The sequence below is a fragment of the Pinus tabuliformis genome, chromosome 7, assembly GCF_031772625.1.
Source record: "Pinus tabuliformis cultivar Carrire ecotype Pingquan chromosome 7, CPIR1, whole genome shotgun sequence".
In the NCBI taxonomy this organism is placed as follows: Eukaryota; Viridiplantae; Streptophyta; class Pinopsida; order Pinales; family Pinaceae; genus Pinus; species Pinus tabuliformis.
The window spans coordinates 140658545-140730633 of NC_142293.1; the positions used below are offsets into that span (position 1 = coordinate 140658545).

Below are 72089 nucleotides of genomic sequence, written 5' to 3' on the forward strand. Positions count from 1 at the left end.
ATGGTTGTTTTTGTTGTAAGAATTTAACATCACTATTTTGGATCAACCTGGGAAACAAAAATAGTTGCTAACTTTTTGTCTAGGATTCAAAATGAAAATAATGATGTACCTATAGAAGACAATTTTTCGGATGAATATCTTTTTGCAGTATCTATTAAATCTCCATGGTTTGTAGATATTTCTAACTATTTGGCTATAGGGAAGTTACCATCATATTTTTCTCCTCGAGAAAAAAGAAAGGTAATTCAAATTAGTGCATCTTACTCATGGATAGATGAAGAATTGTATAAAACAGAGCCAAATGTAATCATTCGAAGGTGTGTAAGAGAAGATCAAGTACTGGAAATATTGAAAGATTGTCATGATGAGCCATGTGGAGGACACTTCATTGACAAAAGAACTACTTACAAAATCCTTCTCTTAGGATACTATTGCCCTTCCCTTTTTAAGGATGTCAAAGAATATGTAAAGAGATGTGATAGTTGTCAGAGAATGGGGAAACTTGTTCCTTCAGATGAAATGCCTCTACAACCTCAAGTACTCATTGAACCTTTTGTGAAATTGGCTCCAGATTTTGTTGGTCCAATTAATCCACCATCCAGACAAAAAATGTACATTCTTGTTTTCACTGATTATGTTAGAAAATTGGTAGAAGCTAAAGCACTTTCTTTTGCAACTGAAAATGTGGTAGTTTCATTTCTTTTCGAGGATATTTTTACTTGTTTTGGTGTCCCAAGGGATATTGTGACAGATCAAGGTACTCAATTCACATCCAGTTGGTACAAAAGATAATGAAGGAATAAAAAATCAAACATTAGAAGTCCACTCCATACCATCCACAAGCAAATGGATAGGTGGAGTCCACCAATAAAGTAGTTGAAGCAATTATCACCAAAACTGTGCATCTGCATAGAAGAGATTGGGCAGAAAATCTTCCTGAATCTTTATGGGCATACCGTACCACATGGAGAAACACGACAGGGCATACTCCATATGGACTTGTTTATGGGAAGCAAGTCCTTTTTCGTATTGAGTTTCAAGTAAAAGCTTTCGAGACAACAATTAAATTGGGTCTTGATCTTTCAGAGGCACAAAAACAAAGAATGGAGCAATTAAATGAACTTGATGAGATAAGACAAGATGATATCCAAAGAACCAGCTTAGTTCAACAACAAAGATCTAGGTGGCATGAAAAATACATAAAAGAAATAAAGTTCCAGCCAGTAGATTGAGCATTACTTTTTGATTCAAAGTTCAAATATTTCCAGAGAAAATTTCAAACTCATTGGCTTGGACCTTATGAGATTGAAACATTCTTTGATAATGGTGCAGTTAGGTTTAAAACTATTGACGAAGAAAGAATCACCTTTCTTGTAAATGATCATCGATTGAGAATTTATCATAAGCCATTGAAAAAAGAGGAATTTGTTAAATATTTGCAAGAGAATACTGGTTTACAGTTGGTTAAGAAGGATTCTTCTTCTCCTCCAACTTGACTCACAAGCCTTTTTATTTTCTTAAAAAAAATATTAAAAAAAAATGAAAATATAAATATAAACAGAAATATATATAATATAATTTGTATAAACGTGAAAACAAACACTATTTCCATGTTTACAAAGAAAATTTAGGGTGAAAACCAAGTAATTTTGGCATCCTAATTTTTTTTCCCATTCCCATTTTCTTTTTATCCCTCTTTTTCTTTTCAGAATAAGTAGCTATAGAATTGATGAGAATCTACAGCTTTGACACAATTCTGCAGCTGACATTTACAAGAACCATCAACTGGGACAATTGAAGACTTCAACAGAAGAGGAAGATCAAACCTACAATTTCAAGTACCTGAAGACAATTCAAGTAGAACAATCAAGTGTTAGAATCAAAAATTCAAAGGTATGAAATATTAGACTTAGAAATAAAGGTAAAATATTAGATTATGAATGACATAGATGTTATACCGCCATTTAAAATAATGATTTATATTCTGACTTTGGACTCAGTTGTAAAAATTATATCACATTAATGAAATTAGCCACGAAAGAGCCCAATTTCCATTCATCATTACATGGACACTCCATTTTAACCCTTCATACTCATGTCCATTCAATACCCTATCCTCTCAACCCTATTCTTCAAATAGTAGTTATACTATTTGTCATCTTATTCTCTCATATTCATCCTCAAAACTAATATCATTCTGAAACCCTGTCGAGGAAGCCACTATGAAGCGAAACTTTTTCTAACATAGGGGTCATCATCTGAACAGAGACGAATGGGAGAAAGTTTATGCAAGGGTATCCATAGGTCAGGCAACTCCTCTAGCAAGCACAGTGGATAAATTTTATAGAAAATTTTGATGGCCATGATCAAGAGGTGACCAAATCCTTTGCTCGAGCTTTTGATGGAATAGAGGCAGAAATCAGAGACATTAAAATTGTGGTGACAGAGTCCTTCTTAGCTAAAGTAACTAGACTACCAAGAATTGGTGAAAGATGGTTCAAAAATAGGGGCATCGAAGGAAGCAAATGGAAGGTATTCTTGAAGAACCCAGGTATGGATACAACTATTTTCAAAAAGGGTATTCCAAGCACAACTTTGAAAAATAAATGGAGAAATTTGCTATTAGTAATCCAGAAGTTCATCACCTGTGAGGGAAGGTTTGGTAGTATGTTATTTTATCATGTTAGATTAATGATGCATTTTCTGGAGGGAAATGAAATTAATCTACCTTATTTTCTACTTAATAGTCTAAAGAAGATGTTTGGCAACACTAAAAGGAAAATTCAATTCATTGAAAACACTTTATATCATCATGGCCTTGTGAAAATGCTTATTGAAGCCCATCTTGAGAGCATAGGAGATAATTGGGACAATTTCCTAATCAAAAATCATTTCAAGGAATTAGAGTTGGAAGAACCTAGTGACAGTAAGATAAAAAGAAGCAGAAGGGATTTTCCAGAAAAATCTTATTGAAAATATCATTGACAACCCCACTGATAATTCAGCTCTACAACCAAAACAACACTTAGAAATTGAGATTCCCTAGGTGAATATTTTAGAAAACATAAAGAAACAAAATGTTAGAAGAAAGAAAGCCAACACAAAGAAGAATCTTTCATCCACTGTAAGAAGAAGTGCCAGACTTAATAAAACAGTGAAGGATTCAACTCAACAATTTATAGAGGTTGTTAATTTGGAAGAAGAAGAGGAGTTGAAGGTTCCATCACCCACTATTATTACACCAATCCATAGTCCAACAAGAAGAACACCAAAGATTGATCCAGTTCAGCAAGAGATATATGACTACATTGAGTCTCTGGAGAGAAAAGCTGCAGAAAAGGCATCTTCTTCTACAATCCATGACAAAGAAATCTAGTCTAACATTCCACAAGAACCTCCAATCGTGAAAACTTTGAAACAAGAAGTATTTGAGTTGGAGGCACTGAACAGACATCTAAAGAAGTAACATGAGACATTAAAGGTGCAAAATGAAATTCAAAGAACCAAAAATGATAACATTCTGTTGCATCTAGGTTTATGGTATGAAAAGAAAAAGAAATTAAAGGAAAGAAATAAATTTCTGAAAAGAAAGGTCATGAGTTAAATTGTAGGATTTTGATGAAGAAGCCCAGAATGAAATTTGTAAGAAAGAAGGTAAAATGGACAAACTTGGATGTTTTGGCCCAAGTTACTGAGAAAGTGTAGTAACAAAGAAAGACTACCAGTTTTGAATTTTTGCATGAGGACATGCAATGACCTCCGTGTGTGATGCCACGTAACTGACATCCTTTAAAAATCCCATGTGGACCTATGAGCTATGGGTCCACATATACCATAGAAACCTTTGCATTGGTGGATTTAAAAAAAAAAAACCCGACCAATCACCAAACAGCGGAACAACACAGAACCCGCCAATGAACACCGGACCCACTCCGAATGCATACAGTCAGAACCCAAATAAATTAAATCTCAGTTCAATTCTTATCGGATTTGTCTTTCCCACAAATATTATCAGATTAATTCTCTGTTTTTAATCTTACCCTTTCAATCCAACGGTTGATGGTTCACCCAATCAACCAACCTAATCGGTGATCCCCCACCGTTTGATCAAAACACACTTGATCCAACGGTCGGCAACAATATCAGATGGGGATCATGCACAATGTTTAACCGCCCTTACGGAGCCGATAAGGAATATAAATCCTTGATCTATAAATGTTCAGGTCCAGTTTTGAAATTAAATATCGATCACTTTATGACCCAATATCCGTTGGATATAAGAGGACATCAAATCTACAGTTTGCGGGATTTCAACTAGCACACGGTTTAAAAATGGATTAACTCCCACAGTTGACTGTGACCTAAGAGTTGAATATGAGATCAACGACTAGAAGTGAGTGTGGGGCTTCAACCACAATCAAGAAATCCATACACTCTTACCCCCGCAATTGCTGATAACCATCGGATCTGCCAACCAACAGACGATCCTAATTTATTCTAGGGTTTCTTCACAAATTTAACAAGTTCTACCAAGACTTAGTGCTTCTGCCAAGTTAGTTAGTCTCTAAACTATATACTCTGGTTTCTTAAAACATATCCTGGCTCTAAACTATTCACTGTAATTATAGAGGATTCGGCCTACGATCTATGAAACCAATCACATAACAAAAGATCATGCAAAACAAGCTTTGTACACAAACTCCTTTTGTTCATAATAGTCTTTACATAATGTACAGAACATCTCGTGCTCTGATCTATTCTCTCTACACTATCTAACCTCTATGTAACACACTCTGCCTACTCTAACACACTCAATATTGAATTACAAAAAGAAATACACAATCCACATTGTATTCGTTTTCAGTTCTCCCCTCGCTCATCCATCCTATCTTTCCATCTAAATCTAATCCCTCACTCATTCCAAAAGATTACAATTTATACAAAATGTGGATTCATGAACCCATTTGGTTCATATCTAGAAATCTCTCATTCTTCCCTAAAGAATATCTTCACTCCACTCTTTCTCAAACAAATGCTAATTTAAGCTTTCAAATCCCTCATATCCTATTCAAACCAGATAATCTAACTACTTGGCCTAATCTCCATGGAGGGAGGATCAATCAACTACTTATACCCTTTTTTGCTTAGATTTTGGCAACAAATAAAACACTCTCATACATTTAAATTAATTAATCTCTTGTCTTCCAACCCTTTGTTAGCCACAACATGTGATCATAAAATCACATTGTTGACTAGGTCTAAATTCTCTTGCATCAGACTCCCAAAGTTGAAAGTTTTCATGACCTCCTAGTCATGTGTTTCTTCTGTTGATCATCCAGTATCCCAAACTTTACTTTGTAACTGGTCATCACTTTCATCATGCTGTTGATTCAATTCTACTGCCACTATCACTTATGTTCTTTCAGGATTCCAAATCTTATGTTGTTGTTGTCCACTTTCCTTGTTGATACAAATTTCTTTTGTTGATTTCTCTTCCTTGATGTGCCTCTTCTTAACTGACTTCATCTTCCACACTTTCTCAACTTCCTCTTTACATTTTGTTTTTAGCTGAACTCTACTGACATCTGTCTACTGTACATTCTCCCTTACCATAGAAATTATGAAATTTCTATCCAATTCTTCTTGACCTCTGTCATTTACAAACTATTGCTTGTACTCTACAACTTCCCTTTCATTATCATTAAAGATAATTGTTCCCTTTATCTTATCAGGTTCATCTAATAATTTTTCCAGTAATTTCAATATTCCCTCATCTCTAATAAGCATCTCATTTGCATATGACTCCTCTTTCCTGTATAAAACCGATTTTCTACCACAATTATCAAATTTAAAGTTACTATGGATTTTTGTCTCCACAGATAACTCTGCCATCAAGTCCTTATACTGATCCTCTGCAAAATTTATAAAACTGCCAATAAATTTCATTTGAGAACTTTCCTATTCATTATAGAATATTCCCTATTTTAACACAAAAATGTCATTCAACAATTCAAGAATTAAAATCTCCTGAAATATATCATTGTGAAGTATCCTTTCACCTTTTGTACAACTAATTAATGTTGTTTCATCTTCACCTACAACAAAAACAAAATTCTGGTTTTCTAAAGCTTCTTCATGGTTTACAAATTCTTAAAAATAATCCACTTTAAAATCACAGAATTCAAGAACTTCTGTATTTGTCAACATCATCATACATTCCTTCACATTTTCCACACTGTCTAGATTTTCTACTAAAGATACTTCATTCTGGTTATCATCACAAATTTCCATTTGTTTGTCTTCAGCTTCCTTAATCATGACAATTTCCCTGTTAATACCATCATTCTCAAAAGTATTAAATATATGTTCAAAATATCCTTCTATTTCAACTATTTCCTCAAACAGTTTCACTTCTTCATCAACATGCATGAGCACATTGTCCAATTGTTGTTCATGACCTGTCAAACTTGAAAATATACACATAATGTCAGTTTCAAAAATACAAGTCTCTTCATCTGAACTCTCATTGACAAGACCTTCATGCTCCTTTGAACTATTCGGAAAGTTCATTAAGTTATTGAGAAATTCTTCCTCAACATATCTGATTGCCTTTGCATCAAAGAAAACTTATGGGACTACAACTTCTTGACTTTGCTTGAAAATTTCATCATAAGTCTGCATAACATCCCCCTATCCTTCACAATTTTCTCCAGCACTCAGTTTATCCAAATAAGACAACAATGTCTCCTTATCTTCTATGATAAGACTTTGATCTTTCAAAGATTTCCTTCGCTTAACTTCTTTAGTTGAGTTCTCTAAGTCAGCTTCGCTTCTCTTCTCTTCACAACCATGAAATGCATTAGCTTCTCTCCCTCTATCCATTTTCCATTGGTTTTCTATCCATGTTAACATTCCTTCTAACATGATCTAATAAGTTTTCACTAAGAAAAGACACAACCATTTACTCATACCTTTTAATTTTCTCCACCAATTGAAGTCTTGAAAGTCTCCCTGCACCTCCTTTTCTGTTTTTCTTGTCTCTGCCTCTTTCACAGAGTCAATTTCATTTTGTTGCATACCTACAACTTTACATTCACACAAATAATTAATCCCAAAATTATGATATTCTCTTGCCTGTGAAGATGCTACCAGCACCTTTCTCTCATGTTGATCTGTATAGATCATCTCTTCATCATTATCATCACTATCATCACTATCTCCTTCCCCAAGGAGAGATCCTTTCTCTAGTTCACAAATGTATTCTACTCCTTCATCCTCAACTTTTTGAAGCATTAATTTCTCAGCAAAAAATTCTTTGACAGGCCACTTAACTCTTTTCCCCACATAAATTCCTTGTTCCAAATCTTCTCTGATTCCTTTCTATACCAGCTTCTTCAAATGACTGAGTTCTTCCTTCATCTCAGCCAACTCTATGTCCATTTCTTCTTTACTCATTCTTTTGAGTCCAACTGCTTTGGCACTCTTTTCTCTCTGTCTGTGACTTTCCTCTATACCCCTATTATGATTATACATAGTCAATTCCATTTCTTCCTCTAGTGAACTTCCCTTGTTCACTGAGTTGCAACTAGCCCTTTCTTTCATCTGTAAAAAGTCCCTTTCATGCCTCACCAAACTTTTATGAGTTTATCCTTTTGGCATCTATTGGTTCTTTCCTCGAACCTTTCACTGACTAGAAATTCTACCCAACACTCCTCTTGCTAGAATTGTTATCTTTAAGACAACTCTACCCACAATCACAATTGTGGAGTTGCCTCAACAACTTCTACCCAACCACATTTGGAAGTTGTTCTCAGCTTCTCTTGAACACTCCTTGCTCTAGGTTGTTGCATCTTCAATTGCTCACTTTCTTCTTTCACTCAGTAATTCCATTTACTATTGGGTACTGTCACCTTTACTCATCTGAGAGTTCTTCATGCTTCATCTTCTTTAACATAGCTCATTGCTATGATGTTGATACAATTCATTCTTCCTTCCAGCAATTTCGCTGCTTCCATTGACCTGTACAATCTTATCTCAAGATACATCAAAGCACCTTTCAAACCTGCCACTTTTCCTTTAAAGATGTATTAAAACTAATTCTCATTCCATCAGTTAAATATTTGCCAAATGATTCATTTGTTCACTATTTCATTTAAACTTCTCCATTCAAAAGACTCCATATAGTCAGCAACTATTCTTCATCTTACGATTAAGATTTAATTTGAAATTCACCTATATTTACAAATTCATGACACACTACAAATTCTTTATGATAATTTGTTGTAAGCAAATCCTGTCTTGCTTCTACAAATTCCAAAATTCATTCCTTGTAGTGGTTTTTTTTTCAGTCCTATTAAACCCAATCTCTGTTCTTTTAACCATCAATATCATTGTCTTCAACAATACATTAAGAAATCCTTAATCATTAAAATTCTTCAAATCATTTAAATGATTTCAGTCATAACAATCCACTCTTCTATTTGACTTTAAATTCAAAACCTTCTCCTTTGATTTTGCTTTCAAATCAAACCAATCATTCAATCAATTTGCATGGAAATTTCATTTGTCTGAAAGGAAATTTTCACTCCCTTGTTGTTCTCCAAACATACAACTAAATCTATTTGTTGACAAAGGATTCACCTTTTCCCTGTTTTGATCTCAGTGTCCTTTGCATTAAATTCTTTTGAGCTCTAATTTTACTTTGATTGTTTTAACATGCAGATATCTCCAATCTTTAACATCACTATACTTCTATGCAGAATCCTTTTCTGCTCTGATACCAAAAATTATGCCACGTAATTGACATCCTTTAAAATTCCCATGTGTACCTATGAGTTATGGGCCCACATATACCATGAAAGACTTTTCATTATGGATTTAAAAAAAACCGACCAATCACCAAACAATGGAATAACACAGAACCCGCCAACGAATGTCGGACCCACTCTGAACGCATACAATTGGAATCCAAATAAAATAAATCCCAATTCAATTCTTATCGAATCTGCCTTTCCCACAAATATTATCAGATTAGTTCTTCGCCATTTATCTTACCCTTTCAATCTGATGGTTGATGGTTCACCCCATCAACCAACATAATCGGTGATCCCCCACCGTTAAATTAAAACACACTTGATCCAGTGGTCAGCAGCGATATTGGACGGGGATCATGTGTGACGTTTAACTGCCCTTATGGAGCCGATAAGGAATATAAATCCTTGATCTATAAATTTTTGCGTCCGGTTTTGAAATTAAAGATCGATCACTTTATGACCCGATATCCATTGGATATAAGAGACCATCAAATCTATGATTTGCGAGACTTCAACTAGCAACAGTTTAAAAACGGCTTAACTCCCGCAGTTGACTGTGACCTAAGAGTTGAATATGAGATCAATGTCTAGGATCTTCAGCCATGATCAAGGAATCCGTACAGTCTTGTTATTGGGAAAACTAGTGTCCATTCAGAGCTGCTAGTCCCACTAAGACGGGTAGCTATCTTAGAAACAAACAAACTAAAGTTACTTGTGTCTTCCTTTATGAAAGATGGATGGGAGAGAAGTAGAGAGTACCAACCTCAGTCTTTCGCTAGTCTCCTTGCTCGTTTCCTCTCTCCCTTGATAGAGCTTTCACCACTACTTTATCACTTGTCCCGCTTCAAAGAACACCTGTAGAGTCAAAGAAGTAAAATACCATCAAAGCATAGAGATCTATAACCATAAACAATGTAGGATCAGATGTACATTAACCATATAAATGCATATACAAATACAAGATTCAGAGATATACAAGCATATGGAGGAAAAATCAAATAGCTTTATTGATAGAAGTAGTAGAAGAGAGGATTACAACCAAGTTGTCTGATCTAGCATCATCCTCCCAGCATGAAAGCCCTCTTCACCTCATACAAAGCAAGATCACCCAACAATGTATTCAAAGAGAAACCAACAACACTTCCTTGCAAATTACAAAATTCCAGCCTTTGGATCTCTAGGATGAGGGATCCATATATATATGTTTGCAGGAGAGTGAGTCAGCTTCTGGGATTTTGATTAGTTTCATTTCGCTGATAGTTCTTGGTTCCACTTGGATATTTCATCATCTCTTACTCATCCCTGGGCGAATTCAGAGAGGCAAGTGTCATATGAGCAGTTTCTAGAAGATTCTTTGAATTTCCACCTAGAAAACTACTTCTGCCATTTGTCTGCTCTCGCTCATTGCACCCTACAGAAGGGCTTTTCAGTATGCATCGCACCCCCCGTGTGTAATAGGTGAGATGAATCGCACCCTCAGCATGGAGCAGTCTGTATGGTCTAGTTTTGACTAGTTCTAAGTAGTTTTTCAGGGAGAACTTATGGGAAATGATGTAATCAGCTGACCTTGTTCCTTTAGGGTATGAAACAACACCTTTATGGGTTTAGAAGCCCTTGGTTTATGGACATATGTGATTAGGGTTGCAGTGCCCAAATATGTCTATAACAGTTGCCCCCTAAAGCATGAAGTAGTAAATCTTCTAATGTCGGGTGAAATGATCTATAATGAGGATCTGAGATATTTCGAACTAGAAGGTGACCTGTAATAAGATACAATACCATACATTATATTCATAATATTTTCATGATATAGTTAAGGCGGGCATTCCCATGCTCAACTTTATAAATTCATTTTCATGTACATAAGACAGACAATCGTTTGTGTGGCAAACTGATGATTCTGGTAGAGCCATCATCCTTTAGTTTTGGATGATTATTTGTGCAGCTGTGATGTACATTTGACGTCTTTATTTTCCTAAATATATCGTAGCCCGGATGGATGAAGCTAGATCTAGGGTCTTCAAACTCGTTCAATCTTCACCCGAAGTACAAGTCGATCCATGTGAAAAGATGTTCTGATGTCGAACATGGAAAGACATCGCTTGATTACCAACCAATGATGTAAGTTGTTAATGGGCACGAGAGGAATCACCGATAATGATAATTACCCTCAAGGTACTGCAGTGCAATTCACGTGGTGTGAATACATGAGTTGATTTCGAACACCACGCAAAATCTTTCGGTCGAAGGCCATTGATGTAAACCTGTCGTCGGAAGTGAGAAACTTTCCATTGAGGCATGCAATCTTCAAAGTACTGAAAGGGTTTTTCCTAAGTCAACTTCTTTGATAATGAGCTGATGTCGACAAGAAGTGACCCATCGTAGGAGGGACTTAATGAATCCCACATCTACGACACGAAATGTAGCAAATGATTTTGTGGAGGTGAAAATGATATGATGATACAAGGTTCACGGTGGCGGTCATGAAAAATGGAGAGTGAAGGTATTACAATGGATGAGGAGTTAGCTAGGTTGGTGAATTCTCTTAGCAACTTCTCTTGAACATATCGGGGACACTGAAATGGATTGGTAGCGTTAACCCCAAAATGGATGGTACGACGGACCAATGGTGATATGACCGGTGAACGGAATAAACCAACCCGACTCAATCATGGTGACGGAGTGAAAGTGTCATGTTCAAGAGCGACCTGCTACTGATGAAGTTATTCAAGTTTTCTTCCCTTTTTCCCCAGTAATTGCTGACCAGTACCTCTTTATTTTTGTCAAGCATGAGGAGGATAACATATGCTTGTTCTATAATTTTCCCTTCGAGAAAACCTGTCGCTATGTTTTAACAAGCCTAGCAACAGTGAAACTCACTCTTGTCTGCATGGACAAGTTTGTCGCTATTGTTTTAACGAGTTTAACAACAAAGATAACTTGATCCTTTTCAATTTTAGAGATTCTAAAAAGGGATGGAAAGGCAACTCCAGTAGTCCTTTTTTGTAATGTAATCCCTTAAGTCTGAAAAAGTGTAAAATAATACGAAAGGGATGACTTTTCGATAGTTTTAACGAGCCGAAAAAGACAAGCGCTTGATCTTTTTGTGTAATGATCCCTCAGGTCCAAAAAGATTAAAATCTAGAGGAGGGATGGCACTTCCGACCATTTTAACAAGCTGGAGAGGCCAATTGCTCGACAATCTTTTCATATTTTATGAGTCAGATGAAAAGAGCTTAAAGGAGACTTGTTTTTTAAGGAACGAGTGATGTTTTTGGATAGCAACTGGTTCCAGGTAAGATTTAGAACTTTTCAATCATGGCAGTGTAAAGAAGGTGGCTAATAGAATCACTCGTTGCAGTTGTTCCTAAAAAGGGTAAACAATCAAATGGAGGCATATGATCGGCTAAAAAAAGAGTGGAGGTGATGGTAAGAACACAACCAAGTTTCAAAAGCTGATAGTCATGCGATCGCAATGGTTATTTACCAAAGGGAGGGTTCATTTTTTAATGAGCTTGAACTCTGGGGGAACATTTGCTCATTGCTAGGTTTATTTTTTAATGAGCTTGAACTTTGCGTAAAACTGCTCGTGGCTAGGTTTATTTTTTTACGAGCTTGAACTTTGCGTAAAACCGCTCATGCCAGTCATATAATAAGCATGTCTCATCGGTAGGTTCATTTTTTAGGGAGCATGCCCCATTCGAAACTTTGCTCCAGATCCTTTCATTATGCAAGCTAGGAAGACCAACCTACGAGTTTAAAGGGTTAAGAGTCTACAAACTAAGAAAATAAATGGTCGCTTTTCACTTGCATGCAAAAAGGTTTGCATGCCTCCAGGTATAAATAGAGTTTCCAGGTCACCATATGGAAGTTCTTGCATTAGCAAGATTGTTCCATCCGCGTCGTAAACAAAACACTTCCTTGGCTACGTCCATCGAAATGGACAAAGGTGACTATTTTCAGTGCCAATCACATAACCTTTGACGGGGGAATCCTTTTCCAGTCCAAATCCATTTTCCTAAATAGGCAGGGGTATCAGACTAGTCATATTCCTACGCGGAAACCTACCTTATAACTGGGGTTTTCCTGCTGAAGCAAACCAGGGCACATGCCTCCTAGGTTTCAGTCACAATAACCAAATCACTAGCGATCATTAGGTGGACGAACTGGAGATTGATGAGACATTCCTTGCGTAAAAAGACCAGTTAGGGATGGCATTTGACTAATAGTTGTGTTTGAACAAGGGAATGAAAGCTGGTCTACAAGCTGAACCACTCTACCTTCATGTGGAAGACACGTCACTCGAAAGAGTGAGGAAAAAATAGCTCCCATACTATAAATGTAGTCACACCCAAGGAGTATATTGTAATCTAGAGGTCCTTGGACTGCCATCGCGTTTAGATGAACGATTTTCCTTCTGAAAGTTATAGGCAAATTTGGAAGGATCCCTAACAGTCGACTGGTTCCTTTGTTGAAGCTTGTCAGATTTCGAATCTCAGGCAGAAGCGATGGTGAACCAAGCACTTTCCAAGTAGTTGAGGAAAGGATACTCACAGAAGCCCCTTCACCTATGATAGTACCAACCATGATCATTTTGTAAGCTTGTACTATGATTCGGAATGGTACATTAGATGGTAGGTAGGGTCTGCCTAATAGATTCCAATCAAAGGAAATGACTAGGTTGCTTGGAGGAGGGACCGAATAAATAGCCAGGTAAATCTCTGACGAACTTCCTTCTCGTGGTAAAGGGATGGGTAGATTTCCCCCGTGTTCATCGGATTCTGTGTTGATGAAAAGAATTTGAACGGTGTCATTCTCATCCTCTTTGGTGATAGTATCATCTGAAGGTGGACCTTCTGAAGACAAGATTGGGTCGACTACCATCTCGACCTGTTGAATTTGGTCCAGTGTGGACTCAGAGAGTTTATCTTCAATGATAGGTTCTTCGACCGACAACAAAGGTGTGTCGATCGGATTTTCAACAAGAGATGGACTCGGCAAGAGTTTCTTGTATCCAAGAGGAAGTTGCTGCGTTGATGTAGGACGGTTATCCAAGACTCTTTTAGCTTCATCTAGGAAAGGACAACGGTGGAGGGCATGATCGCCTTCACATAGTCTACAAGGAAATTTAGATCTTCCTTTCTTTCCATTGACTTCGTTTTCACTAGTCGATGGTGTGCTCTCAACATGATCATTAGAGATTGAAGACACCGGATTGTGCAAACGGGGAGACCAGTCCCTTAGGATCTGTGGGATGTAGGGACAATCTCAGTGATAGTGGTCTCCCTTGCAAATGACACATGGATATTTAGGTTTAGATGGTGCAGTGTGTGGATTTTAACCAGACGATGTATGGTTGCCCCCTTTCACCATCGGCTTCTTCTTCTTCTTCTCCTTCCCTTTCTTCTTCTTCTCAGTTACTTGGTTACTAGCTTCACCAAGCGAAGAGGAAGAAGGAGAGGGAGAAACAAACGAAGTAGAAGGTTGGGGGGTAACTCTAGTGTCATCTGGTTACTATTTTGATTGCTCAGGAATTGTTGTGTTTTGAACAACAAAGGACTAGAAAATACATACTGCCAGGCCAATTGTGAGTCCTGGAAGGGACAATGTAGCCATGTGTGGAGCACCAACGTCTCCCCAAGAGGAGAAAGGACTAGGATTTCCCCCAAGGGGAAATCCTTAATTGGTAGACTCCATTTTCTCAACCTAAAGACCAATGAGGGAACAGTGACGTTATTCCGATTAAAATAAATTTTATGACGCTTTGACACAACTTGATTTTTCAATTTTTAAGAGTCAAGAAAAAGCTAAAGATGACTCTAGTCGTCTTCGATTTTTAATGAGCCTGAAGTGACAAGTGCTCAGATGGACCTTTTCTTTTAAGGAGTCTGAAAAGGAATGAAAGTGACTTCTCTGGAAATCTAGACAGAGGGATTACCAAACCAATGGCAAAACTGTTTTATGGTATGGCAGTCAATCTTCCCGAATGTTGTGTTCAGTGCATTGTGATCAATAGGGCGGCAGACATGGCTTCCTAAGGATAAAGGATGTAGCCTATTGTGGTCTCCAATATATACTCGACGATACGTGGGAGCACAAGTCCATACTGGCACTTGTCATCTCAAAAAAGAGAAATCACCCAACCTACGATGAAAGCGATAGTTACCAGGCTTTACGACGCCGGAATACGTCTCTAGCCTAGACTTCTAAATGTTGTGCGTTAGGTTCCAAAGCCTTTTTATGTTCATTGAGGTTTATTTTACAGTTTATCTTTCTTAAGAAGTTTGCCTTTAAGTTTCACCGCATGATGTAGATATACAATTCCTAAATATCCAATCTAAAATGATAAACAGTCATTTATTTTCTTTTTGCAATGAAAATCCTAGCTACTAAGGAAAGAGAAATGAAATTCTTTCAACATAGAGCAGAGAGCACACACTAGATGCACTTTTCCTAAATCAACTTCAGCAACAGTCTAAATGCAAATGCACATGCATGTATTGTTTTTCATTTTCCTTAATGTGAGAATGACAAAAAGAAAACTAAGTATAGATCTGAACTATCTTCTTTCAAAGCGATAGTCCTAACAATTTTCTTTTCAAAAACGAAAGTAAGGCCAAGACGACACTTTGCGATTTCGAATTTAAAATTGCTTTCGACACTTGAAATACTATTAATTAAAATAAAATACAATGGAAAAAGTGTAATCAGCTATCTAAAAGAGGAATGCTTTGCGACACTCTTTTTCTTGACTGAAAACGACACTTGCGACACTTTCAAATCAAAAGACGATAGTTCGATTAAGCTACTATTTGCAAAGGAGAACTGTAAATGATGAAAAATACATTAAAAAACATTCACAATTCCTTCTGATGGAGGTTGAATAATGCAAAGGAAGATGGTTTCAACAGAGATATACTGATCATAGACAGCAAAACTATTGAATAAAGCTGAAGACAATGAAGAAAAAACCAAAATCTGGAGGCAGAAACAGTCTCATTCAATCATCGCACCTGTAACACAGGGAAACAGGGATGCATCTCACCTGCAACACACGGGAGGTGTGATGCATCCAGATTGCCAAGAAGAGACAATGTGATGGTCCAGGGACGAGACTGAGCTTGGTTTTCACTCACAGTTTGCAGCTAAGTTCAGGGATTTAGGCTAAGCTAATGATTGCCAGTAAACACAAAGTATAGGGGCTGATCTAATGAGGTTGTTTGAGCTACCACCATGGTACTTAGGATGTTTGCAAGCTAGATGTTCAGTTCATAAATGAACCTAGAGATTGACTGAAGTAGCGTTGATCTACTTTGCAGTTGCATAGCAAAAGCAGTTCGAAGGCTTGTTGGCTTAACTTCAAGCTTCGTCTGTGGTTTATAAAGCAAACAATAGTAACAAAAAAAGCAAACTATTCGCTCCACAGCAGAGTCGCCATTTTGTTATAGGGAAAACTAGTGTCCATTTAGAGCTGCTAGTCCCACTAAGATGGGTAGCTATCTTAGAAACAAACAAACTAAAGTTACTTGTGTCTTCCTTTATGAGAGACAGATGAGAGAGAAGCAGAGAGTACCAACCTCATTCTTACGCTAGTCTCCTTGCTCGTTCCCTCTCTCCCTTGATAGAGCTTTCGCCACTCCTTTCTCACTTGTCCTGCTTCAAAGAAAACCTATAGAGTCAAAGCAACAAAATACCATCAAAGCATAGAGACCTATAACCATAAACAATGTAGGATTAGATGTACATTAACCATATAAATGCATATACAAATACAAATTTTCAGAGATATACAAGCATATGGAGGAAAACTCGAATAGCTTTATTGATAGAAGTAGTAGAAGAGAGGATTACAACCAAGTTGTTTGATCCAACATCATCCTCCCAGCATGAAAGCCCTCTTCACCTCATACAAAGCAAGATCACCCAACAATATCTTCAAAGAGAAACCAACAACACTTCCTTGCAAATTACAAAATTCCAGCCTCTGGATCTCTAGGATGAGGGATCCATATATAGATGTTTGCAGGAGAGTGAGTCAGCTTTTTGGATTTTGATTAGTGTCATTTCACTGATAGTTCTTGGTTCCACTTGGAGATTTCATGATCTCTTACTCATCCCTGGGCGAATTCAGAGAGGCAAGTGTCATATGAGCAGTTTCTAGAAGATTCTTTGAGTTTCCACCTAGCAAATTGCTTTTGTCATTTGTTTGCTCTCACTCATCGCACTCTACAAAAGGGCTTTTCAGTATGCATCACACCCCCGTGTGTAATAGGTGAGATACATCGCACCCTCAACATGGAGCAGTCTGTATGGTCTATTTTTTACCAGTTCTGAGTAGTTTTTTAGGGAGAACTTCTGGGAAATGATGTAATTAGCTAACCTTGTTCCTTTAGTGTATGAAACAACACTTTTAGGGGTTTAGAAGCCCTTGGTTTATGGACATACATGATTGGGGTTGCAGTGCCCAAATATGTCTATAACAACTCTTACCCCCGCAATTGTTGATCACCGTCGGATCTGCCAGCCAACAGACGATCCTGATTTATTCTGTGGTTTCTTCACAAATTTAACAAGTTATGCCAAGACTTAGTGCTTCTGCCAAGTTAGTCAGTCTCTAAACTATATACTCCAGTTTCTTAAAACATATCCAGGCTCTTAACTGTTCACTGTAATTACAGAGGATTCAGCCTACGATCTATGAAACCAATCACATAACAAAATATCGTGCAAAACAAGCTTCGTACACAAACTCCTTTTGTTCATAACGGTCTTTACATTATGTACAGAACATCTCGTGCTCTGATCTGTTCTCTCTACACTATCTAACCTCTGTGTAACACACTCTGCCTACTCTAACACACTCAATACTAAATTATACAAAGAAATACATAATCCACACTGTATTCATATTGATAACTATTTACTGAAGAAACAGTCACACTCAACTATGTTCAGTTCTCTCCTCACTCATCCATCCTATCTTTCCATCTAAATCTAACCCCTTACTCATTCCAAAAAATTACAATTTATACAAAATGCATATTCATGAACCCATTTGGTTTAGATCCATAAATCTCTCATTCTTCCCTAAAGAATCTCTTCACTCCACTTTTTTCTCAAACAAATGCTAATTTAAGCTTTCAAATCCCTCATAGCCTATTCAAACCAGATAATCTAATTGCTTGGCTTGATCTCCACGTAGGGAGGATCAATCAGCTACTTATACCCTTTTCTGCTCAGATTTTGACAACAAATAAAACACTCTCATACATTTAAATTAATAAAATTAATTAATCTCTTGTCTTCCAACCCTTTTTTAGCCACAACATGTGATTATACCATCACATTGTTGACTAGGTCTAAATGCTCCTGCATCAGTGTGGGTGAATGTTGAGCCTCATAATTGTTTCCTTTTTGACACCTTTTTCACTCATTTCACCTGATTTTGACCACCATAATCACTCCATGGGCATCAGATAACAAGAATAATGGCATGGCAGGTATATATTTGTCTTGTCTTTCATAATTTCATAATGTTCCTTATTGTTAATCTAATATTTCTTTCAACTACCAAAACAGGGTGATTCTGCAACTAAGCTCATGGTGTGCTGGGTTCCGGAGCGCCAACTGGAGTGAGAAATAACAATGAAGGTGGATAAAGATGTGTACAAGGATTTCCTCCTATCTACATGAACCAGATCAGTGAAGGAAGCTTCTAGTCACGCAGTCAAAGGAAGAGTCAACTCTGTTAGCTAAATTAGGGAAGCGAGAAATGATATGCACGCCTCACGATTTTCTTTGTCAAATAGGAAAGCGTGAGCAAATCTCATGATATTATCTTTTATGTTTAATTATAGTATTATGTTATTGAAGTTTAAGCTCTGAACATTAGTAATACAGGATTATAAAAGACCTTGTAGCAGATAATTTGTTAGGCCCCTATACTACTAGTGTAACCCCTTATTGCTATTAGTACAACCCACTTATTATATTGATGTACCCATGTAGTGCCCATATTGTTACTATTGTGCCACATAGAAGCCCATTATTGTTATTATTGTGCCCTTACATTATTATTGTTATGTCGGCTCTGATTATGTTATGACCCCTTAGACTCCTATATATAGAAAGGAGATCTTTTCATTTGTATCATCAAAGAATTTTTCATTTATGTAATGTAAAGGAGGTTGCCCCCTCGAAGAGGCTGAATTCTAAGACATTGATCTATCTTTTCTATCTTTTCTTGAGCTGGTTTCATAACATTTGGTATCAGAGCTTTGGATTCTAGGGTTTCGCTGTTCCAAACAGGTCATCGTGGCATTTTCGCTATAACTTTTTTTCTACGACGTTTTAGAAGTTGCAAAAAAAACCAATTTGAGAAGAAATCATGTTGAACCTCAGGTCCAAATTTCAGATCTTTTTGCGCTATATTTGCGGAGATATGATCTGAGGAAGTTGGTTTTTTTGTAGACTCCTAAATTACATTCCAAACAAGTGACCTCGGGAAAATCGTCATAACTTTCTCCTTGAGGATCGGATTGAAATTTCGTAAGAAGGTACAGAAAGAGGATGGACTTTAGTTTCTTGTATGCATTTTTCAGATCCAAAGGTTGAAACAGTGACTCGTGGCACGTCATACAATTTCACTCTACTGAACTAGCCTATAATCAAGTCACTGTGGGAGATTTCGCATAACTCTTCCTTGGAGAATCCAATTTGGGTCAAACTTGTGGCATTGGAAAGAGGACGCATAGGGATACTAAATGTCGCAATTTTAGAACTTAAAGATCTGAAAGTACATAGTTACAGTCGTTTCAATATCAAGCTCCTAAAATCAAGAAAAAGCAAGATGAGGAAGTTTTATGGCAAGGATCCGGTAAATTGGATACTTCAGATGGAGCAATATTTTGATCTACATGGTGTACCACTGTTACAAAAGGTATGTATTGCATCTTCATATTTAGAATCGGATCAATTTTTATGGTATGAAGGGCTTTGTTCTCGTAGACAACTTGTTACGTGGTCAATTTTCATGGAGGAAATGATAGCACATTATGAGGATACAAAGAGAAACACCTTCTTTAGAGCAACACCACAACAAATGGAAAGAGTAAAAGGGCTTTGTGACATACTGGAAAGCAAAATTATGGAACCAGGAAGCATACCCCTCACAACTATAAAGATCGAAGTGTTGTTTCTCCCAGCCTTCCACAACCTACAAGGGTTACACCACAACAATTGGAAGAAAAAAGAGAAAAAGGGCTTTGTTACAATTGTGATAGCAAATGCACTAAAGGTCATAAGTGTGATGAGAAGAAATTATTTTACATAGAATATGAAGAGGAGGAAGAAAACGATCAAGAAACATCAAAAGAAGAGGATATACGCCAGGACCCCACCGCAAAGAAAGAAGAAATGAATCAGACCATATCTTGCAAAGCATTGGCAAGAATTACCACTCCTCAAACTCTCAAGATAGAAGGACATATCAAGAAGAAAAAAGGTGCAAGAAGTGAAAGATCACATCGAGAAAGAAGAAATGAATCCAACCATATCTTTTAATTCATTGGTCAAAATTACCACTCCTCAAACTATCAAGATAGTAGGACATATCAAGAATAAAAATGTTCAAGAAGTGAAAGATCACATCAAGCATCAAGAAATGAATCCGACCATATCTTGTAAAGGATTGGAAGAAATTACCACTCCTCAAACTCTAGAGATAGAAGGATATATCAAGAAGAAAAAGGTTCAAGCAGAGAAATATCACATCGAGCATCAACAACAAGTTCTCCAACTTTTAAAGGATAACGCCACTTCAGTGCAAAATCAAACGAAACAACAAGTAGATCAACATCGCAGTGAAAAATGTTTTGATGTAGGTGATTGGGTATTTTTACTGCTACATCTCAAGCAAGCTATTTATGCGAAGGAAATGTTGGCAATACTACATGCACTTAAAAAATGGTGACCTTACCGAATGGGAAGACTCTTCAAGGATGAGGATGTGGAAGCATTGTTTTGTGCTATTTCTATTATCCAACCAGATTGGATAAACGAAGCAAGGGATGAATGGAAGAAGGACGAAGAAGTATGGCCACTTATTCAAAAGTTGCAAAAGATCCCAATTCGAACAATATTGCCAGAAATTGAAGAGGAAGGAAAAATCATATTGGAACCTGGAGTAGTCACAGAAACAAGAACCCGACAGGTATGAAATCGATCAATTTTAGAGTATCTCATCAAGTGGAAGAACTTACCTGCTGAAGATTCGACATGGGAGGACAAGAATTTTATACAAAAGCATCAAGAACTACTCAAGCGTTGAGGACAACGCTTTTTGAAGGAGAGGGGCATGTTAGGCCCCTATACTACTAGTGTAACCCGTTATTGTTATTAGTACAACCCACTTATTATATTGATGTACCCATGTAGTGCCCATATTGTTACTATTGTGCCACATAGAAGCCCACTATTGTTATTATTGTGCCCTTACATTATTATTGTTATGTCGGCTCTGATTATGTTATGACCCCTTAGACTCCTATATATAGAAAGGAGATATTTTCATTTATATCATCAAAGAATTGTTCATTTATGTAATGTAAAGGAGGTTGCCCCCTCAAACAGGTTGAATTCTAAGGCGTTGATCTATCTTTTCTATCTTTTCTTGAGCTGGTTTCATAACATAATTTACAGTGACTTATGTTATGCGACAACGATAATTAAAAACTTCGTTTTCAATTCAATTACAAGATATCCTTCTTGTTTCAATGTGTGTTTGAGTGTTGATTTCAATTCGCAACTATCTGCTTGTGGAGGGCCCCCTCAAGTAGTCAGGTTTTTCAATTTATTTGTTATTTTCTTGATTAGAATTTCTGCTTAACTCAAATCATTAGTCATTTTTTATTAAGTAGACGCATTTGTTAAAATGTTTTCTTTGTACTAATCTTAGATTTCGTAACAGGATTTGAATGATAACATCGACATATGGATTGAATCTAGCAGTGGTGAAATTGATAAGATTTTGTACTTAGAATAGGATTCAATTTTATAAAACAGAAGATTTATTTATAGTTCATATCCATAGTTGAATTATAAATTCGAGTGTGATTCTTTTCAAGCAAGATTATGATTTGTTTTGATTTGTTCATGCAAAGAGTGTGTTGTCTTGATTCAAGTTTCTTACAAAACAAAGTGATAGATATGCAATATAATTTGAAGAGTTTCATGAATTGAGTCTTATTATTTTTTATTGTCTATATTAAGAGTTTGATTGTTTTATTTTTGAGTTTTACTGCTTAGACATCATCTTCATAAGAATGTGTTCATCTTTCATAGGATTAATCTCAATAATGAATTCAATCATATGCATTTCAATTTGAATAATTAAAGGCTTCTAGCACATATAGTGCACTTACACTTCATCAATTTACTGATCTTGGTCGATAATTTATGCAACAATTTAAAACAATTAAATTGATAAACACCATGCTTATAAAAGAATCATGTATCAGACATATGTACTTATTGCAGCGATGAATAGATTGCTTCAGCCATGTGTGGCCTAATTATACCCTTTTCTGCTTATATTTTGACAACAAATAAAACACTCTCATACATTTAAATTAATAAAATTAATTAATCTCTTGTCTTCCAACCCTTTGTTAGCCACAAAATGTGATCATGACATCACATTGTTGACTAGGTATAAATGCTCTTGCATCAGACTCCCAAAGTTGAAAGTTTTCATGACCTCCTGGTCATGTGTTTTTTCTGTTTATCATCCAGTATCCCAAACTTTACTTTGTAACTAGTCATCACTTTCATCATGTTGTTGATTCAATTCTTCTGCCACTGTCACTTATGTTCTTCCAGGATTCCAAATCTTATGTTGTTGCTTGTTGATACAAATTTCTTTTGTTAATTTCTCTTCCTTGATGTCCCTCTTCTTAACTGACTTCATCTTCCACAATTTCTCAACTTCCTCTTTACATTTTGTTCTTAGCTGAACTCTACTGACATATGTCTGCTTTACATTCTCCCTTACCATAGAAATTATGAAATTTCTATCCAATTCTTCTTCACCTCTGTCATTTACAAATTGTTGCTTGTACTCTACAACTTCCCTTTCATTATCATTAAAGATAATCTTTCCCTTTATCTTATCAGGTTCATCTAATAATTTTTCCAGTAATTTGAATATTCCCTCATCTCCAATAAGCATATCATTTGCATATGACTCCTCTTTCCTACATAAAATCGATTTTCTACCACAATTATCAGATTTAAAGTTACTATGGATTTCTGTCTCTGTGGATAACTCTGCCATCAAGTCCTTATATTGATCCTCTGCAAAATTTATAAAACTATCAATAAATTTCATTTGAGCACTTTCTTGTTCATTACAGAATATTCCCTGTTTTGACACAAAAATGTCATTCAACAATTCAAGAATTAAAATCTCCTGAAATATATCATTGTGAAGTATCCTTTCACCTTTTGTACAACTAATTAATGTTGTTTCATCTTCACCTACAACAAAAACAAAATTCTGGTTTTCTAAAGCTTCTTCATGGTTTACAAATTCATAAAAATAGTCGACTTTAAAATCACAGAATTCAAAAACTTCTATATTTGTCAACATCTTCATACATTTCTTCACATTTTCCACACTGTCTGGATTTTCTATTGAAGATACTTCATTCTGGTTATCATCACAAATTTCCATTTGTTTGTCTTCAGCTTCCTTAATCATGACAATTTCCCTATCAATACCATCATTCTCAAAAGTATTAAATACATGCTCAAAATATCCTTCTATTTCAACTATTTCCTCAAACAGTTTCACTTCTTCATCAACATGCATGAGCACATTGTCCAATTGTTGTTCATCACCTGTCAAACCTGAAAATATACACATCATGTCAGTTTCAAAAATACAAGTCTCTTCATCTGAACTCTCATTGACCAGACCTTCATGCTCCTTTGAACTATTCGGATAGTTCACTAAGTTATTGAGAAATTCTTCCTCAACATCTCTGATTTCCTTTTCATCAAAGAAAACTTATGGGACTACAGCTTCTTGACTTTGCTTGACAATTTCATCATAAGTCTGCATAACATCCCCCTGTCCTTCACAATTTTCTCCAGCACTCAGTTTATCCAAATAAGACAACAATGTCTCCTTATCTTCTATGATAATACTTTGATCTTTCAAAGATTTCCTTGACTTAACTTCTTCAGCTGAGTTCTCTATGTCAGCTTCGCTTCTCTTCTCTTCACAACCCTGCAATGCATTAGCTTCTCTCCCTCTGTCCATTTTCCATTGGTTTTCTATCCATGTTAATATTCCTTCTAACATGATCCAATAAGTTTTCACTAAGAGAAGACACAACCATTTACTCATACCTTTTAATTTTCTCCACCAATTGAAGTCTTGAAAGTCTTCCTACACCTCCTTTTCTATTTTTCTTGTCTCTGCCTCTTTCATAGAGTCAATTTCATTTGGCTGCATACCTACAACTTTACATTTGCACAAATAATTAATCCAAAATTATTATATTCTCTTTCCTATGAAGATGCTACGAGCACCTTTCTCTCATGTTGATCTGTATAGATCATATCTTCGTCATTATCATCACTGTCATCACTGTCTCCTTCCCCAAGGAGAGATCCTTTCTCTAGTTCGCAAATGTATTCTACTCCTTCATCCTCAACTTTTCAAAGCATTAATTTCTCAGCAAAAAATTCTTTGACAGGCCACTTAACTCTTTTCCCCACATAAATTCCTTGTTCCAAATCTTCTCTGATTCCTTTCTGTACCATCTTCTTCAAATGACTGAATTCTATCTTCATCTCATCTAACTCTATGTCCATTTCTTCTTTACTCATTCTTTTGAGTTCAACTTCTTTGGCACTCTTTTTTCTCTGTCTGTGACTTTCCTCTGTACCCCTGTTATGATTGTACATAGTCAATTCCATTTCTTCCTCTAGTGAACTTCCCTTGTTCACTGAGCTGCAACTAGCCCTTTCTTTCATCTGTAACAAGTTTCCTTCATGCCTCACCACACTTTTCTGAGTTTAGCCTTTTGGCATCTATTGGTTCTTTCCTCGAACCTTTCACTGACTAGCAATTCTACTCAACACTCCTCTTGCTGGAATTGTTATCTTTAAGACAACTCTACCCACAATCACAATTGTGGTGTTGCGTCAACAACTTCTTCCCAACCACATTTGGAAGTTGTTCTCAACTTCTCTTGAACACTCCTTTCTCTAGGTTGTTGCATCTTCAATTGCTCACTTCCTTCTTTCACTCAGTAATTTCATTTACTGTTGGATATTGTCACCTTTACTCATCTGAGAGTTCTTCTTGCTTCATCTTCTTTAACATAGCTCATGTGCTATGATGTTGATACAATTCATTCTTCCTTCCAGCAATTTCACTGCTTCCATTGACTTGTACAATCTTATCTCAAGATACATCAAAGCACCTTTCAAACCTGGCAATTTTCCTTCAAAGATGTCATAAAACTAATTCTCATTCCATTAGTTAAATATTTGCCAAATGATTCATCTGTTTACTATTTCATTTAAACTTCTCAATTCAAAAGACTCCATACAGTCAGCAACTATTCTTCATCTTACAATTAAGATTCAATTTGAAATTCACCTACATTTACAAATTCATGACACACTACAAATTCCTTCTGATAATTTGTTGTAAGCAAATCCTGTCTTGCTTCTACAAATTCCAAAATTCATTCCTTGTAGTGGTTCTTCTTTCAGTCCTATTAAACCCAATCTCTGTTCTTTCAACCATCAATATCATTGTCTTCAACAATACTTTAAGCAATCCTTAATCATTAAAATTCTTCAAATCATTTAAATGATTTCAGTCATAACAAGCCACTTTTCTATTTGACTTTAAATTCAAAAATTTCTACTTCAATCTTGCTTTCAAATCAAACCAATCATTCAATCAATTTACATGGAAATTTCATTTGTCTGAAAGGAAATTTTCACTCCCTTGTTGTTCTCCAAACATCCAAACAAATCTCTCTGCTGACAAAGGATTCACCTTTTCCCTGTTCTGATCTCAGTGTCCTTTGCATTAAATTCTTTTGAGCTCTGATTTTACTTTAATTGTTCTAACATGCAGATATCTCCAATCTTTAACATCACTGTACTTCTATGTAGAATCCTTTTCGGCGCTGATACCAAAAATGATGCCACATAACTGACATCCTTTAAAATTCCCATGTGGACCTATGAGTTACAGGTCCACATATACCATGAAAGCCTTTGCATTGGTGGATTTAAAAAAAAAAACCGACCAATCACCAAATAGTGGAATAACACAAAACCCGCCAACGAACGCCTGACCCACTCCGAACGCATACAATCGGAACCCAAATAAAATAAATCCCAGTTCAATTCTTATTGGATCTGCCTTTCCCACAAATATTATCGGATTAGTTCTCCACCATTGATCTTACCCTTTCAACCCGACGGTTGATGGTTCACCCCATCAACCGACCTAATCAGTGATCCCCCACTGTTTGATCAAAACACACTTGATCCAATGGTCAACAGCGATATCGGACGGGGATCATGTGCGACGTTTAACCGCCCTTACGAAGCCGATAAGGAATATAAATCCTTGATCTATAAATGTTTGTGTTTGGTTTTGAAATTAAAGATCGATCACTTTATGACCTGATATCCGTTGGATATAAGAGACCCTCAAATCTACAGTTTGCGGGACTTCAACTAGCACACAGTTTAAAAACTGCTTAACTCCCGCAGTTGACTGTGACCTAAGAGTTGAATATGAGATCAACGGCTAGGAGTGAGTGCGGGGCTTCAGCCACGATCAAGAAATTCATACACTCTTACCCCCGCAATTGTTGATCACCGTCGGATCTGCCAGCCAACGGACGGTCCTGATTTATTCTGGGGTTTCTTCACAAATTTAACAAATTCTGCCAAGACTTGGCGCTTTTTCCAAGTTAGTCAGTCTCTAAACTATATACTCCAGTTTCTTAAAACATATCTAGGCTCTTAACTATTCACTATAATTACAAAGGATTCGGCCTACGATCTATGAAACCAATCACATAACAAAAGATCACGCAAAACAAGCTTTGTACACAAACTCCTTTTGTTCATAATAGTCTTTACATAATGTACAGAACATCTCGTGCTCTGATCTGTTCTCTCTACACTATCTAACCTCTATGTAACACACTCTGCTTACTCTAACACACTCAATACTGAATTACACAATCCACACTGTATTCATATTGATAACTATTTACTGAAGAAACAGTCGCACTCAACTATGTTCAGTTCTCTCCTCACTCATCCATCCTATCTTTCCATCTAAATCTAACCCTTTACTCATTCCAAAAGATTACAATTTATACAAAATGCATATTCATGAACCCATTTGGTTCAGATCCAGAAATCTCTCATTCTTCCCTAAAGAATCTCTTCACTCCACTTTTTTCTCAAACAAATGTTAATTTAAACTTTCAAATCCCTCATATCCTATTCAAATGAGATAATCTAATTGTTTGGCCTGATCTCCACGCAAGGAGGATCAATCAGCTACTTATACCCTTTTCTGCTCAGATTTTGACAACAAATAAAACACTCTCATACATTTAAATTAATAAAATTAATTAATCTCTTGTCTTCCAACCCTTTGTTAGCCACAACATGTGATTATACCATCACATTGCTGACTAGGTCTAAATGCTCTTGCATCAGTGTGGGCGAATGTTGAGCCTCATAATTGTTTCAGTTTTGACACCTTTGTCACTCATTTCACCTGATTTTGACCACCATAATCACTCCATGGGCATCAGATAACAAGAATAATGGCATGGCAGGTATATATTTGTCTTGTCTTTCATAAATTCATAATGTTCCTTATTGTTAATCTAATATTTCTTTCAACTACCAAAACAGGTGATTCTGCAACTAAGCTCATGGTTTTCTAGGTTCCGGAGCGCCAACTGGAGTGAGAAATAACAATGAAGGTGGATAAAGATGTGTACAAGGATTTCCTCCTATCTACATGAACCAAAATAGTGAAGGAAGCTTCTAGTCACACAATCAAAGGAAGAGTCAACTCTGTTAGCTAAATCAGGGGAGCGAGAAACGATATGCACGCCTCACGATCTTCTTTGTCAAATAGGAATGCGTGAGCAGATCTCGTGATATTATCTTTTATGTTTAATTATAGTATTATGTTATTGAAGTTTAAGCTCTGAACATTTATGATACAGACTTATAAAAGACCTTGTAGCAGATAATTTACAGTGACTTATGTTATGCGACAACAATAATTAAAAACTTCGTTTTTAATTCAATTACAAGATATCCTTCTTGTTTCAATGTGTGATTGAGTGTTGATTTCAATTCGCAACTATTTGCTTGTGGAGGGCCCCCTCAAGTAGTTAGGTTTTTCAATTTATTTGTTATTTTCTTCATTAGAATTTCCGCTTAACTCAGTTCATTAGTCGTTTTTTATTAAGTAGATGCATCTGTTAAAATGTTTTCTTTGTACTGATCTTAGATTTCGTAACAGGATTTGAATGATAACATCAACATATGGATTGAGTGTAGCAGTGGTGAAATTGATAAGATTTTGTACTTAGAATAGGATTTAGTTTTATAAAACATAAGATTTATTTATAGTTCGTATTCATAGTTGAATTATAAATTCAAATGAGTGTGATTATTTTCAAGCAAGATTCTGATTTGTTTTGATTTATTCATGCAAAGAGTGTGTTGTCTTGATTCAAGTTTCTTAGAAAACAAAGTGATAGATATGCAATAGGATTTGAAGAGTTTCATGAATTGAGTCTTATTATTTTTTATTGTCTATATTAAGAGTTTGATTGTTTTCTTTTTGAGTTTTACTGCTTAGACATCATTTTGATAAGAATGTGTTCATCTTTCATGGGATTAATCTCAATAATGAATTCAATCATATGCATTTCAATTTGAATAATTAAAGACTTCTAGCACATATAGTGCACTTACACTTCGTCAATTTACTGATCTTGGTCGATAATTTATGTTACAATTTAAAACAATTAAATTGACAAACACCATGCTTATAGAATAATCATATATCAGACATATGTACTTATTGCACTTATTGCAGTGATGAATAGATTGCTTCAGCCATGTGTGGGCTTGGATATCATTGATATAGCTATATATTATTATGAAGCCCTGTAACTCATTGTTCATCATTTGGTCATGATGTGTTGTGGAACTTTTGGCCCATGTGGCCTCTTGCATATGGAAAAAAGGCAATGGCTCCATCAGAATGTTTGTACAAAAATGTGGAGAAAATTTTTGCAGCCCTCGTTCCATGTTCAGGGGAGCATGTTTAAAGAATAGAACATGGTGTTAGCCTAGTTGGCACGTGGCAGCTTTTTCCTTGGATCCCAATGCCTATTTTGTAGTGGTGTTTGTAGCTGATCTGGTTCATCAACAAATCTGGTATATCAGCCTTGTCTGTGGATGTCAACATGGTGTTTAAGTTGAGATTAGACCACCCTTTGCCATTGATGTCAAAGGGAGGGAGAGAGTGACGCAACCAATTGAGTGAGAGTGAAGACTAGCCAGTTAGTTATGATGAAGATCATTTTGGTGGAGGGGCTGAAGGTTGCCGTCAATGCAAAGAGGGAGAATGTTGTCAGCATGGTGTTAGCATTAATGTCATTAATGTCAACCATGGGGAGAGTTTGCCAGTTCAGCCAGGACATTGGTTTCAACCATGGAGTACCAGACGGTCTGCATTCGTGTTACAGGACTCTAGTTACCGGAATTCAATACTCTGGTAATTCTGCGTTTGCCACCGGAATTCGATATTCTGGGAATTCACCAGTGTTCCAGCTGCGCAATTGACTTGGTCTTCAATGTGTGAACGATTGAACAACACCATGGTGTTAGTGGTTAGAATTGGTCCTTGGCAACATGTGAATGCTTTGATTAGTTTGGTTATGGCGTTGATCTCGTCCTCCAAGTTATGGTTGATTTAATCAAGTCTCCAAGTGCATTGGAGGCGTAGTGGCATAATGGCCGAATTCGTCTTCATGAGTTAATGTGGAGCAATTGGTTTGTTAGTGGTCGTGGATCCTGTATAATGTAAGCAATGGGCATTGATTGTTTAAGTGTCACTCATGTGGATCGATCTAGAGTTTTGGTGAGAAAGTGATTGGAGCCGAAAAGAAAATACCTCTGCGATGGGCAGAGTAAGCACTGTGCCATGTTGAGGAGTCATCGGGCAATGCTTAGTTGAGGTCTGGATGCATTTATTCTATGCTTTGATTTGGTCACGCTTGGATCATGTTGATTTGGTTCTCTGGATGGTGTGAAGGCGTTAAAAAGTCTGAGGATCGATTAGTGGATTAATCCAATCATGCTAAACCTCATTGATCTGGTTGTGGTAGAGGACTGAATTGATTATGAATGGTTCTGGTTCATTGCTGAAATCATGAGCGATAAAGATAAAAAAAAATGTGGTATTTCGATTGCATTTGTTCAATGGTTAGAGTGTACGCAGTGTGTGTCGACAATGGTGCACAGAGCATAGTCAGTTGGAGTATATGTAGAGGTGCGATGGAAGAGATTGTTGTGGAGAAATTTGGGTGAGTTTGTGTTGCAGACTGAAGGCATTGGACAGAGCTCGAGTTACCTGTGCATAGTTATAACTCGATGGATCTAAGGCAGAGAGCATGAAGAAATCAGAGTGCCCTTGCTTTTGATAGACATGTAACGGAGCAATTGTTCTCTTATCTGCGTGGATAATAGAGCTATAGGATGTGATTTGAAGTGGTTGTGTGCATAGAGCAATGCAATATACCTATAGCAGAGTGTCAATTGGTATACACATTGTGCATGAATGGTTTAGTGCATACCTGTAGCAGAGCAATGACAGTTTTGAAACAACTAGATAAATAACTACAAAGATTAGAGTTTTGAAATGTTGCAATTTTTGTTTTATCGACATAGAAGCTGCTTGTTGTAATTTTGCTACTGAAAATATAATATCTAAATCATGAGAAACCTAAAATGAAACCCATTATACAAAACATATGTTTTGAGTGGCAACTTGTATAACAAATTTAGATTCAATGCAATACAGAAATAACAGATGCGAAAAATGATCATATTGTTCAATCATCAATAAGTTATAGAAAAATCATCAATAAACTGTAAAAGTATGTTTCGATTATTCCTGAAATCTGCCCAGAACATCCTTGAAATATGCCAAAATCATCTCTCTAGTATTTTCAAAACTTCCTTGGAACATTTCTTAAAAATCCACAAGTCCTCAAGATGCAGAAACACAGGATATACTGGTTTTTTTTAAAGAGGACGGTCCCATATAACATACAATATAAAATGTACAAACTTACATTTAAAATAGTGTATTTTTTATTTAAATTTATTCGTTAACTATTCACAATTTTATTTTCTAAGTTAATTATGGATCTTTTGCCATATCTAGATGAACCATGTTCTTTGGTTCAGAAGAATCATTCCACTGGGAGTAAAGTGGAGCAACTTCTCTGCAAATTAAGTCCTGGAGTTACGAGGCATGGCTTAGTTTTTGGGAACTTGAACAAATAAACGACTATAAGAAACCTTAAAATGCAGATTATTACATCAAACAAAGAAATAAATCTGTGCAGGGCTGAATATAATCCAAGGAATGAAGTCTAAGTAGTGCTTTCTCCATCCATCCTACACTAATTTACATCACAGCAACCTCACAAGCAAGCAATGTGGTGCTCACTTTCCGAGATAAGATCAGTCCTCACTTTCTCACATCCATTCTTTGCTTGTAACAATAAATTCTAAAGCTATACAGATTGACAGATAAGAGTAATGTGCTAATTGATATGTTGGAGACACATGAATAGCTAATGATAAATTTCTGTTGATGCCAGGGGATGTGAAATGGAGGGCAAGTAACAAGACTTGATATCCGTTGTATCAATAAAGCCAGTGCTACTACCCAGATCCACATCATTCAGCACTCCTGCCCACTGCATTGCCATAGTCAGGGACTGCAGCTTGAGGCTTAAATCCATGGCATAGGACCTCAGAAGAGAATTCTCTTCTTCCAGCTGCATGTATTTCTGTGAAGCAATGTTGAATTTTGTTAGCATATGACTGTTCTCTGCTCTGAGATGAGCTGCTTCGGCTCTCAATTCATCCAAGTGCTGTTGCTTTCTCATCCTGGACCTCCTTGCAGATTCTCTGTTAGAAAGCATTCTCTTCTGCTTTCTTTCATCGATCGTCAGTTTAGGGTCTTCCTCGGAGCCTGAATATTGATGGGGGATCGATCCGGAGACCTGACTAGAGGGTTCTGAAGATGTCACTGAGGGATTTAAGCCCATTCCTGAATTGGGAAACATGGAATATGACGGGGGAGGAGACATCCTACTGCAAAGCTTATTTGTGAGGCTTGCTGCAAAAACCACAGAGATAGGCAGTGATTGCTATGAGTAATAGAGGTAAATACCAGAAATCCAACACGCTAATGCAGCAGAGGAGAATTTTCAGTTATGGGATATGAATCTGTAAATCCAATACAAAAATAGGTGAAAAACTATAAGTAGAACCCCAGAAACCAGTGGCGAGGATGGAAACATAAAATCCAAAGTCAAGAAGAGTGCAATCTTAGATAACAGTAATATAAATTGCTGATTATGGACTTTATAACAATTTAGTTTCTAGTTCTGCTGATTGCATCTAAGCGTCTTAACGAAAGATTGTGTAAATCTAGATGTAGGATTTAGATCTCATGCACTGGTCCTGCTTGCGCTTGTGGCGGGAGGAGGCTAATTCGATTTAGCAAAAGCTCTGCAACGTCACAATTGCATTTTCCCTGAGAAAGGATCTAGATCTGATGCAATTGCCCTAGCTGCTTATGTGAAGGGAGATAGCTATTTCGATTTAGCAATAGCTCTGCAGCATCAAAATTGCATTTGCCTTTAGAAAAGAATGCGGGGAACTAGATGTAGGATCTAGATCTGATGCACTTTCTCTACTTGCTTATTTGGTATTTGCAGGAGAGAAGGCTATACACCCAATACAGGGATGCAAGCGAGTCCGCTTCTGGCTAAAGCCCAGAATTGGGAAGCAAGTATGGGAGGAAAAAATTATAAACCCAATACAGAGAATGGAGAAACGTATAACGAAAACACGCTTCAACATGAAAAAGACCAGTATTAAGGCTAATAACATAAATCCAATACAGAGAACAGAACTGAGAAAACCCAATACACACAACAGAAAACAGAAAACACTTATGCAGAAAGCATGCCTAAAGACCAGTATTGGAGAGCTAAAAGCATAGACCCAAATGACAAAATATACCTAAAGGCTTGTAGTGAAGCTAAAACCATAAACCCAACACAGAATGGCAGAGAAATCACAGCAACAACACCAGGAAGGCATCTAGGAAGGCCAAGGGGAAGTCTTGGCAAGGAACCCAAGAAGGCTTAAATAGAAAAAGTTTATGCAAATTTCCACGGTATCATACAGGGGAGGGAGTTTCCTGGTCTAATCTCAAGTAGAAAAAACGTGTGGATTTGTCCAACTAACAGCTGGGAAGCAGCAGCAACTGTTAATAATAATGATAAAGTGGACCTTAAAACTATGAAAAGGAAAAGTAGGTAGAAGGTGGTGCGCAAGGAGCCGGCGTAGTTTAGCCATTAAACTGTTTGCAATTTTATTATTATTATTTTATTTGGGGTATATACCCATTATAGACTTTCTTCATAAGATTAATCTGTTTATTAGTGGGATCTGTTCAGAAAGATTGATGTCCAGTCAATTTGAAATTGATGTTTGATTTTATCAATTTCCAACATGTTACAGCAATGGTCAGTGGGACCCAAATCACAGTGAGTGGACCCAAATCACTGTGATTGGTAAGAAAATAAAAATGCTAACTTAAAAATCCAGAACTGCAGTTGGAACAGGGTCCAGGGATTGTTTGAATCTCTGCATGTGGAATTTGAAAAATCTGCCAACAGGCAAAAGAAAATAGTTTAAAATTTTGTTATCATGGAAACCATATTGGGGTTTGATTCATCGTTGTACAGCAGAGGACAACAGGGGCGGCCGCCAGTTAGTGGCTGGAATCAGTTTGGATAAATTTAAGGGAAAATTGAGAGTATCACGTGCTCCAAGAAATTTGGTACACATGGATGAATCAATATGCAAAAATTTTAATTTGATGAATGTGATTATATATTAAACTAGTGGTTTTTAGTGAGATTTTTTGGAAGTTTTTTAGTGGGTTTTTCAGGGTTAATTTTTTTAAAATTCGATAGGAATTTATTGAAATCACAAGTTTGATGGGTAACCCTGCACAATAAAAATGCTCTGGAGATTTTTCAAGACGCTGAATTCACATATACAATCAAAAAATCAATTTAAATAACCCAAATCAAAATTTCACCTCAATTTTTTCAAAGTTGTCTATAATGAGACTTTTTGGAAGTATTTCAGGTGGGTTTTTCCGGTCAAAATCCAGCAGCAATTTATTCGAATCGCAAGTTTGATAGCTAGTTTCTGCACAATCAAAGTGTCCAAGGGGTTTTCCAGGGTGCTGAATCCAAATATGCAGTCAAAAAACCATTTTAACTGCAACAAATCAAGATTTAACCTCAATTTCTTCCACCGGATTCCGTCGCCGGAATCTCCAAAAAGTCACATTATAGACAACAACACTGGAAAGTCCAAAAAATCAGACTAAAAACAACTCCTAAATCAAATTCATTTTGTTAATCACAACCAGATAAATGTGGATTGTATGGAAATTGTTTTTAAAAAAATATAAGAGCGATTGGATTGGTTGACAATTTTGAGACAAAATGGGGTCACCACTACAGTGTAGTGTCTGTACATATTTAATGAACGTATGATATATGAAAGCATCACTCTCTTTTACTATTTTGTTGGTTTATGAATGGAATGCAGACAGGTCTCTTCTGGGTAGGTCCGCTGCAGCACGCCAAGAATCTATGGTAGATGACCACTTTAGAGACTTTTGCTTTTTCTACATCCTTGTCTTCCTGTATGTGAAGATTTCTGGTGAAGAAACTGAAACCTTTTACCTATCACTATGTTTCCTTGTGTCTCAAGGTATCTAGGTTATTAGTTTTTTATTTTAAAAAAAGCAACTTTCCTGCATGGTGGGATAGGAATGAGTACAAAGTAGAACTCAAATCACTAAGAGAATATGCAGCATTATAGATGCCGATGCTCAATGTTAACATTTTCAAGTTGGTAGTTGGAGTGTTTATATTAAATTTGTTATAGTATTAAAAAGTGGTAAGTGTATTCTGGAAAAAGGATGTATTCTTAATTTAAAAAAACAAAATAAAAGTTAAATTATGATATACCAAATAAAAGTTAAGTTGTGATATATTTTTTTATTGTAAAAATATTTTTATAATAATATTTTTATTTTTATATTTGATAAGAGTAAAATATATGTGACAGGTGTAAAACTGGGATTAAATTGAGATGGGAGGATATTCACATTCTTTCAGATCATTTTAAATTAATTTAATTAACTAATTATTATATATTATTTTTATTATAAAAAATTATAATCTTTTTATATTAAAAAATATTTTATTATTTAAAAGAAATAATTATTTAATATATTTAAAAATATAAATATTTTTATGGTTTGAAATTGAATATTTTTAAATTTAAAGATAGAAATTCAATGAATCTGTTAGCATCAAATAGAAAACGATATAACATATAATATACTTTAGTAAGTTTATTTTTCGTTGTAATATAACTTGGGAGCATTTAATGATAAGGTGGTTTTCTACATCTGGTTAATGCTATTGTTTTAATTTTGTGAAGAGTTTATATAATTTAATTTTTTAATAATTATTTGGTTAAAAGTATTTATTTAATAATTTTTTATAATTATTTTGTTAAAAATATTTATTTAATATTTTTTATTTTATTCTAATTGTATTATAATAAATAACATATCAGATATTTTGAATAGAATAAATATATTATACTTATAAATTAATTAATTAATTAAAATATACAAAAATTAACGTATAATTTTTAATATAATAATAATAAAATTATTATTTATTGTTTTGTAAGTAAATAAACAATATAGTTTTATTTTATATTTTTGTTATTTTAAATAATAAAAAGTTTATTTTTTATTCATCTTAATATTTGATAAATTTTGAATTATAATATATTTGGGTTCGTTAAAAAAAATGATGAGTAATGGTATTTATCTTTAGATAAGGGAAATGCAAATGTAATAAGACATAATGTATTAAATAGTATATTGTAAATGGGTGGTTTCCCTGCTAAGCTTATTAATGTAAAGCTACTTCTTTTATATTTTTCCTTTAGGAATTATTCCAAATGTATTTATGTTGGTTTTAATATGAAGATGTGGGGTCTATATGGTTGTCCAACAAAAGCATTCTGATTTAGGGTATAAGCATCTTTAATGCTTTAAAGATTAGTTTCTTTAAATGATGATGTATGGTGAAAAGAACAATATATGATAGAACCATATTTTTTCATATGACCACACCAAAGAAATAAGCATGAAATGGAGCATGAACATATTCAAATAAACTTAAACATAATATAATATCATTAATGTACCATAAGCACCACAAATTCCATATTATCGCATAGCAAGGTCACATGTAAGCAATGATACACCATGTGTTGTGGAAAACACTCATACATTAATATAACTCCCAACTAACCTTGAAACCTTATGTTGGCGGAAAAATAATGGAAGGGTTGAGACACTAGGTTCAAGCACAGGGGACGACAAAAGTTCAGTCATATTCTAGCACATTGCCTCCATTTTCACCTTATCCATGATGAATAAGGAGTCTCACCCAAGGCGTGCTGCGAACTTAGTTAGTTAAGGGTTGGAATCCAGTATCTGGAAGAATCACATGGAATATATCAATACCAGTAAATCCAGAATTAGACCAATTAGGAACCTAATCTTTAACAGATCAAAAGTATGAAGAGAAAGAACATTATACAGGTGCATATTAAAAATTTTAAAAGCCACATAAACCCACACACACAATACTCGAGTATCCCTGTAATCTCTTCTTTTATTAATCCCAACAACAATAGAATATAACATCTCACTCAAAAGCCTCATAGATAGGTTAGGAAACTAACATGAAAGAGCAATACACAATCGAGATAATAAGAACCAAAGCGGGTTCAAATGGATTCGCAATGGAATTTCGGTATCCTTCCTACCTCTCCCTTTTTTTCCTCTCGGCCTTCTTTTATATCCATGCGCTTACTTGGACGACCACTTCTCCCTCAGATGCTCCATGTTTTTCCTCCTTTGACTGCTTCTATTGTTCCACTGTGAGTATTCCTTTCTACTCGGTTGTGGCTGCCTCAATCCCGACTTCTCTGGCCATGTTTCCACAGTTGCTGGTCTTCGGCGAATCCCTTCCTCTTCTCTAACTGTCTCTTCCGCAACTTCCCAACAGTTATCTTTAGCAAAATGTGGTCATCCTTCCAACATGTCACCTTGGTTCCAAAAACAAAGGACCCAACAGGCCCCGATCATAGTCCATTGATTTTTCCCTGAGTCTGATGTAATTAATGTCATGGATTGTAAATATGATGTTTAAACATTTCTAGTTGGTAGATTCATTAGATTAAAAGTGGTTTTGAGGGTAATGAATCAGTTTTCCCTCTTTTAGAGGCAAGTTGTTTGATTGCCTAGATTCTAGTTCCTTGTTTAGAAACGGTTGAAACAGCTCCTCTTCTCATGGATTTGACCCTTAATGGCTAGGATGAGTGGTTTAGATGTCTATATCATGTATTCTCTTTGTCATTTGCAAAGGTTGGACTCAGCTGGATGCTCAGCACTTGATTGTATTTCTCTTGTAAGCAGTTTTGGCAGGCCATTAATAAGAATTGCAGCTATTTTTATGGGATCCCTGTGCTATGGAGTTCTAGCATAGTTTTTCCTTATGTGATCATTTGTTGACTTGTTTTATGTATGCTCTCAATCATTTGAATGCTTATAGTTGAATGTTTTCAAGTAAGATAGGTAGAATCCATTGTATTTAATGCTCTGCCTTGGGAAAACACTCAATATTTCATGTTTTTTCTACTGTTTAAGAAGGAGCCATGATCTCCACATGCCCTCCTTAGCTTCTCACCAGTAAAACATTTCATTTCATCAAGCTGAAGAATGCTATAAGCTATTCCTACCTTGCCCCATAAAACACACTGCAATTCTAACCTAATTCCCTAAACCTAAACTACCCAGCTCCTCTTGATCTAGCGAAACATCAACAAAACCCAATCAAAACTCCTGTGCTATTATACCTAGCCTAAAATCCTTACCTGATCTAGTCATCTCAACTGATATCCTTACAGAGAGAGCCATCTCCTGGCCTTGTAAGGCTAGCTACAAGGCTAAGCTTGGTTTGTGGTTACCCTAGAAGTTGCCTCCTTTCAGCCTAAGGTAAATCTAGGTGATAATAGGTACAACTAGATCCAAATAGGCCCTGAGGATCAAGATAAAACTACATTTACATACCCCTGGGTAACCTTTGCATACCAAGTCCTCTCATTTGGTCTCTTTAATGCACTTGCTACCTTCCAACGGGCAATATTGGGGATTTTTTCTGATCTAGTCAATGATAGTGTTGAAATCTACATGGATGACTTCACCCCATATGGGGATTCCTTTGAAGAAGGTCTAGAAAACTTAGAGAAATTCCTTAAAAGATGTAAGAAAACACATGTTTCTCTTAGTACAATAAAATTCCATATGATGATGAAGGAAGGAATAGTGTTGGGACATCTGCTTTCAGTTGCAGGAATTCAGGTTGATCCTGCCAAGGTAGAGGTAATATTAAATTTTCCTACACCTAAGACACTGACACAGGTACATAGTTTCATTGGTTATGCTAGCTATTATAGACGTTTTATAGAAAAAAATTCTAAGATAGCATTTCCAATTTTTCAATTGTTACCTAAGGATGCAGAATTTGTGTGGACAGATGAATGTGAAACAACCTTTGTGAAAATCAAAGAACTAGTTTGCAAAGCTTTGATATTACATGGTCCTGACTGGAAGCTCTCATTTCATATCTCTACAGATGCTTCTCACACAGCAGTAGGGTAGTCTTGGGGTAGCAAGAGGACAAGAAACCGTATGTGATTTATTACGTCAACAAGAATTTGACTCCTGCTGAACTGAACTATACGGTAACTGAAAAAGAGTTTTTGGTTGTTATTTATGCTATTAATAAGTTTCGGCATTACATTATAGGGTATCCCACTTTCGTGCACACTAATCATACAACCATCAGGTATCTGATGAATAAACCAATAACTCTTGGTCGTATTACGAGATGGTTATTATTAATTCAATAATTTGATATTACCATTGTAGATAAGCCAGGGAAAGATAATGTAGTTGCAGATTTCTTGTCTAGGTTGGATACTAGTGATGAAGGTGCACCTATAGAGGATAGTTTTCCAGATGAACATATTTTTTCAATTTCTACTCACACTTTGTGGTATGCAGATATTGCTAACTATCTTGCTACATGAAAAGTACCTCAATACTTACCGTATAGAGAGCAGTGAAGGATTATTCATCATAGTGCCTGATATTCATGGATAGAGGGATACCTCTTTTATATAAGACTTGATCAGAAAATCTGGTGTTGCATAGGCATAGATGACTGTGGTGAAGTCAAATTATAAGTGCGGACATAAACAAATTCCTTTAGCCTGATAATGGGTCCAGCCACAATAGATACATTATATGGAATATTTCCTTAGGTTAGAACCAATCAAGAGGGCCTACCTCTTGGTACACGTATCTCATTTGATGATGTCCTTGCTTGCTCGCTCCAACTATCTCTCGCTTCCTTATTCAAGCACCTGAAACAAGTAAACAATAGTAGACAACAAACGTGATAATAGACAAATCGTAATTCAACCTACTTAACAAGTCAAGAAACATTAAGCCATGAATATGTAAGATTACAAAAGATGTAGGAAATCAATTGATAGTTGCATATATTAATATCAAAGAGAGATTACAACCATTTGTCTTGACGTTGCAGTCCTCCTCTGACAAGACTAGGTTCCCACACACTTCTGCTAGCATCCCATGATGGCCTCAATCCACAATAGTTTTAAGGCTCTTCCCTTTAGGCTTCACTCTAAACCAAATCACACTTCTCCCTCACACAACTAGATAGCTACAACTAGTAATAGCTTGTTGTCTACTCCAAACCAAAATAGCATTAACACACCAACATTAACACTCAACAAAAACTAGCTTGTGCTTGGGAAGAAGGGAGGTTTATATAGGATGAATGGATGGGAGATGGATCCTCTTCTCATGGGAGAAGGGCTTATCCCTTGAGGTAGTTCCATCATTATAGGGGAAAGGAGCCCAAACTGACATCCTCGACCCCATTCGGCCAAACCATTTACCAGACTTCTGTTACGAAGCTTCTAGAGCTGGAAGCTTTGGCTCCTAATTTAAAAAACTTTCCATAACAGGACCAACGTGACTGGAACACAGCTCAGTTGCTCCGATCGGTGTTAGGGATAGTGCTAATCTCTGCACATCGGTGCGGGGGAGACAAAGGTCATTAGCGTTGGTCTTGTAAACTAGGAAAAATAGAAGTTTTAGGGGAAATGGTGCAAAAGGGAATTGATCTGCTCATGAAGAGGGACACAATGGGAGTTTCTTCATGAAGGAAAAGCATGTGGGGTTCATTGTAGAGGTCCTCCAGGATCAAGGAACGGGGAGTACAGGGACAGTGATAAAATTTTGTGTAACAGATGCCCCCCAAAGCGTGAAGGACGAACTAGAGTGAGGGATGAAATGCTTTATGAATTGATGCAGGGAACCATAGTCTGTCGTCGGAAAACCTGCAAGCAAGTACAGATACATATACATAACTGAGAACTCTATCAAATGATACATGAATTGTGGCATGGACGTAACCATCCAAAGAATGATCATGTAAATGGATCCAGGTATGGGCGCAACCATCCGTCAAAGAGGATCATAATGAAACCAAGGTATGGTTGCAGCCATCCAATAATGAGAAGGATCACAGATGATAACTCATGGTCTGGTCGCAGCCAGCCATCTGAAAGAGACATGCATATCATCATAACCATGTCACATCACTTCACAACCTAGAATTTTGTGATCTAAGTCCAGGGTCTTGCGCTCCAACTCGACCTGATAAAAGTACATATTCTAATATGTGAATAGATGTGTTAGTGTTGAACATGCTAGAAAGTCGCTTGATTACTATTCAATGATGTAAATTGTTAACAAGCGCGATAGAAACCACCAATAATGACAATGGTCCTCAAGGTACTATCAGCACAATCCATGGAATGTGAATAGAGGAATTGAAGTCGAACACCTGTGAAATCACTCGATCGAAACCCATTGAAGTGAGCTTGTCGTCGAGTGTGAAGAACTTACCATTAGGGCATGCAAGCTCTAAGGTACTGGAAGGGAGTCTCTCGGTCAGCTTCCTAGATAATGAGTTGAAGTTGACAGGAAGCAACCGTGTCGAAGGAGGGCCATAATGTTTCCCACATCATCAACACGAGACAAAAGGATGCAAAATGATTTTGGATGGTACAGAGAATCAGAGGTAATTGTAACTGTAGAAGGAAAACTCTTGAACATATCGGGAACACAACTTGAAGTCTGGCAAGTTTTGAATCCATGGGATCGGTGGTCATGATGACGTGGCGAAGAACAAATGGAAGGAAAAAATGAATGGCCCAAACCCAGGAAGGTCAATGATACAAACGAGGATATCCCAACTCGACATGAAGAAAAAAGTGTCATGTTCAAGAGTGAGCTGCCGACACAACTGATAGATTTCAAAATTTTCCCCCACCATTCCTGGTAGGTACCCCAATTATTTTTTAATTGCAATCTTGAAGGGGATAGCATATGCTTGCACTGTAAGTTCATCCTTCGAATGAATATAACCTAGTAAGTTTAACGAGCCCTAGGAAGGAAAAGCTCATGTTCGTCATGGTGACGAATCCAATGTCGTTTAATAGTTTAACGAGTCCGACAAAGGTGTAACTTAGTATCATTTTCATGTTTAGAGAGTCTGAAAAAGACACGTAAAAGAAAACTCCACATGGTCCCTTTTCGTACATTCGTGTCTCTCAAGCTCGAAAAGGTGGAAAATGATACTTGAGAGAATCGCTCGACCATTTCAGTCAAGGAGTACCTTTTTCGTAAATAGTGCCTCCCAGCCTGAAAAAGAGGTAAACTTATATTGGGCGCACGACGTTTCGCATCCATTAACGAGTTCAAAATGACAAGGGCTCATCCATCTTTTCGCTTTTAAAGGGTTGGAAAAGAGCTTGACAGCAAACCCCCCATTTTAATTTCTTTTACAAGTCAAAAGGGAGAAAACACTCGGCAATCTTTTCATATGAGTTTAACGAGTCGAGAAAAGAGCTGAAATGTGACACATCATCATCATCAAACATCTATCACCTGTCATTGCACAAATAAGGTAAAGTGTATTATCCAGTTCTTGAGGCAAAATAGGTCAAAATATTTACAAAAGCATGATATTATCATGAAAAAATGAATAAAAAGGAAAAAAGTAAATATATTTTTACCATTTACCATTTTACCTTTGCTGTGAAAACTTTTTACTCACTTTTTACCTAGTTGTTCCGAAGCAGATTGCGGGAGATCTAGGAGGTCAATTGACGAGCCGCCAGTTCCAGGTAATAGCTAAAGCCCTGAGCTCCATTTTGATGTCCTTTATTTCTATTTTTAACCATTTTTTTAGGGGGTTTTTTAAAAACCTTTTCGCCCTCGGACGGTGCAACTTCCAGGCACGGAATCACGCCAGTTGAGGGTGATTAACAAAGCCAGTCGCTTTGATCTATGCAACTGTTTTTAAAACAGTCACATCTACACCGTGAATAGGGAAAAACCCTATTTCCTAAAAAACTCACTGTTTAAACTTAAATTTTATGGGCCAAGCATGATCGTTGACTCAAATTAATGGTTTTTGCAAGAAAGAATTGCTGAAAATGGTGGACTGGAAAGAACGAAACATGAGGATGTTGACACCTAGGAAATGAATGACCCAAATTTCCTGGAAGCTTTGAGGGCTCGCAGGCTCCTCAAATTATTTCTTACGCCAGGGATGCGGGCCCAACCCGAGTTGCTTCAATACCTGATTAGTCTTTGGGACATTAATCGGGAGATATTTGTCATTAGCGACCAGGAGCTGGAATTGGAAACTTCACATATATACTTCATCATTGGACTTTCCCATAGAGGGGAACCAGTGAACTTGTATGGGTCATCACTGATTAGGGAAAGCATATCTTCCTTACTTGTCGAACACTACCCTAAGGCTCTGAAATCCAAAAGCGGGAAGATAGAGATTTCCAATGTTCGAGATTTGACACTGAGAGTGCTTCTGTTGACTATCAATAGAGTGGCAGGGTCCCAGGTGGAACATGAGACTAACAAGTCGAAGTTCCTTTATGTTATTGACTATATAACTCCTACGATCTTCAACTAGGTAGAAGCCATGAAGATCAACATCAAACTCCAGCTGTCCAAAGCAAAGGCGGGGAATCTGAAGCAATTTTGCTTCGGATTTGTACTTGTGACCTTCTTCTTGGAACGGTACCACTGTTCCAGTATCAACTGATTGAGGTAGAGCCTCTTATGCCACACAATCTGCGGATGGCCCGCTAGAGCCATTTGATGCGTAGGATCACTGGAGGTCAGCACATGTCATACTGACCTACATTCTTTTCATGGCTACGACGAAAGAAGATCGTCGTGGAGGACTAGCCATATAGTGGCATTGATTTCCGTTGAGATCTAGATATGCCCTTACCATATGGGGAAGAATTCGATGATGAAGGTAAAAAATCAAACTTTTGATTTTGAGATTTTTTTAATTGTTTTTGGTATGTATGTGCTTATAACATTTCTCTTGTTAATGTAGAAGTTGGACCAAAGAGGCCTACTGGGATGTCCCCAATATCTAGGCGCGTCCCTCGCCCTATTGATGTTGTCTCTCCTTATCAGGAAGGGAGTGACAATGAGGAGGAGATCGCGAGGAACCTTGAGGGGTTGACTCATGGTATCCCGGAGTATGCTTGGGTAGGAGAAATTCCTCGTCAGTACCAGAGACACATGGTGGGAGTCTGAGATCAAATCCGTCGATTGCTAACTCGTGTTGCACAAGCCTTATCATGCTACCATGATCACCATGCTGATTAGTTCCTAGGTCCAGCATTTAGATTTTTTGAGGCCTGCATGCCACGGATATATGAGGCTTGCAAGCCGCCGATGTTATTTTAGACACACATATTATTTTTTGGGTTTCTGATGTATACAAAATTATCACCATATATATATGATGTATTTTCCTATCTACTATGGTACAAATGGTTTGTTTTATCTTTTACATGTTTCATAAATGTCTATCCAACACATGATTAGCTAATGCATTTGTCAATGTATTCATGCGTCTAGGAATATGATGATATGTAATGTAATTAAAACTCCTTTCCAAAAGACAGATACATAGATACATTCTCAATATTTGGGGGTTTCTGATGGAATATTGCATGTTGAGTTGTAGGACGACAAGCTCTGAATCCAGGTTGATAAGCAATTCTCTGATTCCCAGAGCGATGGCTTCTGACAATAGTTCGATGACCGCATTGTATTCAGCAATGTTGTTAGTTGTGCAACCTAGACAGATACCTTGGAGGTCAATCAACTCACTGTTAGGGTCATAAATAGCCCATGCCGTGGATGATAGGTTCTAGGTACTACAGCAAGCAACATCAGCGAAACCAATGTGGGGAGTCATAGACATCTCCAAAGCAAGAAAAGCATCGCAAACAGGAAAGATGTTTGAAAACTATCACATAAAACCACGCTACACAAAAAATGAATGACACACTAATGTACACAAGTAACCATGCAAGATAACCTAAGCATAATACTTCTTGAGGTAAAGCCCGTTTCAGGGCTTATCGAGAGAATTTCCTTCATAATAAATAAGCTCATAGGCTCCTTTCTATAAAATGTGTTTCATGATGTAGGGCCCATGCCAAATGGGTTCGAACTTGCCTGCCCCCAACTTATCGTTAGCTTGGTCGTATAGTGTAACAACCCCGAAATAACAACACATAACTAATTAGATTAATTAAGCGATTCATAATCAACAAGCAATTATCAACTAGTTAACATTAAATTACAAAAATATGAGTGAAGAGAGACAACTTACCTATGGAACGCTAGTTGAATTTTTCTACCTACAACAAAGTCTTGGGACAACTCTCCAACCAACCATAGGCTTAGTTGCACAAAATCTTGCTACAACTGGCCACCCCCGAGCCCTCAATCAATGTACTACTACCAAGGAATCCTTTGTCTCACAACACTATTCTCCCAAGAGAATGGATGGTGGAATCATGGAATGATGGAATCCCTCTCATCTTCCTCCCCATCTATTAAATAGAGCAAACATTAGAAGGGGAACCACATGCACACACCCCATGTATCAACATGCAACTTTACTTCTTTCTTGTTTTATTCCTCTTGTTTTTAATTTTTGATAGCTTTACTAATTTTTACTATTTTCATGTTTATTCTTATTTATATTTATTTAGAGCATGTAATTAATTTATTAATTATTTACTATTACTATTACTATTTATTTATTTATTTAATATTATATTATATTATTTATTATTTATTATTTATTATTAAGGGACATTACATTTATTTTGTTATTTATTTCTTCCTGTAACAATCCGGCACCCTCTGTTAAACTAGTATAACCAGCAGGCATCGAAAGTTTCACAACACCTGGGAAATCCCAAGGAATCTCTGTCCTTTTTCCCACTTTCAGAATCAGGCATAAGCCTCCTCGGTCTGTATCCTAGTCCAAGGCTGGCCCCAAGGCTCGCGCCTGACTCAGACCTTATCTACCCCCAAGGCCCCAAGGCAGGCATCTGGTACAGTGCTCAATGTCTCAAGGCATCTCGCAAGGTTGGCCCACTCCCTCCACAACTCACTAAGGCGCACAACCCCAGGCGTCGAAGTCCTTACACCCCTACCAGACTTCAGCATCCCAATACAATACTAGGCACCTAGCCTAGAACATCAGGTACTTGGCCTCCTCAAGATGGTCCCATAGCGCTTCAAGATCTATCCATCAAGATTTATACAAGACAAAGGAACCACTGGCATATGTAGTGTTGATTGAGTTTGTCCCCATTAAATTTTTAGAGAATATTTTATCATGAAAGTAGTAAATATCAAGAAATAATCAAAATTTTCTACATTAAAATGCCCATAGGCCCTAAGTGTTTGAGCCTAAGCTTTAATACCATATGTAATAGCCCCGAAATAACAACACATAATTAATTAGATTAATCAAGCAATTCATAATCAGCAAGCAATTTATCAACTAGTTAACATTAAATTACAAAAATATGAGTGAAGAGAGACAAATTACCTGTGGAACACTAGTTGAACGCTAGTTGAATTTTGCTACCTATAACAAAGTCTTGGGGACAACTCTCCACCCAACCGTAGGCTCAGTTGCACAAAATATTGCTACAAATGGCCACCCCCGAGCCCTCAATCAACGTACTACTGCCAGGGAATCCTTTGTCTCGCAACACTATTCTTCCAAGAGAATGGATGGTGGAATCATGGAATGATGGAATCCCTCTCATCTTCCTCCCCATCTATTAAATAGAGAAAAAATTGGAAGGGGAACCACATGCACATTGTTGTTACAACTTGTTACCTAGACCTAAACTGTCTAGCTCCTCCTGATCCGGAAAAACCCCTTCAAAATACAATCAAAACTTCGTGCTACTATACCTAGCCTAATATCCTTTACCTGATCCAATCATCTTGGCTAACTGACCGAGTTATAACTTGTTGTTACACATTGTTGTGTTATGATTGAATGTTCAATGTTGGGTAGGGAACTTGAGGCCTTCATATATCTTGCATGATAGCCTTGAAATAACTAGTCAAGCCCCGGGTTGACAATTAATGTGGAATTGGGTGAATTGTATGATTCATATATGAACACCAATGCAAACCATGGCTGAAACATACTTCAGCTCACTTTTGCTACAATTATAAATTGCTTCAGAAATTCTACACTAGACAACACATGCAGCTTGCAGGCTCTTCTCCAAGCTCCCACTCACTCCAAACAATAACTAGACAATGAACCAACTCACAATAAACTTTCTCAAATATGTAGGTGAACTCAAGTGCTCAACTCAATAATTACAGCGAACTACTGAGCTCAACAATCCTTTTCATATGCTTGATTTGATCTAGATTCAACTCATTGACTCAATCAACCACTAACTCCATTAGCCTTTTTAACTTTTTCAACTTTAATTAGCTTCTTGAGATTGCACAAACTTTTCCAATCATAAACCGAAAGATTATGATCAAGGATTTCACCAAAACATAAAAATTATCTCAAAAACACGAGGAATGTGAAGTAACTCTTAAGAAAAACTCCAGTCGCACCCTTGATATAGTCTAAAATCGACTGGGGCTATAACCACTCCCATTGGCTGGCCTCCATGCTACTAGAGCCTTCCAGCCGTTCCCATAGGCCTCTATGCAAGTGAATGGGGCTAAAACTTAGTAAAAATATGAACCTATCAACTCTAAACCTCTGCCACCTATTCCATCATCTTATCCAGTACCCGAACACTCCTCCGAGTCTCTGCAATAGGTCTACAAATAATGAAGTAGGCCAAGAAAAATTCAATGGCATGCTAGACCTATTCTGCCAACTCTAGCACCAAGTGCAACACCTCCAACTCCTCAAGCAGCAACCACAACATCTCTAACACTTGTAGCAACAACTGCAACGCCTATAGCAGCATCACCAAATCCTACAACAACAACCTCGAGGCATACCACTGCCTCCATCACTGGTAGAAGCACCTCCAACACAAGAAACCACATCTCACACATGTAGTAGTACATGCAATGTCTTCAAGACATGTAGATACATATGAAACATATAGAGCAACACTCCAACTACCTACAACAACAACATCTCCAACCAAGTCAACATGTTTGGAGTCCATCTCCTCAGTAGCCAAAACATCATCTCCAATAGGTTTAGTCATAGGTATGTTGACATCAATGCCAACGAACAATATGTTGACAGGCTGGAATATTCTGCCAATAGTCAAGGGGATCTCCTTGGTGTAGTCTCCCAACTAGAACCTGCACCGTTTGTGGTAGGGATCCCTTCCGGTATGTAGGCTTGGCTGTCATTCAATTTTGTAGAGTTTGCTTTGGACGAAGGTGAATTGTGAACCCAATTGAAAGCATGAACCTTAAATAAATACAAGGAAATAATTGACAAATATCCTATATCACATATACGATGAATAGCCAAACCATAAATGACATAAAACCTTATGTAAAGTTACTATTAGCAGAATCTAAATAAGACTTATGTATTCGAAGATAAAATGCTTAAAAATTGTAAATTAGTTCACAATGATCAAACATTTATAAACATCCGTAACTTGCATGGTCAGAAATAGATTCTACTAACACCAAAGAAATAGTTCACTGGCACGAGTATAGGGTTAAGCAAAACAAATACCATTCATACAAAGCAACATAAAGTGTAGAGTATGAGACAGTAAGTGAGAAGATTGTAAATCAAATACCTTTCCGGAACAATCGATCCAGCAAGTGAAGGAAAATACTCATGGAATTAGCACATAAAATATTTGGATAATCCAATAGTAGAAGCTAACAATCATTCCTTGCATACATCAAAAGGACATAAATTCTCTCAAGCAATGTATGTCTCCCCTGAAAGTCCTCGGGAAAAAATTCCTTTACAAATGAGGCCTAAGGGTATATGTATGGAGTAAGGGCAACTCTTGGTCTACCTTTGACTCTTGGGATACCTCATGACCTTTCATATTCTCCACATGACTTTTGGTATTCTATATGACCTTTCATACTCACAAGGTGTTTTATGCTACTGTAGACAAAATTTGTCACGAAATTATTATCAATCTAAATCACTAATTTGATAATGGCATGTTTTGGAATATTAAGCTTGAGTTGTTCCGTCAAATATGTGTGCCACAGGTTATATTCTGTTGCAATGGGCATGATTTGTCACTGATCTTCGTCATTTCAGTGTAGGCACTTGAGGGAATCATGAATGTGAGTGCTCCATTTGGCGTGCACCTGGTTATTCAAGGTTACCATCTTGGTGTAGATCCTTACTGGTTCTACCACATAACATGTGATGTTTTCTTTGGTAACCAACATGTCCTTTGTGCGGGTTGCTTCTTTAAATGTCTCTATGAATGCATGTACTTCTGAGGTGATTCTTCCTACTTCCTGACCTGCCTGACTTCTCCTATCATGGGCACTCCATGTAATTTGATTACTAATTCTAAGCCGCCAAAAATATTCTTGTAGGATGCTAGTACTCTTTCCACATCTTTGGCTAGTTATCTTTGGACTGAACTTTGATGCGGAGCTGGACTTTGATGTTTTGCATGGTGATCTAGTCTTTCTTTGGGACCATCACTAGGGCCCCTGGATACTTAATAGACCATTCATGTATCTTATCCAAAGAAATCATAGCTTCTTTGAGCATGGCTATTCTTTCTTTTGTGTGAGCCTGAATGGCCACGATGGGGGCTACTGTTTGGTGTAGTTTTGACATTTCTTCATAAACTACCATCATGGCTTCCCCCAGAGTCTTTGTTTCTACCTCAATGGTTGCCTGAAACTCTATTGTGCTTTATTGTACTAAGTTGAGTGCTGCGTTTTCTTCCTCCATCTTCTTCTTTTCCTGTTCCAACATGGTGGCCCTCTGCTCGGATGTGTAAAGCCTGTTTTGCAAATCTGCAATCTGTTGTCGCATCCTGACCACATTATGTTACGTAGCGGCCGTGGAATCCATCCTGACAAAGGAAATCATTTGAGAGTTTGTTGTAATATTAGGCACAATATCTTTGGCCGTGGTCACTAACGGAGGCTTGGATGGATTCCTGCTACGAAAATTATTCCTCTCTTGTACGATCTTGAGGTTTATGTCATTGAAAGTGAGTCGAGTGAGATCTAGGACCTCCTCGTCTTGATCCTCTGAGATGCCCAACTTTTGGAGTGGGAGATGTCCTTCGGTGAGGGGAGTAGTAGGGAGTATGTCTAATGGAGGAAGCTTGTTTTGTCCTGTGCTGAAGTCAGTTGTTTTGCTGGTCTCTCCTTATTCGCTTTCCCCGGCTTCCTTTTCCTTATCTCTCCTAAGCTCTTCTTCCTATTGCCTCCTCTCTTCTTCTGCTACTGCCTATTGCCTCTCTAGTTCATATTCCATGTTCTTCAACTCTTGTTCCAACCCCCTGTTTTCTTCCTAATTTTTCCTCTTGGCTTCTTCTTCTTCTCATTTTTTTTGCACTTCTTCTTCCTGCCTTTTCCTCTCTACCTCTTCCTTTTCCCATTGTTTTTCTTACAACTATTTCTCCTTCTCTTGTTCCTCCCGCCTTCTCCTTTTCTCATTCTAGCTCTAGTTACTAGAATCTAGAGGTTGCATGTTCTCCAGCTCCCTTTGCCTCTTGATCTCTCACTTTTTCCTTGTCAAGCAGGCATTTCTTTTTCCCAGTGTTATATCCCCCTCCTCGTTGTCACTCACAGGGTCTTCTATATCCTTCCCTTTGTGCTACTCAGCCTCCCCACTACTAGTTGGTGCCCTAAGCTACTTTTTCTTTATGGAAGAAGATCTTTCTTTGAGGCTTATATCTTCCTGGGATTCGTCTTGGGTTTCATCCTTTGCATCCTGCTCTTCACTTGGGCTGAATTTTCTTGTAGAATTATACTAGTTCCTCACCTTGTCTTAATTGTCCTTTTAGGTGTGAGAATACGACTAGATGAATTTTTCCTTCTTGCAATTGGCAGCTACTATCTTCTCTGGACCATAAGTTCAATGGTTGAGCGTTACGAAAAGGCTTCCTTTTAGCTCATTGGCCTCTGCCTCTACTTGTTTGAAATTTTCTACCACATACTCCCCGATGGTGAGGGGGAAGGTGGGCTAGGGTTTCTTCTTACCTTTGTTCAATATCTTTGAAAACCCTTACGTCATCTGGTAACAAACCTCTCACACGAGTGTGCTATCTGTGGCAAACTTGGGTAGGGCATGTAGAGGCTTATGGGTACTGAACACCCTAATTAATGTCCCTTATTTGATGGGGAACCAATGTGCTACCTTGATGAGTGTCTTCATGGCCCTCTTAAACATGCATGGTGGTTCCTCACCGAAAACTAATTGGTATAATGGGCTAATGAAAGTTTCAGAGATGATATCAAACATACCTCTATAGCCCGTGTCCTAGAAAACTTTATAATGGCTATGCAAGGGGTTGGTTTCCGACGAGTCCCAGTTACAACTCCAGTTTTCGAAGTAGCACCTTGAGCAAATAGCATTGAGGAGGTATGACGACATATAGAATTATTAAGGCTATTTTGGTTGTGGGTTCTTGGCGGCCATTATGTTTTCTTTCAATGATGAGCATAGGATGCTTTCCCAATTAAAAATGGTCCCTCGGGTGGCAATGACATACATGAGGGGAACCCAAGTGCCATAGAAAATGTCGTAGTCTGGCTTGCCATACAATCGGCACATCATTGTAGCAATCAATTGATACACTTTCCGCAATCCCTCTATTTTGTAAGCTTGATATGTTTTACCCCAAAAATTTGTAGGGTCTTGTCACCATTCCATGAGGATGTCTTTTGTGGGAATTGAAAACCCAGTGAGCCACTTGGTATTGAAGACCTCCTATCTCTTAAGGGGCCTATAGTATGCACTGATATCTACCAGGGAGATAGCGGCTATGGGTGCCCCATCATGGCCTTTGATCAACCAAGCTCATGTGTCTATGCATTGCAAGATCCATTCAATGGTTTCTGAGCACGGTAAAATTGGGGGGTGTGCTGCCACCTTGTGTAACTTGGATCTTTTGACATTTATGTAAGCCTAGAAGTCCTCCTAGGTCTCTAGAATATCTTTATTAGCAAACTTCTCGTAGATAGTGTACCAAGAAAGCTTGGTGGTCTTGCTTATATTTCAAGTAGCGTCCCAAAAGATAGGTGGCTCCTCTTCTGGGTCAGCCTCCCATGACCCACTTCCCGAGGCCCCCTAAGCAACTTTAGTGGTGGGGGGAGCCATCTTGTCCTCAAATGAAGAAATGGATATACACTGTAGATCGATGTCACTTGGCATGCCAAAAACATAGTCCCACGATGAGAGAGACGACATGAAAAATCAGTTAAAACTGCAAAACAGAAAGGGGGCAGCAGGTGACATGTCGCAGGGAAGACAAGTCACACGGTCACGTCTATGAGAATGTGACTAGTAATAGAGGTCACAGTTTTTGAGCTATGGTCGTAGGTCAGATCAAGATGGAGGTTGCAGGGTCGCAAAGTCGCAAGGTTGTGAGGAAAGGGGGGTCGTGGTTTCAGGACACGCAACTTGGTCTTAAGAAAGGTAAGGGAGGCTTCTGCATGACTTAAGGGGGTTAGGATCTCCTTCAGATAAGTGGATATAGTCCTACTTGTAAAATCAAAGGGAGTTGGGATGAGGGGAACACATTGTCGAGGTCGAGCAAGGGAAGGAGCAACCAAGGTGACCTTTCCGGCACAAAACAAGAAAGAAACTTAAGTAACATAGGAAAACCCTAGGGTGAGAGGATTCCAAAGGTCAGGGGATGCAGTCATTGATACTTGGAAGAAAATAATGATTGCAGGACAGTGGACAATTACTTACCCGAAGCCAGACATGCACACGAACTCAATTCAGAGGGCCTACTAGCTCTTCGTGCAACCGAGGGAACTTTTACAAATGCGACTTGGGGGAGCTTCATATATATGGAACTGGTTGCACGTGTGAGGTCACGGGGTATAGGCACGTGACTTTGTGACCTATGCGACCATGCAACCTGGCAGGTTGCATAGTCGGAACGGTTGCATAGTCATGTTGATGACTTTGAGTTGATGGTGCAACCTTGCGACTCGCAAGATCGCATAGTCACATAGTCGTGTGTATGCTCAGTGGGGAGGGACGCGATGGTGTGACCCTTGCGACTTATGCGACTCGAAAGGTTGCTAGTTCGTGAGAGTTTAGGAGGGTGGAAGTTGTGACTTCGCGACTTATGCAACCTCTGTGACTAGTGAGTTGCAATGGTCACGATAGTCACATTGGTCACAAGGGTCAATTTTAGTCGCATTCCGACTCTATGACTGAATTACTAAGGCAGGAACTCGAAACTTGCTCTTACTTAGCTGAAAACCAAGATTCTCCCTCGGCCTCCTTGAGACTGTTGAACTCTTTGAGTAGAACTAGGTGGGGCTGGTGACTTGGCCTGGTGAAGGGGCTTCAAAAATTTCAAGGTTCTCAGATTTTTGGAGGAGTTGTTGCAGTAGCTACAACAATTGGCGATTCCCTAGGAGACTCTAGGATATCTGAAGTCTTCAGGCCTAGCTTAAGGGGGACTCAAGTTAGTATTTCTTCATGGAGATGTGGGTCCCACTGATGGTATTTGGGACTCCCCTTCGAACTTGGTCAACTGTCCCAACTGGCATGACATGGTTTTTGCATACACGATAGGGTTCTACTTCCCGCTGCTCTGCGAAAGAAAGGGAAACTGAAGTTACATTATGAGTTTTTGAATTTTTCTCAGTGTAGTGGTCATGGGACTCTGGCGTTGCTCCGCTGCCAGTGAGCCTGAACAGTACCCCGGCAGAGTCACTTCCTAGAAATTGCGAACGTTGCTCCACTGCCAATGAGCCTGGTCAGTACCTCGGCGGAGTCATTGCCTCACCTCTTTGCACAGGAAGCCTTTATCAGTCCTTTAGCCCTTATTATGAAGTGGATGGAGGTGCTCATTGGAACTTATTTTTCTGTGCATATAGCACTTATTTGATGATGGATTAAGCCTGGGCGAACGAGGGATCCCGACTTATTTTAGCTTGCAAAGAGGTTGTTTCTAGTTTTTCAAAGACCTTGTTATTTTCTCGAGATACATGTATACTCAAAATTGGCTTCTTCAGTTTCTCCTTCATTCCAAAAATTATGGGAGAGCTAGAACAATTCAAGACCTTTTCTACCATGTAAGCAACTGGGTTAGACTGACGTAAGCAGGAGTGAAGACCGTGTGTGCCATCGAGTTCCCCATTATCATTAGTTTGGCATACTAGGCTTTTGTCACGACTTAAGTTCCGGTCAATAAACAGTTCCAGAGGGCATCCGCGGAAGCTAATGTGCAGGCATACTCTAACCTTAACTTTCCAGTTCAAATTTATTCCAAAATACAACAAACAAAAAACGCAGAAAACGAAAACTACGATAGCAAACTATGATTATCTAAGAAATCAAAGGTAAAATATAGTACAAGGTAGGATCAACAACTCTGGGGTTGCTAGGTAAAGTAATATTTGAGGTCATGGCCATTCACTGGGAGGGGTTCTATTCGCCCTCCCAGGGTTTGCAATTTGAAGGTGTGGTGGCCAATTTTTTCTATGATCTAGAACGGGCCAATCCACAAAGCCTGGAACTTCGTGTGTTTTCCTTTGTCTTCATGGGCCCTATCCTACTTGAGAAATAGATATCCTACGTCTAATTCGTGGGAACCTGAGGAGTTTTTTTCGAACCACCTCTTGATCCGGGCTTGATGGATAGCAAACTTTTCCTTGTTTTTCAATCTTTCCTCTTCCAATCTTACCAGGGTATCGATTTAGCTTTGAATGGCCAGACACAGGGAACCTTGCGACTCTTGAGCTAGTCTAAGGGCAGGGAGGTATAGGTTGGGTGGCAGAATGGCTTCTTTCCGGTACACAAGGAAATAAGGGGATGTGCCGATTGATTTTTTGGGAGTGACCCAGTCAGCCCATAGAGCGTTACTGAGGGCGTTATACCTTTTCCTCTGTTGCGAAAGTAGGTTTTTCTTAATGATACGAATGAGGTTTTTGTTGGTTGATTCTGCTAAGCCATTTCCTTGGGGATAGTAGTTAGCTGAATGTTTCAATACGATGCTATTTTCTAGAGAAAAATCATACAATTTTAAATACGAAAAATAAGTAGTGTTATCAAAGACAAGAGAGGTTGGAACACTGAACCTGGCTATGATGCACTGCTTAATAAAGGATATTACCTCATTGTCATTAACTTTGCATAATGGAACTACCTCTACCCATCGGGTGAAATAGTCAGTCGTTGTGAGTATGTACTTGTGTTGTTTTGATGAGTTCGGCATGACCTCTCTTATGATGTCCAACCCCCATTGTTGAAACGGTTCCTCCATTACTATGGGTTGGAGTGGTGTAGCGAACCTTGCTTTCCTGCCTGCATGTATCTAGTATTTAGGACACTTCTGCACATAGGCATGGGCATCTTTAAATAGTGTTGGCCAATAAAAACCTGCCCGCATGATTTTATGGGCCATGGTGTCACCTACATAGTGACCTCCTGCAAGTTCATCATGTAGATCTTTTAGTACACGTTGGGCTTCACCATATTCTAAACATCTCAGTAATATACCAAGGTGGTGCTTTCTGAAAAGGTTTCCTTGCACTATTTGATATGCGGCGGCCTTGAACCTAACGTCCCTCTTCTGTCTAGCGAACATAGCTTCAGGTAAAGATCCATTTATCAGGTACTAATTTACATCGGAATACCATGATGAGGCGTCATGTGAGCCGATGAGTTCATTCTAATACATTTCGATTTCGTGCTCGCATCCTTCTGATTCCTGGGTTAGTCGATCAGGCCCCGTATTTTTAGGATCAACTACTTCAACAGTCAGTTTACAAAGTCTGCTTCCTTTCACAGTGTGGGAAGGTTTGAATTCTAGATCGTATTCTTGGAGGGAGGTCATCTAGTTTTCTCTTCTTTCTCCCAGCTCCTATTGTACGAAAAGAGATTTGACGGCTGGGTGGGGACCATGACTGTGACACGGTTTTTTAGGATGTATGGTCTGAAGTGTTTCACTGCTTTGTAGACCACGTACTCTTGCTTATCAATGTCTAGGTAGTTAAGCTCTGCACCTTGGAGTCTTATACTCATGAATGATATGGGGCGTTCGTCATGATGATAGTCCTTTTGTGTAAGGACCGCAACTAATGATGAATGTAAGGCGAAAGTGTATAAGATAAAGTCTTTGCTGAAATTAGGGCTAGAGAGGGATGGGGCCCCCGCGATCATTGTCTTAATCCAATCAAAAGATTCCTTTTCCTCTCAATCCCATTTAAATAATGATTCCTTCTTAATCATGTTCTGCAAAGGTTTGACAATTTGTGAAAAATCTGAAATAAATTTACGAAGGAAATTAATTTTGCCAAGGAAGGATTGCATACCTTTCTTGGTGCTTGGTTGGGGAATCTGCGCTATATCTTTTACACGATCTGGATCTACAGTGATTCCATTCATGGTGATGATGTGGCCCAATAGATTGCCTTTCGAGACCATGAATATGGTTTTTTTAGGGTTGAGGGAGATCCCATACTTCCGACATATCTTGAAAATTTGCTTTAAGTGGTGGAGGTGGCCACTCCTTTTCTTCGAAAATACAGTGACATCATCTAGGAAGACCACAACGCTTTGACCCATGAGGCCTCAGAAAGGGATATCCATCACTCTTTAGAAGGTTGCCCCGATATTTATCAATTCGAAGGGCATGTGGTGAAACGAAAACATCCCCCACTTAGTTCGGAAGGTTTTTTTGATCTGATCTGGTTCGGCTACCAGGATTTGATTGCAACCAGAGAAGCCATCTAATAGTGAGAAAACTTCAAATCCTGAAATGGTCTGGAGGATCTGTTCCATGGAGGGGACCGAGTAGCTATCTTTATCTGAGGCTCGATTGAGGTTTCGGAAATCGACGCAAAGGTGTATTTCCCCTGATTTCTTACGCGCTAGAACCAGATTAGATACCCATGTGGAGTGTTTGACCTTGAATACAATCCGGGCATCCAAGAACTTCTTGAGTTCCTTTTGAATGAGAGGTTACAAAGCAGGGTGCACCTTCCTCATTTTTTGTTGAAAGGGCTTGGCCCCTTCTTTGGTAGGGATGACATGCTAAATAATGCGGGTATCATATGTTTTTAGATCATCATATGTCCAAGCAAACACATCATAGTATCTTCTAAATGAGCTGATGAACGCATGTCTTTCTTCTCGGGTGCACCCTACCCCTAAGTTGACATACTTGGGTCTGACTCAGTCCCGAGATTGATTTTCTCATGCGAGAGAGTCGAACTATGAGTTTTTGTGTTCGGGGGGGCCCTGAAATAGCTCTGGAGGTCGAACAGTTTTTCTAGTGTCACTACCCCTTTAGGTAAGGGATTTCCTTTACACGAGCTTGCTTCCTCTTCGAGCAATCTCCTGTGTTCCTCTTCATCGATAGCCGATTCTTTGAACACTTCCGTATTTGTCATGAATTATAGAATCTTTTGGTCATCATTGAAAACACGCAAGTTAGTTATGTTGTCAGGCACTGCTAGTTTATACATAATTTCAATAGAAAACCCATCTCTGAGGGGTGTGAACCTGGCTGCAGCATTAGCTAGAGTGTCAACAGCAGCATTATTAAACCTAGGAACGGAAATAATATTGAAAGCTTTAAATGAATTTATGAGACACCATACCTCTTGCTGGTAATTCTTGAGGTGTGGAGATAGATAATCAATGGTATTGCGTACTTGTCTTATAATGATTTCTGAATCCCAAATAACCTTCAGGAAGTCTTCTTTCACACCGATGGCCTTTTTGAGGCCGAGGACCAATGCTTCGTATTTTGTAGTATTGTTGGTGCATTGGAACTCCAACCTACATGAAATCAAGGACCTATTTCCTTTGGGGTCCAGCAAGACACAGCCTGCCCCTACTCCATCATGAGTTTTAGATCCGTGATAGTACAATGTCCATGTCTCAGTGTTGAGGGTAGGTAAACCTGATGTATGTAAATTTTGTAGAAATTTTGAATAATTTAACACATATTCAACAGAGATTATCCTGATCATGTACTATTGCGGAATACATACACAATACATAAGCTCCTCTACATTGATCATCAATATAGCAGCATCAATAACAATAAAACATCAAGAGCATTCACACATTAACACAGTATGTAACCCGGGGAAAGCATCTCACTAAAAACCCCACACTATCTATATATTAATGATTGAGACCATGTAACATTACAAAGTACAATGCTTATCACAAGCAATCCAGTACCAGCTCCACCTGTTACACACAATACAGCTCAGATCTGATCTCCAAATCTATTCTACTGCTTTCCTGCCTCCACTGCTCAATACCTGCTCAAGAATGAATGAGAATGGTCTACCAAACTCGTATTTCACCTCCAAAGAATCACTCACAATGTGTAAGACGTGAGTAGAAGCTACAAACTGGGAAAATACATGAGCAAACTCATTGGCATACTCAATCCCTTGATTGTGCAAGATCTGATGCACAACTATAGTCACAACTGATAGCAATCTGATTCTCTAACACCTGTCCCTGCTGAACTGAACATGCACTGACATGCAACTGAGTTAACTGATGTATTCTATAGTTGTATTATGAGTTAATAATTAGTTTAACAACTCATCATTAGTCTATTTGTAGTTAGACTAACTACAACTAGTTTAACCAAGTCAAACTGAACACAACTCCATCAACTCCACAATCAACTCCACCAAACTCAACTGATTGAGTTCTAACTGAAGTCATGCATGCAACAACTCAACTGACTCATAAGAAAAGCGTACTTCCTTCTGACAGCTGCATGGGCCACATCTGTAGCTCAAACTGAAGTGCTCCAAGAGAATAAGATCAAGTTTATAGTCCAAATATTATTATGAGACAATAATATTTGACTTTTCTATTTTTGACAGCCAGTCTAAAAATAGACTTTGATCACCCACACTGTGGTCACCCACACTTTGGTCATCCACATTGTGATCACTCACACTGTGATCACTCACACTGTGATCATCCACACTGTGATCAAAAATAGAACTTGCGCCATAATTTTCCTGTGGGCCCACTTAGTGAAGGCGACTCTTTTCACTAAGCTCCATCATCTTGTTGCAATCTCAACACTCCCTCTCGACAAGATATGGATTATCAGCAACCCCTATCCTGCCTCGGTGGTACTCAAATTTGCTCCTGGTGAGAGCCTTTGTCAGAATATCAGCATGCTGATCCTCCGTGGGAATGTATGAAAGCAACATGATCCTCCGCTGCACACAATCTCTGATATGATGGTACCTGATGTTAATATGCTTAGATCTATCATGAAATACAGGATTAGCTGAGAGTTTAATGCAACTCTGGTTATCACAGTAAATCACAGTAGGATCCAAATGAGAACCGAACAAACCAACCAAGATCTTCCTCATCCATATAGCCTCACATGCAGCCAAACTTGCTGCCATATACTCGGCCTCCGCTGAACTGAGTGCCACGGATCTCTGCTTCCTGCTGTACCAAGAAACTGCTGTCGATCCAATACTGAAGACCCCTCCTGATGTGCTCTTTCTGTCCGTTGGGCTCCCTGCCCAATCTACATCCGTGAAGCCACATAGCTTCACCTCATCCTCCTGTCTGTACCACAAACCATATCCCGATGTGCCTCTCAAGTAGCGCAATACATGCTTGCCCGCCTTCCAGAAGAGCTTGGTAGGCTTAACCATAGCTTGTGAAAGCTGGTTAACTGCATAGCATATATCAGGTCGTGTATTGACCAAATACATCAGCGACCCCACCAACTGTAGATAAACAGTGGCATCCACTTCTTCTCCCGAAGTTGCATCCTCCTTCCTCCAACCTCCAGGAAGAGGAGTATCAACAGGCTTGTAGCCATGCATGTTGAACTTCTCCAGTATATCCTGAGCATACTTGCCCTGAGAAACAAACAGTCCACCACTTTGCTGCCATATTTCCAATCCTAGGAAATAGTGAAGGAGGCCCAAGTCCTTCATCTTAAACTCTGTAGCAAGATCCTTCTTGCATGACAGTATCAACAGCTCATCACCCATTAGAATCAAATCATCAACATACAGTACAATGATAAGCAACTTACCTCCACCACAATCTGGTATAGGTTAGGATCCGCCTCGCTCTTGGAGAATCCAAGTCCTGTGAAATAGCTGTCTATCCGTGTGTACCAAGCACATGGTGCTTGCTTCAACCCATACAACGCTCTATTAAGCCTGCACACATGCGACTTGCTGCTGAAGACCTCAAAGCCTTCGGGCTGCTCAATGTACACCTCCTCCTCAATGACTCCATTGAGGAACGCAGTCTTCACATCCATCTGATGAATGTGCCATCCTATCTATGCTGAGAGAGCAAGAATCGTCCGTATGGAAGAATACCTTGCGACAGGTGCAAAGGTCTCCTCATAATCGATCCCCTCTATCTGTGAAAAGCCTCGGGCAACAAATCTTGCCTTGTACTTCTCCACACTCCTGTCAGCTGCCTGCTTGACCTTGTAGATCCATCTCGAACCCACCACTGATTTTCCTTTCGGTCTAGGAACAATCTCCCATGCACTGTTTCTGACAATAGAATCATATTCTTCCACCATGGCGTCTACCCATGCGGGATCCTCCACAGCTTCCTCGAAAGAGGATGGCTCAGTCACAACACACTTGCTCATCAGAGCCATGTATCTAGTGTACCGATCAGGTGACTATCTCTGCCTGCGTTGGGCTGTAGGTGGTCCTACAACTTTCTCTGCATCTTGAGCCAGTCGCTCAGCTTCTGTCAAGCGCTTTCGCCCTCTGATGGTTGGCGCTGCATGAGTGGTCTCTTCCACTCCATGAACCTCGTCCTGTGGCTGATCCACGTCCTGAAGCTCATCCTTAGGAACTAATAGCTCCTCATCTGCATGCAAGTGTAGCTCCCTCTCAAGCGAACACTTCATGGCTTTCTCCTCCTGAAATTTTATATCCCGTCGCACAACAGTTTTACCACTGTCTGGAAAATACACACGATAGTTGTGGGGCGTATCAGTGTACCCCACAAATATCCCAACCTCTGCGGTCGGCTCCAACTTCTTCCTGGCATCCTTCGTCACATGCATGTAAACGTTAGCACCAAAAATCCTCAAATGAGAAAGATCAGGCTTCTTACAAGAATAAGTCTCCTCAGGTGTACTCATGCCAAGTATCCTATGAGGACAACGGTTCTGCACATAAACTGTTGTATTGCATGCTTCCACCCACAAGTGAAGGGGTAGGTCCTGATCATGCAACATTGCCCGTGAAGCACCCACAATCGTTCTGTTCTTCCACTCAGCTACCCCGTTCTGTTGTGGGTTATGGGGAGCTATGAGCTCTCTACGAATCCCTTCTGCCTTGCAGAAATCCTTGAACTCGTCCGAGATGTATTCACCACCATTATCACTCCTAAGAGCCTTCACCTTCTTCCCCGACACCTTCTCGACCAGTGCTTTGAATTCACAGAACTTTGAATATGTCTAGCTCTTCTTCTGCATGAAGAAGATCCATCACTTACGAGAGAAATCATCAACAAAAATCACATAATACCTGTGTTTTGCTATCGAAGCAACTGAGAAAGGTCCACACACGTCTGTGTGAATTCTCTCAAGGATCGTCGTGGCATGACTATCCTTCTCGTGAAAGGTGGCTTTCACAAACTTCCCCAAAGTACACCCCTTGCACTGATCTGACTGCGCAAGTGTGCCTTTAGGAAGCCCTGTAGTGATCTGTTGCAGTATCTTCAAGGCTCCATGGTGAAGGTGACCCAATCTCCTGTGCCACAACTCGCCATCATCCCGGCTCATCAATCCTTCTGCCTTGCCCGCCATTGCTGCGCATCCATCTACATGCAACTGATAAAGGTTCCTCACTCGAACCCCTATCTTCCGGGTCTCACCAGTTGTCTTGCTGTGCAGGAAAGCCTTTCCCTCGCTGAAAACAACATCATACCCCTTGTCTTCTAACATTGCCACTGAGATGAGATTCTTCGTCAATCCTGGAACATGCATGAATTCCTTCAATACGAAGGGTTTACTAGACTCCCTCTCAAAGGAAATGGTACCGATACCAGTTGCACTGCATCTACCATCATCGCCCATCTCGATGTGCACTCCAAGATCTTTGTCCTCCAGATCAGAGAACAAATCTCTATCTCCCGTCATGTGAAAAGACGCACCACTATCTAAGAACCACATTGATCCCATCACACTTGAAACCAAGCATGCGATCAATGAAAAATCAAGCTCAAACTGTGAGGCTAGAGCCTCTCTTGCTGAAGATCCAGCAGCCTGCTTGTTCTTCTTCTTCTGCGGACAATTAGTGGCATAGTGTCCGTGCTGGTGACAGTGAAAACACTTCACCTTGGACATATCCTGCTTCTTGCCTTTTGCACCAGACTGAGAAGCTTTCTTGCTCTTCCCTTTCTTTGCTTTGGCATCCAAAGCACAATTCTCTTCATCATCTCCCTTTGATGAAGATCCGTTCCTGGTACTCCGCTTGATCTCCTCCTGCACAAGATCTGACCATAGTCTTTCCCATCCTGGCAATTTCTCCCGACCATTGACAGAGTCCTGATAGGAATGCCAACTCTTCGGAAGACCAAGGAGAGCCAAGCTCACCAAGTCCTCATCATCGACAGTAACCCCCACACTTCCCAACTCATCTCGACACTGAGTGAACTTCGTGAGATACTTGGGAATACTATCACCCTTCTCGCATTTGATGTTTCTGAGTTTATCTTTGAGCGCCAGCTTCCTCTGATCGCTCTTGCTTTGGAATAATTTTGTTAATGATTTCCACATCATATATGGAGTAGCCTTTCCATGGAGGTTGGACACAATGTGATCCTTCACGCCCTCCAACAGAATCCTTCGACATTTTGCGGTCTTCTTTTGCCAAACTTCCGCCTCAGCAGCATCAGTAGGCTTTGGGATATTCGTATCTATGAACTCCTTCAGCCCGTTATCGTCTAATACTGCCTCCATCCTGTCCTTCCATGCAATATAGTTTGAGCTGTCCTCAAGAGCATACTCCAATCGCAATCCGTTGAAAGACATTGCTGCGTTGTCACCAAGAAAACACTGCTCCAAATTCGAATTCCACCAGCAACCAACTCAACCGCCTCGGATCTAAGATTTGTGAGAACACAATATTTCTCGTACAGAGATTGATTGTATGGGCATTCACCGGATATCTCACCTTCCAAAGGAAGGATGAATCCAGAGGCTACCTGGCCTGATTACAGACTCTGCCTGAAGAAATAGAATGTAAACACTTCCTGAATAGTAGATATGTTGATCAACAGCTCCGATACCATGTAGAAATTTTGAATAATTTAACACATATTCAACAGAGATTATCCTGATCATGTACTATTGTGGAATACATACACAATACATAAGCTCCTCTACGTTGATCATCAATATAGCAGCATCAATAACAATAAAACATCAAGAGCATTCACACATTAACATAGTATGTAACCCGGGGAAAGCATCTCGCTAAAAACCCCACACTATCTGTATATTAATGATTGAGACCATGTAACAAAGTAAAATTCTTATCACAAGCAATCCAGTACCAGCTCCACCTATTACACACAATACAGCTCAGATCTGATCTCCAAATCTATTCCACTGCTTGCCTGCCTCCACTGCTCAATACCTGCTCAAGAATGAATGAGAATGGTCTACCAAACTCATATTTCACCTCCAAAGAATCACTCACAATGTGTAAGACGTGAGAAGAAGCCACAAACTGGGCAAATACATGAGCAAACTCATTGGTATACTCAATCCCTTGATTGTGCAAGATCTGATGCACAACTATAGTCACAACTGATAACAATCTGATTCTCTAACACCTGTCCCTGTTGAACTGAACATGCACTGACATGCAACTGAGTTAACTGATGTATTCTATAGTTGCATTATGAGTTAATAATTAGTTTAACAACTCATCATTAGTCTATTTGCAGTTAGACTAACTACAACTAGTTTAACCAAGTCAAACTGAACACAACTCCATCAACTCCACAATCAACTCCACCAAACTCAACTGATTGAGTTCTAACTGAAGTCATGCATGCAACAACTCAACTGAATCATAAGAAAAGTGTACTTCCTTTTGACAGCTGCATGGGCCACATCTGTAGCTCAAACTGAAGTGCTCCAAGAGAATAAGATCAAGTTTATAGTCCAAATATTATTATGAGACAATAATATTTGACTTTTCTATTTTTGACAGCCAGTCTAAAAATAGACTTTGATCACCCACACTGTGGTCACCCACACTTTGGTCACCCACATTGTGATCACTCACACTGTGATCACTCACACTGTGATCATCCACACTGTGATCAAAAATAGAACTTGCGCCATAATTTTCCTGCGGACCCACTTAGTGAAGGCGACTCTTTTCACTAAGCTCCATCATCTTGTTGCAATCTCAACAAATTTAAGGAACAAACTTCACTATCAGGGCTTAAGGTTTGAACGGAAATTTCGATCTGGATATCTTGTGATCCAGGTGGATTTTGGTGGCCACCCACCAACCCATTTGGACCCCCACAACTGTCTCTTTCAGTCTTTTCAGTTTCCTAAATTGCAGCACAGTTTACTATTTTTAGCAGTTTTTCGGGTCCTGAACTTCCGGAGCCGTTTTGAGGCCCTAAACGACGTTTTTTTGGGATTCTGGGGCAACATGGGTCCATGGACCATGTTGCCTCCCAAAGTGGTAGTACTCGGATAGATCTTTCTAACGAGCTATCGTACGCGTCAAACGAGATCGTATGCCAAAGTTACGACCCTGGGAAATTGATGTACCAATTTACCCAAACGGGGCCCACAATTTGGCGTTTCATCTTCTAGGGTTAGGTTTCGGGATGTGAAGGGTTTTTCATTGTTTCTCAACAATAAATAGGCCTTCGAGCCTCATTGTAACACAGTTCGGAACAGTTCAGAGGCATGTAGCCGCACATCTCTTCTCAGAGATAAGCTACCATCGCCCTAGCTGGTTTATTTCCATTTCTGGTTGTAAGCATATTTCAGTATTTTCCATTAATGAAATGAAGCATTATTTCCGCTGCATATCTGTGTTTATGGTTATTGCACCTCTGTATTTATGGTTATCTCTGTAATCTATTGCGTTCCTGTTTAAATCCGGATCAGTGGTATCAGAGCGGTCTGCTTTTTCTCTGTTTTTCTTTGCATGTCCCCAACGAGGTCGGGATATAAGGAGTTAGGGCTTGAACTGGTCGAACCTTTGCAAGACCAGCCTCGCAAATCCCGACGGCCTCCCATGGCGGATGAGAAGAAAGACGAGGGGGCAGGAGATCCTATCAAAATCTTGCTCGAAGAAGCGCTCGAGCGGCAAAGGAACGCGATGATGGATAGCTTTGCGCAGATCCTTCAGCGGCTACCCAGAGGCGACGCATCGGCTTCCAACAGCGACTCTGGAAACGCCACACCGTTTAAGGTACAAGTTAATTTCGAAATCCCCATATTCGAGGGTCAAATAGACGCAGATGCCGTAGATAAATGATTAAATCTGTTAGATGGGTATTTTTCTGTTCATGAATTTTCAAGTCGGGAAAAGATTGTTTTCGCTCTTCTCAAAGCAGCCCCCCACGTCAAGGACTGGTGGGAAACCTACTGCGAGCAGAAGGATGAAAGTACAGGCTCACTATTTTCAGCCGCACCCACTTGGAATGACTTCCGGGATGCCATCAAGGAGCAATACTACCCTGTCGGAACCTATGAGGACAAATACATCAAATGGACCACACTGCGGCAGGGACGAGACCAAGATGTGTCGGAGTTCACAAACATTTTTCATACCCTTCGCACACAGTTGGGTATCAAAGATTCTGAGCTGCATTTGGTACTCAAATACCGCGGCTGCCTACATAGATACATCCAAGAAGAGATGGTGTTCTTGAACATCTCCTCACTCGGCACAGCATACCGATACGCTGTCAAAATCGAGCAAAAGTTCAAACAGAAAAAGCGAGACTTTGGATCTGCAAATCCGAAGCCCAAAGGACAAAGCCAAGGCGGGGTGACCCAAGACAACCCATCAAAGCCTCAAGAAAAGAACAACACCACGAAGCCGAAGAAGGACACAGGAAAGTGGTGTGAGTTCCACAAGAGTCCCACTCATAACACAAGTGAGTGTCGGACCAAGCAGTCGCTGGTGGCTGAGTTGAAGGCTTCCGAATCAGATGCATGTTCCGACCCTGAGCCACAACCCGACAAGGGGAATGGAAAGGGGAAGCAGATCATTGATGCGGATCCCAGTGCCACTGTTGCCACCGCCAAGATCCAAAAAGATGAGCCCGAAAATCCAGAAGAGGGGGAGCGTCTTTTCCACTCACAGATGTGGGTGAAGGGTTCGCCGCTGCAATTCATTGTCGACAGTGGCAGCCAAAAGAACCTGGTTTCAGTAGAGGTCGTGAAGCGGTTGGGCCTCCCGACTACACCACACCCACAGCTGTACAGTATCGGGTGGCTTCATGAAGGACGAGATCTCAAAGTTCGCCAGCAGTGCCGCCTTCCCTACAGAATCAAGCCCTTCACAGACGAGGTATTGTGTGATGTTACACCTCTGGATGTTTGTGATGTATTATTAGGCCAGCCATACTTGTGGAGGCGACATGCTGTGTATGAGTCCAGGCCTCGTGCTGTCATTATTTCTTTGAATAATTCATTATACAGGATACCAGAGGTAGCCCCACCTACCGCCACATCTTTGATCACTACCAAGAAAGGCAGCAAGCTCATATCACAGACCAGGAAATTCATCTGTCTGGTTCACTCCCAAAATAAGGGGAAGATCGTTGCTACATCCATGACCCCTACAAAGGGTTCCTCTACGCAGCAGCAGCAGCAAAGGAATACGGTCATGACAGAACATAGGAACAACTTCTCCTCACCCACATGGGTACCACACAAGTTTCAGGTGGGCAACAAAGTCTGGTTGCATCGACAGAAAGAACGCCTTACTAGAACCCATCAGAAGCTCAGATCACTCCGACATGGTCCTTACAGCAGTACCAAGGCTATGGGGAACAATGCTTTGGAGCACATCATTCCTCCATTCCTTCGTCGGCACCAAATGTTCAATGTGGACCATTGTCAACCATGCTTCCCACCATCACTGGACACATCAAAGATTGCAGGACAAGTTCAGCAGATGGAGGAACTCAACGCAATGGGGACCATTGCTTCCTAAGGGGGGAGGAATGATCCAGGTGGATGTTGGTGGCCACCCACCAACCCATTTGGACCCCCACAACTGTCTCTTTCAGTCTTTTCAGTTTCCTAAATTGCAGCACAGTTTACTATTTTTAGCAGTTTTTCGGGTCCTTAACTTCCTGAGCCGTTTTGAGGCCCTAAACGACGTTTTTTTGGGATTCTGGGGCAACATGGGTCCATGGACCCATGTTGCCTCCCAAAGTGGTAGTACTCGGATAGATCTTTCTAACGAGCTATCGTACGCGTCAAACGGAGATCGTATGCCAAAGTTACGACCCCGGGAAATTGATGTACCAATTTACCCAAACGGGGCCCACAATTTGGCGTTTCATCTTCTAGGGTTAGGTTTCGGGATGTGAAGGGTTTTTCATTGTTTCTCAACAATAAATAGGCCTTCGAGCCTCATTGTAACACAGTTCGGAACAGTTCAGAGGCATGTAGCCGCACATCTCTTCTCAGAGATAAGCTACCATCGCCCTAGCTGGTTTATTTCCATTTCTGGTTGTAAGCATATTTCAGTATTTTCCATTAATGAAATGAAGCATTATTTCCGTTGCATATCTGTGTTTATGGTTATTGCACCTCTGTATTTATGGTTATCTCTGTAATCTATTGCGTTCCTGTTTAAATCCGGATCAAATCCGGATCATCCTGGGGAACAGTCGATGTCTGGGGTTGATAGCACCCTAACACGGACTTTAGAAGGCATACTTGCAAATATTGTTGGGCATAGTTGATTGGCTCATTGGAGTTCTTGAGGTCAGTTACGGTGTGTTTCATACAAGGTTCACTATTGACCTTGATTTGGTTATTCCTTCCCTTGTATGGTAGCCACAACTGAGACCAGTATGTGGCGAAGTAGGCTTGCATTTTATAAGACCAATCCCTGTTGAGAAGAAGACCGTAGGCCTCTGGGATGTCTACAACTATTATGTCAATGCATTGGTGGACTTGGGAATCAGAAGATAATCAAATGATTACATTATTTAATTCTCATACGGCCAGGACTTGAGATCTGTCAAGTTGGATAATTTTGGCATCCATATTTTTTGGTTGGATGTTCAAATTCTTGCATACCGACCAAGGCATGATATTGATCGATGCTCCAGAATCGACAAGGTAGTTGTGTACATTAAAATTAAACATCTCGAAGGTCAAAAGGAAAGGGGGGGTCGAACCTATTGAGTTGGTGTTTGCAGGGTTTACTCTAGCTTGGAGTTAGACCATAGCTGGGGTTGAGATCGCAGCGTTACCTTTGCTTGGCGTGGAGTATTTTGAAGGTGTAGGAGGGAAAGCAAAGGCCTTGGCAATTAACTCATGTTGGCTGGCCAACTTGCATACCTCACACAAATAGATGTTTGCTCAAGTTTTCTTCAAGTCTTCTATGATATTGTAATCTAACACCATGGATGTGGTTTCTTGAGCTAAGTGTTGCGTTGTCGAGGTGGTTTTGGTCGTAACCCCTTTAGACGAATTTTTAGGTGTAGGTGAGTCCCCTTTGATACCGGTTGGTGACCTACTCAGACTCACCCCATCCATCTCTTTGGGAGAGGAAGAGGATGGCTAGATGGAATTTGTGGGGGGAAGGATCCGTCGTAACAACGCTCGTTTCTTGTCTTCGAGAGTAGATTCCGACACAATGCCTTTACTCCTGAGATTGTAATTCTTGGGGGGTTTTACGGGGGCATCTCCAATGAAAGCCTCTTGAGTAGTGCACACCTCGCCACTGTGGATAACATCAAAGGCTAGCACAGAAGATGGGGCATCATCACCAGGAGGGGAGGCATCCTCTTCCGAACCATCATTGCTCTCTTCCCCTTCTTCTGTAGTTTGATCCTTTAACAGTTGGGTGACTACGATAGTCATGTTATGAAGCCACTGTGGACAGGTCTTCTCAGAGTGGGAAGCTTGATGGAAAGTGCAGAAGTTTTCCTTTCCTAATTCTTCCACGTTTAAAGTTGAGTTAGAAGTTTGAGACACTTTATGGGGTAGGTTGTTAGTTTTCTAAAAAAAAGGCTTATTTGGCTTGGCTCCTCCTGAAGCGTCACTGGTTCTTCATTTTAACTCAGCCACTTCATTAGTCAATTGTTTGAGGGATTTGGCTAGTCCCTCAAAATCGAAGGAGTCAGTTTCCTTATCCAAGGTTTTACTTGAGGAGGCCTAATTCCTCTTCCCGGCAGGCTTTGCATCTTCCTGGGACTCATGTTTAAAGGCACCGATCGAAAGCAGGTATTTCTCAACCTCGAGCGCAATAGAAAAATTCTCAACCAAGGTGGGTTTGGCTTCTCGTTTAACGAACACGGCAATATCACGTGGCAAGGCCCTGGTGAAATAATCAATTGTGATGGAATCATCAAGGGCTACATCCATGAGAAACTTATTCAGGATGGTGGTGAAACATTGATTGAAATATTTCACCTTCTCCTTCTTATGGCATTTCAGTGTGCTGAGATGAGTGAGGAGCATGGAAGGAGTCTTGTCCTCTAAGAAATTGTCTGGGAAGGTTTTCCGGAACTCATCCCAAGTCTGGATAGAGGCGACAGGAAACGACCAATACCAAGTGGCTGCTTTATTCTCAAGGGTGTGTGGGAATAGAAAACATGTTACATCGTTGAAAGTACTGGAACTTCATCATCTGCAAGGCTAAGTACTATTTTCTTATGTGGTCATCAGCTAAGGTCCCTTTCTCTAGGTCAAATTTTGGGAGGTGCTTCTTAGAATGGCGAGGCATATCATGCAGTAGGCCTCTAAGGTTCAAAGGGGATTGATCCATCCAGGCGAGCAATGGCGAATGGTGATTTTCTATAGGGTTGAAGAGGAGGCGATGATCGTTACCTTCTGATTCACTATTAGTGCCTGACCCCCCACTGTTTCGGTGGGGGAAACCTTCCTTCTCCTTGGGTACTCTAAGGTGTTCTAGATCTCTAGTGTTTCTCACGTTTATGGTATTCCTCATATTTCTTAAGAGACACTAATTGTTATATAAGTCTATATGGTCTCTTAGGTAGTCCCCAACCCTTGGTCCCAGGATCCCATGAGTGCCCTCGGTGAGGGGTTGATTCTTAACGGGGGTCTCTTGAGTAATACATCGATCACTCCTATGCACTTCCTCCCTTTGAGACTAGTTGTTTTCACCAGTAACAGTATTCCTAGGGTCAACTCCATCTTCAGGCTAGCTTTCCAGTCCCTCGATAAATAGTCTCTCAACAACATTCGCGTAGTTATCTAGCACTAGGTTGATTAATTGCAATATGGAGTTAATTAGGACACCTTTGCACTTATGATGCAAGTTGGGGGTGTGTGTATTGGATAAGGAGTTAGCTGTGGAGATGCATTTCAGACCCTTGGAAAATTGTTGAGTAATAGGGCGTAGAGCCCTGAGTTGTTCGTTAGTGACCTCGAAAAAGGGAAGTTCTTCTTCTCTGGGAGCATCTTCAAGGGGGGGATTTTGGATTCTTCGTAAAGCGACTTTGTGAAGGTTGGCCCATAGGGGGAAATGTATGGTAGCTCAGGGGCTGTGGGAGGTCAAGGCTGGCTACTACCTTGATGGGAAATTTCAGTGTGGAGGCGTGGATTCGTACTTGCCATGCCCTCCTTCTAGCGCCAAATCTGGTGACCGGCTCGAATATTCTGCCAATAGTCAAGGGGATCTCCCCGGTGTTGGTTCCCAACTAGAACCTGCACCGTTTGGGGGAGGGATCCCTTTCGGTATGTAGGCCCGACTTCTGTTCAAGTTCATAGAGTTGGCTTTGGACGAAGGTGAAATGTGAACCCAATTGAAAGCATGAACCTTAAATAAATACAAGGAAATAATTGACAAATATCCTATATCACATATACCATGAATAGCCAAACCATAAATGACATAAAACCTTATGTAAATTTACTGTTAGCGGAATCTAAATAAGGCTTATGTATTCGAAGGTAAAATTCTTAACAATTGTAAATTAGTTCACAACGATCAAACATTTATAAACATGCATAACTTGCGCAGTCAAAAACATATTCTACCAACACCAAAGAAATAGTTCACTGGCACGAGTATAGGGTTAAGCGAAACAAATACGATTCATATGAGGCAACATAAAGTGTAGAGTATGAGACAGTAAGTGAGCCAACCGTAAATCAAATAGATTTCCGGAACAATCGATCTAGCAAGTGAAGGAAAATACTCATGGCATTAGCACATAAAACATTTGAAGAATCCAATAGTAGAAGCTTACAATCATTCCTTGCATACATCAAAAGGACATAAATTCTCTCAAGCAATGTATGTCTCCCCCAAAAGTCCTTAGCAAAAAGTTCCTTTACAAATGAGGCCTGAGTGTATATTTATAGAGTAAGGGCGAATCTTGGTCTACCTTTGACTCTTGGGATACCTCATGACCTTTCATATTCTCCACATGACCTTTGGTATTCTATATGACCTTTCATACTCACAAGGTGTTTTATGATACTATAGACAAAAATTGTCATGAAATTACTATCAATCTAAATCACTAATTTGATAATGGCAAGTTCTGGAAAATCAAGCTTGAGCTTTTCTATCAAATATGTGTGCCACAGGTTCTATTATGTTGCAATGGGCATGATTTGTGGTTGATCTTCATCATTTCAGTGTAGGTACTTGAGGCCATCAGGAATGAGAGTGCTCTATTTTGCGTGGACCTAGTTATTCAAGGTTACCAGCTTGGTGTAGATCCTTACTGGTTCTACCACATAACATGTGATGTTTTCTATGGTAACCAACATGTCATTTGTGCAGGTTTCTTCTTTAAATGTCTTTATGAATGCTTGTACTTCTGA

The 72089-nt window shown here is 39.0% G+C and overlaps 1 protein-coding gene across 1 annotated transcript; it reads right to left on the bottom strand.

Moving 5' to 3' along the window:
• Nucleotides 1-31460: 31460 nt before the first annotated feature.
• On the bottom strand, nt 31461-33369 carry LOC149246147 (bZIP transcription factor 53-like). Its single transcript, XM_089457839.1, has 2 exons — nt 33228-33369; nt 31461-32316 (listed from the first exon to the last, which is right to left on the bottom strand). The coding sequence occupies exon 2, from the start codon at nt 32285-32287 to the stop codon at nt 31766-31768; it is 522 nt and encodes a 173-aa protein (XP_089313965.1). The 5' UTR covers nt 32288-32316; nt 33228-33369; the 3' UTR covers nt 31461-31765.
• Between the last annotated feature and the right edge of the window lie 38720 nt (nt 33370-72089).

Coding starts and splice junctions, on each gene's coding strand:
- LOC149246147 (XM_089457839.1), bottom strand. CDS start 32,287: ATGTCTCCTCCCCCGTCATATTCCATGTTTCCCAATTCAGGAATGGGC.